The sequence below is a fragment of the Nesoenas mayeri genome (genome assembly GCF_963082525.1).
Source record: "Nesoenas mayeri genome assembly, contig: SCAFFOLD_43, whole genome shotgun sequence".
Taxonomy (NCBI): Eukaryota; Metazoa; Chordata; class Aves; order Columbiformes; family Columbidae; genus Nesoenas; species Nesoenas mayeri.
Genome location: NW_027659994.1, coordinates 260,826 through 332,914, shown reverse-complemented (window position 1 = coordinate 332,914; position 72,089 = coordinate 260,826). Strand labels below are relative to the sequence as shown.

Here is a 72,089-nt window from a genome sequence, read left to right as displayed (position 1 = left end):
TGACACAGACCCTGTCCATGGACGTTTGTGACACAAACGGTTTCCAGGGGTGTTTGTAACACACACACTTTACAATGGGGTCTGTGACACACACGCTGTCCAATGGGGAGTGGGACACACAGGCTGTCTAATTGACAGTGTGACACACACACTATCCAAAGGGGTTTGTTACACATGACCTGTCCACGTGTGTTTGTGACACACACAGTTTCCAGGGATGTTTGTGACACAAACCCTGTCCAATGGTGTTTGTGACACACACGCATTTCAATGGGATTTGTGAGACACACACTGTCCAATGCGGTTTGTGACATACACACTGACCAATGGGGTTTGTGACACACAGACTTTCCAATGCGGTTTGTCCACACACTCTTTCCAATGGAGTTTGTGACACACACCCTATTTAATGGGGTTTGTGACACACACGCTTTCCAATGGGGTTCGTGACTTACACTCTGTCCAATGGAGTTTGTGACACACACACTGTCGAATGGGGTTTGTGACACACGCTGTCCATTCGCGTTTGTTACACACACGCTGTCCAGGGGTTTTTGTGACACAACCTGTCCAATGGGTTTTGTCATACACATGCTGCCCAGGGGCGTCTGTCACAAACGATGTCCAATGGGGTTTGTGAAACACACGCTGCCCAATGGGGTATGTGACACACACACTGTTCAGGGTCTTTTGTGACACACACGCTGTCCAATGGGGTTTGTGACACACACACTGTCCAATGAGATTTGAGACACAAACCCTGTCCAGGGGTGTTTGTGACACACACGCTGTCTAATTGGATTTGTGACACACACGCTTCCCAATGGGGTTTGTGACACACAGCCTGTCCAATGAGCTTTGTGACACACACCATGTCCAGGGGTGTTTGTGACACACACGCTTTTCAATGGGATTTGTGACACACACGCTGTCCAATGGGGTTTGGGACACACAGGCTGTCTAATTGACAGTGTGACACACACACTATCCAAAGGGGTTTGTTACACATGCCCTATCCAGGTGTGTTTCTGACACACACAGTTTCCAGGGGTGTTTGTGACACAAACACTGTCCAATGGGGTTTGTGACACACACGCTTTTAAATGGGATTTGTGACACACACACTGTCCAATGGGGTTTGTGACACACACGCTGTCCAGGGGTATTTGTGACACACACCCTGTCCACTGGGGTTTGTGACACACAGGTTGTCCAGGGTCTTTGTTACACACACACTGTTCAATGGGGTTTGTGACACATACACTGTCCAATGGGGTTTGTGATACACACCCTATCCATCGGTCCTTGTGACAGACGCTGTCCAATGGGGTTTGTGACACACACACTGTCGAATGCGGTTTGTGACACACGCTGTCGAATGGGGTTTGTGACACACACGCTGCCGAGGGGTTTTTGTAACACACACCCTGTCCAATGGAGTTTGTGACACACACACCGTCGAATGGGGTTTGTGACACACACGCTGTTCCATGGGGTTTGTGACACACTCCCTGTCCAGGGGTGTTCGTGACACACACTCTGTCCAACGGGGTTTGTGACACACACATTGTCCAATGGAGTTTGTGACACACACCCTGTTTAATGGAATTTGTGACACACACGCTGTCCAATGGGGTTTGGGACACATAGATTATCCAAAGGACAGTGTGACACACACACTGTCCAATGGGGTTTGTGACACACTCCCTGTCCAGGGGTGTTCGTGACACACCCACTGTCCAATGGGGTTTGTGACACACCCACTGTCCAATGGGGTTTCTGACACACACCCTGTTTAATGAGGTTTGTGACACACACGCTTTCCAATGGAGTTTGTGACTCACACTCTGTCCAATGGAGTTTGTGACACACACGCTCTCCAGGGGTCTTTGTGATACACACCCTGTCCAATGGGGTTTGTGACACACACGCTGTCCAATGGGTTTTGTGACACACACGCTTCCCAATGGGGTTTGTGACACGCAGCCTGTCCAATGAGGTTTGTGACACAGACCCTGTCCATGGACGTTTGTGACACAAACGGTTTCCAGGGGTGTTTGTAACACACACACTTTACAATGGGGTCTGTGACACACACGCTGTCCAATGGGGATTGGGACACACAGGCTGTCTAATTGACAGTGTGACACACACACTATCCAAAGGGGTTTGTTACACATGATCTGTCCACGTGTGTTTGTGACACACACAGTTTCCAGGGATGTTTGTGACACAAACCCTGTCCAATGGTGTTTGTGACACACACGCATTTCAATGGGATTTGTGAGACACACACTGTCCAATGCGGTTTGTGACATACACACTGACCAATGGGGTTTGTGACACACAGACTTTCCAATGCGGTTTGTCCACACACTCTTTCCAATGGAGTTTGTGACACACACCCTATTTAATGGGGTTTGTGACACACACGCTTTCCAATGGGGTTCGTGACTTACACTCTGTCCAATGGAGTTTGTGACACACACACTGTCGAATGAGGTTTGTGACACACGCTGTCCATTCGCGTTTGTTACACACACGCTGTACAAGGGTTTTTGTGACACAACCTGTCCAATGGGTTTTGTCATACACATGCTGCCCAGGGGCGTCTGTCACAAACGATGTCCAATGGGGTTTGTGAAACACACGCTGCCCAATGGGGTATGTGACACACACACTGTTCAGGGTCTTTTGTGACACACACGCTGTCCAATGGGGTTTGTGACACACACACTGTCCAATGAGATTTGAGACACAAACCCTGTCCAGGGGTGTTTGTGACACACACGCTGTCTAATTGGATTTGTGACACACACGCTTCCCAATGGGGTTTGTGACACACAGCCTGTCCAATGAGCTTTGTGACACACACCATGTCCAGGGGTGTTTGTGACACACACGCTTTTCAATGGGATTTGTGACACACACGCTGTCCAATGGGGTTTGGGACACACAGGCTGTCTAATTGACAGTGTGACACACACACTATCCAAAGGGGTTTGTTACACATGCCCTATCCAGGTGTGTTTCTGACACACACAGTTTCCAGGGGTGTTTGTGACACAAACACTGTCCAATGGGGTTTGTGACACACACGCTTTTAAATGGGATTTGTGACACACACACTGTCCAATGGGGTTTGTGACACACACGCTGTCCAGGGGTATTTGTGACACACACCCTGTCCACTGGGGTTTGTGACACACAGGTTGTCCAGGGTCTTTGTTACACACACACTGTTCAATGGGGTTTGTGACACATACACTGTCCAATGGGGTTTGTGATACACACCCTATCCATCGGTCCTTGTGACAGACGCTGTCCAATGGGGTTTGTGACACACACACTGTCGAATGCGGTTTGTGACACACGCTGTCGAATGGGGTTTGTGACACACACGCTGCCGAGGGGTTTTTGTAACACACACCCTGTCCAATGGAGTTTGTGACACACACACCGTCGAATGGGGTTTGTGACACACACGCTGTTCCATGGGGTTTGTGACACACTCCCTGTCCAGGGGTGTTCGTGACACACACTCTGTCCAACGGGGTTTGTGACACACACATTGTCCAATGGAGTTTGTGACACACACCCTGTTTAATGGAATTTGTGACACACACGCTGTCCAATGGGGTTTGGGACACATAGATTATCCAAAGGACAGTGTGACACACACACTGTCCAATGGGGTTTGTGACACACTCCCTGTCCAGGGGTGTTCGTGACACACCCACTGTCCAATGGGGTTTGTGACACACCCACTGTCCAATGGGGTTTCTGACACACACCCTGTTTAATGAGGTTTGTGACACACACGCTTTCCAATGGAGTTTGTGACTCACACTCTGTCCAATGGAGTTTGTGACACACACGCTCTCCAGGGGTCTTTGTGATACACACCCTGTCCAATGGGGTTTGTGACACACACGCTGTCCAATGGGTTTTGTGACACACACGCTTCCCAATGGGGTTTGTGACACGCAGCCTGTCCAATGAGGTTTGTGACACAGACCCTGTCCATGGACGTTTGTGACACAAACGGTTTCCAGGGGTGTTTGTAACACACACACTTTACAATGGGGTCTGTGACACACACGCTGTCCAATGGGGATTGGGACACACAGGCTGTCTAATTGACAGTGTGACACACACACTATCCAAAGGGGTTTGTTACACATGATCTGTCCACGTGTGTTTGTGACACACACAGTTTCCAGGGATGTTTGTGACACAAACCCTGTCCAATGGTGTTTGTGACACACACGCATTTCAATGGGATTTGTGAGACACACACTGTCCAATGCGGTTTGTGACATACACACTGACCAATGGGGTTTGTGACACACAGACTTTCCAATGCGGTTTGTCCACACACTCTTTCCAATGGAGTTTGTGACACACACCCTATTTAATGGGGTTTGTGACACACACGCTTTCCAATGGGGTTCGTGACTTACACTCTGTCCAATGGAGTTTGTGACACACACACTGTCGAATGGGGTTTGTGACACACGCTGTCCATTCGCGTTTGTTACACACACGCTGTCCAAGGGTTTTTGTGACACAACCTGTCCAATGGGTTTTGTCATACACGTGCTGCCCAGGGGCGTCTGTCACAAACGATGTCCAATGGGGTTTGTGAAACACACGCTGCCCAATGGGGTATGTGACACACACACTGTTCAGGGTCTTTTGTGACACACACGCTGTCCAATGGGGTTTGTGACACACACACTGTCCAATGAGATTTGAGACACAAACCCTGTCCAGGGGTGTTTGTGACACACACGCTGTCTAATTGGATTTGTGACACACACGCTTCCCAATGGGGTTTGTGACACACAGCCTGTCCAATGAGCTTTGTGACACACACCATGTCCAGGGGTGTTTGTGACACACACGCTTTTCAATGGGATTTGTGACACACACGCTGTCCAATGGGGTTTGGGACACACAGGCTGTCTAATTGACAGTGTGACACACACACTATCCAAAGAGGTTTGTTACACATGCCCTATCCAAGTGTGTTTCTTACACACACAGTTTCCAGGGGTGTTTGTAACACAAACACTGTCCAATGGGGTTTGTGACACACACGCTTTTAAATGGGATTTGTGACACACACACTGTCCAATGGGGTTTGTGACACACACGCTGTCCAGGGGTATTTGTGACACACACCCTGTCCACTGGGGTTTGTGACACACAGGTTGTCCAGGGTCTTTGTTACACACACACTGTTCAATGGGGTTTGTGACACATACACTGTCCAATGGGGTTTGTGATACACACCCTATCCATCGGTCCTTGTGACAGACGCTGTCCAATGGGGTTTGTGACACACACACTGTCAAATGCGGTTTGTGACACACGCTGTCGAATGGGGTTTGTGACACACACGCTGTCCAGGGGTTTTTGTAACACACACCCTGTCCAATGGGGTTTGTGACACACACGCTGTCCAATGGGGTTTGTGACACAAAACGTGTTTAATGGGCTTTGTGACACGCACGCTGTTCAATGGGGTTTGCGACACACAGCCTGTCTAAAGAGGTTTGTGAGACACACCATGTACAGGGGTGTTTGTGACACATATGCTGTCCAATGGGGTTTGTGACACACACGCTGTCCAATGGGGTTTGTGACACAAACCCTGTTTAATGGGCTTTGTGACACGCACGCTGTTCAACGGGGTTTGTGTAACACACGCTTCCCAATGGGGTTTGTGACACACAACCTGTCCAAAGAGGTCTGTGAGACACACCATGACTAGGGGTGTTTGTGACACACAGGCTGTCCAATGGGGTTTGTGACACACACCCTGTCCAATGGGGTTTGTGACACACACCCTGTCCACGGGTGCTTCTGACACACCCTGTTTAGTGGGGTTTGCGACACACACGCTGTCAAATGGGGTTTGTGACACACCCGCTCTCCAATGTGGTTTGTGACATAACCGCTGTTCAATTGGGTTTGTGACACAAACACTCCAATGGGGATTGTGAAACACACCCTGTCCATGGGTGTTTGTGAAACACGCTGTCCAATGGGGTTTGTGACACACACACTGTCCAATGGGTTTTGTGACACACACACTGTCCAGGGGTATTTGTGACACACATCCTGTACAATGGGGTTTGTGACACAGATGCTTTCCAGGGGCATTTGTCACACACGATGTCCAATGGGGTTTGTGACACAAACCCTGTCCACGGACGTTTGTGACACAAACGGTTTCCAGGGGTGTTTGTGACACACACACTGTCCAATGGGGTCTGTGACACACACGCTGTCCTGGAGTTTTTGTGACACACAATCTGTCCAATGGGGTTTGTGACACACACGTCGTCCAATGGGGTTTGTGACACACACGCCTACCAATGGGGTATGTGACACCCACCTTGTTCAGGGGCTTTTGTGACACACACGCTGTTCAATGGGATTTGTGAAAAACATGCTGTCCAATGGGGTTTGTGACAGAGACCCTGTTTAATGGGCTTTGTGACACACACGCTGTTCAATCGGGTTTGTGACACATACACTGTCCAATGGGGTTTGTGACACACACGCTGTATAATGCGATTTGTGACACACACGCTTCCCAATGGGGTTTGTGACACACAGTCTGTCCAATGAGGTTTGTGACACACACCATGTCCAGGTGCGTTTGTGACACACAGGCTGTCCAATAGGGTTTGTGATACATAGGCTGTCCAATGGGGTTTGTGGCACACACACTGTCCAATGGGGTCTATGACACACACGCTGTGCAACGGGGTTTGGGACACACAGGCTGTCCAATTGACAGTGTGACACACACACTATCTAAAGGGGTTTGTTACACATGCCCTGTCCAGGTGTGTTTGTGACACACACAGTTTCCAGGGGTGTTCGTGACACAAACGCTGTCCAAGGCGATTTGTGATACACACCCTGTCCAATGGGGTTTGTGGCACACACGGTTTTCAATGGGATTTGTGACACACACACTGTCCAATGGGGTTTGTCACACACACGCTGTCCAGGGGTCTTTGTGACGCTCCCTCTGTCCACTGGGGTTTGTGACACATACGCTGTCCAGGGGTCAGGTTACACACACACTGTCCCATGGGATCTGAGACACACACACGCTGTTCAATGGGGTTTGTGACACACACACACTGTCCAATTGGGTCTGTCACACACACGCTGTCCAATGTGGTTTGTGATACACGCCCTTTCCAGGGGTGTTTTTGACACCCCCACTGTCCAATGGGCTTTGTTACACACACGCTGTCCAATGGGGTTTGTGACACACACCCTGTAAAGGGGTGTTCGTGACACACACGCTATCCAATGGGATTTGTGACACACTGGCTGTCCAAAGGGGTTTGTGACACACACCCTGTTTAATGGGGTTTCTGACACACACGCTGTCCAGGCGTATTTGTGACACACACCCTGTCCAGGGGTGTTTGTGACACACACGCTGTCCAATGGGGTTTGTGACACACACGCTGTCCAATCGAGTCTGTGACACACAGGCTGTCCAATCGAGTCTGTTACACACCCGCTGTCCAATGGGGTTTCGGACACACCTGCTGTTCAATGCGGTTTGTGACACACACACTGTCCAGGGGTGTTTGTTACACACACGCTGTCCAATGGGGTTTGTGACACACACGCTGTCCAATGGGGTTTGTCACACACACACCCTCCAATGGGGTTTGTCACACACACACTCTCCAATGGGGTTTGTCACACACACACTCTCCAATGGGGATTGTGAGAGACACAGTCTCCAATGGGGTTTGTGACACACACCCTGTCTAAGGGTGTTTGTGACACACACACTGTCCAGGGGGTTTTGTGAGACACACACTGTCCAGGGGGGTTTGTGAGACACACACTGTCCAGGGGGGTTTGTGAGACACACACTGTCCAGGGGTGTTCGTGGCACACACACTGTCCAGGGGGGTTCGTAACACACACACTGTCCAGGGATATTTTGGACACACACACTTTCCAGGGGGGCTTGTGACACATGCTGTCCAATGGGGTTTGTGACACACATGCTGTCCAATGGGGTTTGTGACACATACGCTGTCCAATGGGGTTTGTGACACACACGCTCTCCAATGGGGTTTGTTACACACAGAGTTTCCAGGGGGGTTGTGACACATGCTGTCCAATGGGGTTTGTGAGACACACCCTGTCCAGGGGCATTTGTGACACAAACGGTGTCCAGGGGGGGTTGTGACGCATACCTGTAGTTAGTTAGGGTCTGGAGGCCGGAAGATCTCGCGCTGTACAGAAAGATAGTAGCCCCTCCCTAGGTAGGTAGGAGTATGTGAGGCAAGCAGATGGACGTGACGTTGCAAACCTAAGGTATATAACGCTGTGTTACTTGTTAATAAACGCCATTTGCTTTCCACCACAGTGGCGTCTGTGTGCTGATGGACCGAGCGACCTGGGATGTGGTCGCCGTGCTGTCTCTGAACCAGGTCGTCACTGCCCACTGAGAGGCAACAGGAAGGGAAGAGAACAAAGGGACTGAGAAACAAAGCAAAGTTTAGATCAAACTGAAGAGACTGGAAAGGGAAAACATGCAGCAATGAGCTGGAGGAAGAGGAAAAGAGGGCTGAGGAGCAGGAAAGAGGATGAGAAGACCAAGAAAAGGCAGAGCCAGCTGGACAGGGAAGATACAGCGAGAGGGGATGGGGCTGGGAACAGACAAGGAAGACAGAAAGACAAACAGGACAGAAAGACATCAGGAAGGAAAAGGGGCAGTAATCTGGACAGAGATGGAGAAAGAAGCAGCAGGGAAAGGGCAGACAGGCAGAAAGACAGAGAGGGAGCAGGAGAGAGAAAGAACAATAAGGGTTGGGGCAGGATAGAGATTCGGAAAAAATCCTGGGGTGGGCAGCAAGAGGGAGAGGGAGTGAAAAAGAAGAGGGGCAGGAATAGGCGCAGGGAGCAAGACAGAGGGATACAGTGAGAAATGATGGGGCACGGAGCGGGACAGAGCAACAGACAAGAATGACGACAAAGAGAAACCGGGGATGATGAGAACACAGAGGGGTGGAGACGGAGAGGGAGATACGAGAAACCCTGCACAGAGATTCAGAAGGGTGGGGGAATAGGTGAGGAAGCAGCAGAGGGCCAGAGGGAGAAGAGATGAAGAGGAAGAAGGGCACAGCAGGAAAGAGGAGGGAGCAGGGAGGGACTGGGACACAAAACAGGGTGAAATGTCCCCAAAGGCCCAGGACTCACCGCACTTCCTGCTCTCTGCACTGCCAGGTAAGTTGTGGAGATCAGGCACTTCTGTCTGTGAGAAATGCAGTTGTGATTTGTGCTGAGACGTTTGATGTTTACAGATACAACCAAATGAGGCTCGGGCTCTGAACCTGCAAAAAGGAAAAGGTGGGTAAGTTCTACATAAAAATTTTGAAACTTGTTTATGAGGTTATATTGATAGAGGGAGCTAACATTTTCAGGGTTAACCAACCACATAATAAGGGCCTACTAACGAACTAACACCCAGCGCTGTTTTGCTTATGGTCTAACGAACAAGTGTTTAAGGAATACAATTAAGGAATTGAATTAAACATTGTTTATCCATAGAAAAAGCCTAAGTTATTTATTTCATTGCTTTACAACAAGTGATTGAATCTGCTATAGAAAAGTTCAACCCCCTCCTCTATAGCAAAGGACAAAAGAAAGTATGGATTTTTGTTGCATCTGATCCATAATGCAAGTACCAATTAAAACGTGTCTGCTGGAGTGGATATCCTGGACACGAACAGGCAGGTTCCTGGTGTTGTGCCCATGGTGATTCATCCGCTGTGGCCGTGGGTGTCAGGCCTTGATACAACAGACACAAAACCTTGGGAGAGACGTGATCACAGTAAAACGCTTAAAGATAATGAGCTAGCACACTTGATTTAGTCTTTATTTAAAAATACACACGGCTGCTGTCTTTTTCCAGTTTAGCTACGATGGGCTCCAATATCTCTATTAATTCTAACTACAACACGTGACAAAAATTAAGGGGGGAAAGCTTTGTTTTTACAACGGTAAATACAGTCTAAATCGTAATTTGGGAAACAGATAAAGGGGTGTAGCAGATGAGGCACAGACTCTCTTTAAGATGCAGAGAGACATTTAATACAAACTCAGGTTTGCATTTGAAACATCGCGGACCTCTGTCCTTGATGTACCGATCCTGTATCAATCCCTCTGTCCCTGATGTACCCACCGCGTATCAATCCCTCTGTCCCTCATGTACCAACCCCGTATCAATCCCTCTGTCCCTCATGTACCAACCCCTCTGTCCCTGATGGTTCATGTCCCACACAGTCCTTGCTGCTTGTGTTGTTCCACCAGCGCTTGTTCTCACACTGTGACTCTTGCAATTTCTCACGGGCCTGATGTCACAACCCTGCCACATCTCCCCTTCTTTGTTTAACAACTGCAGCCACAGCAGCGTGTCACTGCACAGCCATTGCACCATTAAAGCTTTTTTCAACCATTCGTTGTGCACAAGAGAAGACACATGGTACACAATCAATAAGTACAGACTCCACATACAAACATTCTAAGCAGCAGGTTAAAGGGCCGTGTTTTGCAATTTTTGTGGCACCCATAACTGTTACAGAATCGCTACTTAATATTCCCTGCATAGTGTTTAACACAGAATAATGAGCTCCCAGTCAACTAAGAATTCTATTTCTCTGTTCTCCAAGTCAGGATCTATATTAATATATTTCTGAGCTGTCGGTTTTTAGACGGTGTAAAAACTCAGTGGGAGACTCCTCACAATCCTCTTTAATCTCAGAAGGTTTTGGCATATTTACAGCTTTAGGCGCAGCGTGTCTAATCCCGTATAAAATGCACTGGCGATACCAATGCAGCCTGTGCCCCGATATAAGGATATCAGGATCCCACCCTGGACTGACCGAGGGACAATTTTGATCTCATGTTCTCTGTGTATTCTACACCAATAGCTGTTCTTCAACAAACCTTTTACTGGTTTGCATTTCTTTCCCTGATTATCCTTTTTCAAAACAAATGGATCTGAAGAGGATAAAGACAATGCATATGTAACATTTTATATTGTGTAATATGCCTTACGTAATAGGCAATATATGCTTTAAAATAGATATCTTACTACATATTACATGCAGCACATTACTATACTACAGATCTCAAAGTATACCCACCTAGACCTGTGAAGCATATTAATATTATTTACAGTGGCCACCATTAATTACAATATTCAATCAGATTCTCCCTGGTTGACGCCCTGTTGAACAGCAAACGATCCTTTTCCAATGTCACAAAACACAGCCTGGGGGGGATTTCTCACGAATCCTCCTGCCGATTGTCCACTACCTACTTCACAATCACAATAACAGACAATTGGTGAACCCTAAGTACTGGACTATAAAATCCCCCAAGACACAAGTAACAACAACAACAAACCACTAAAGACACAAACAATTATACAATTGCTAAGGCACAAACAGCAAAATCATTAAAGGTACCTTTATCAAATTGCTGTTCCCTCGTTTTTCTCTTTAATTTATTGTTTTCTCATTTTCCTCTTTAATTTTTTATTTCTTTCTTTTTTTAAGTTACCCAGTTTACCAAAATGCGCACACGCGAATGCGCAGACCCAATGCGCTGCTGTCGCCCACGTCTCGCGCAGGCAGCGTGCCAACGCAACCAGACAATGAAAGTGCCTTATCTCATTGATGGGGTTTTACCCGCGTCCCGAGCTGGTCCGAGGAGCTGTGGTCCCTTCCAGGAATTCCCCGGTGCCGGCACAAGGTCCCAGAGATCCTGGGATCCACGGGAGGTCAGGCAGATTATCCCATCCTCGTCGCCAGAAATGATACCGAAAAGTCGTCAAACAGACTCTTTAACACTGTTTTGAAAGTGTTAAAAAACAGGCACTTCTATTACAGCGCGCTGGGGGATCGCTCCTCTAATCGAGTGTGCGTTCCGCTTTCCTCTGGTGTTACAGATCGTGGAACTCCTCAAACAGCAAAACATGCCAACCAATGTTACAGACGTCTCGTGCTCTTTCACCAGCGCGTGCAGCAGCAACGAGAAATCTGGAATGAGCGTCTACAGAAACACGTACGTATTTACCCAATTCAGAACAATGCGTTACATCCGCTGGTCGTACCTCATTGGCAGTAACCCCTCCTGGATTAACACCCTCTGTGGATGGCGCGGGTGCCAACTGTTGGCAATCAGGGCAGGACATAAGAACGCTCCTGGCCTGATCCACTGTCATTTGAAGTTGTCGTTTTAACGCCTTTGCACTCTGGTGAAAGAATTTATGTGATCATTTAGCTTGCTCCAAGGCTTTAGGCACAGTGAGCGGCACAGCTCGTGCATCGGCCCTCCTACTGCCTTCCGCAAGTGGTCCTGGAAGGGCCACTGCGAGAGCGGGTGTGCATTGCATAATACCTATGATGTCTATGATTTATTAGAAACCATAGCATTCTCAATTCAGCCATCAAAAGAGGATTATCCTTTTCCTTAAGAAAAGAAGCTTCCAGGCGGTTAAGTATGCCAGCCACATAATATGAGCCAGTTACAACATTCAAAGGCTTGTTACAGAACACCTCAAAGCGATCCTAACAGCTGTCAGCTCAAGAACTTGTTTGACTCTTGGTCTCTTTTTCTACCTTGTGTTTGCAGCACTGGGTATCTGAGTTTAGCCATGTAATTACAACTTTATGTGAGCGACCAGAGGCATCAGTAAATAGAGTCTTGTCGCTTACTGGTCGTTGCTGACAGCAGCATGTATTGCGAATTCTCCTTCGTTGTAGGAAGAAATATACCTTCAGGTCTACCCCATACATAGCATATAAACATTCTCTGCCTTTAATTATTGGTTTTGCATGCATTTCTTTTATTATCCAAACTGTTTTCATTGGTGTGTGAGCTAGAAAAACCCATACAGCCACAGTCACCTTTCTCCCTCCTTGAGCTCTCCTGACCTGCGGTTCCACCACCGGTGTCTTCTTTCTTGATCCCTCTTGACTGGCAGGTGCACTCCAACCCTCTTTATCCATCACTCTTCCTCATGGGTTCACCTCCTTCCTTGCTTTTCCTTTGCATGCTGCTCCCCCTGAAGAGAAACACACAGAGGACTGAGCTACACCAGCCCAAGGGCACTACAATCAGACAGGGCCTGAGTCCGGGACTGACACCTCCCCACACCCCACAGCGCGCCCACCTTGCCTTGGCACCAGCCCCTGGCACAGCCCTTCCCCTCAGCTCTGCCCTCCCTGCAGCACAGCTTCCGCACGTGCCCTGCTCAGGCTGGACCCCAATGTCACGGGTTAGAGATGTCACAGCTCAGTACAAATGCCCACGGTCCTCACCTGCTCTTTGGTACTTGCGGAGGGTCACGTCGCTGTGCCCCAGGGCACTGGCCTGCACGGCCCTGCCCGGCAGCAGGAGCGTCTGGAGCTGCCGGCTGGTTCTCCAGCTTTAGGATCACCCGCAGCAGCCCGCTCTCCTCAGCTCTGCACACCCAGCCAGTTGCGCCGCCCAGGCAAAGTCAGCTTCACCCTCTGCCCTACACCTCACCTGCAAACAGCCAACTCTTCAGCTGACAACCGCCCAAAACCCACCGACAAACCCTCCAAATCTCAGCCTTTCGCTTTCAGCTGCTGCCTCTAGTGCATCTCACAGACAAGACTCCAAAATCCCCTCATCCTGCAATAATGCTCCAGCACTCATCGCCTGCGGGAACAACCGCCACAATACCATGCAAACACCAACCAGTTCTGGCACGGAAATATCGCTTTCTCCTCCAGATCCCACCTACACCAACTGCTGACAAACACACGCTGTCCTCACCAAAGCCAAACGCTGCAACAACCAGCGACAACTCAAATGTGCGTGTGCGGCGCAAAACCGCAGGTGTGAGCTAACGCAGAGCTGGGCTTGACAGCTGCACAGTGTGCACCCTGTGGCTTAACGTGGCCAGTCACTGCCATTCCGCCTTCTCCCTGGGAGAAGCGCATGAGCACAGGCTGCTTCAAGGCACGATGCGAACGGTTTGGATCTCCGGGTCTCTGAGGGCGAGAGCGATAAATGTGATCTGTGTGTGGCGCAGGAACTTCCCGTCCACTTGCTCCTCCATTCAGTCAGGTGCTGCAAGAGAGGGACAGACAAAGAAACAGTTAGGACCAGATTAACAACCTCGTCATCCCTGTCCCCAAACCTGCAGGCGTCCTAGGAGGCCTGATCTAAGTTTGGCTCTTCTCCCGCTCTTTGCTGGAATACTTCACTGCACAAATTTCTGTCATGAACACTCTCTTAACCAGTCTGATGTGTTCATAGCTCCCAGCCCAGCGTCCGTTCCTCAAGGTACCTCAGCATTTCCCTTTGAAACCAGACCTGAGTGCCATCCCGTCCTGAGCTCCCTCAGCATTGCCCCCTGCAGCCTCCCCGACGCCATCTCCTCCCCGAGCTCCCTCAGCCTTTCCCGCCAAAGCCTCCCCGATGTCATCCCCTCCCTGATGTCCCTCAGCCTTTCCCGCCAAAGCCCCCCCGATGTCACCCCCTCCCTGAGGTCCCTCAGCCTTTCCCCCTGCAGCCTCCCCGATGTCACCCCCTCCCTGAGGTCCCTCAGCCTTTCCCGCCAAAGCCCCCCCGATGTCACCCCCTTCCTGAGGTCCCTCAGCCTTTCCCGCCAAAGCCCCCCCGATGTCACCCCCTCCCTGAGGTCCCTCAGCCTTTCCCGCCAAAGCCTCCCCGATGTCACCCCCTCCCTGAGGTCCCTCAGCATTTCCCGCCAAAGCCTCCCCGATGTCACCCCCTCCCTGAGGTCCCTCAGCCTTTCCCGCCAAAGCCCCCCCGATGTCACCCCCTCCCTGAGGTCCCTCAGCCTTTCCCGCCCAAGCTCCTTCCGCGCCGTCCCGCCCTCAGGCTCCTCCGCCGCTCCCCCCGTTCCCGGCCCCTCCCCGCGGCAGCGCCGCCCCCGCCCCTCGCGCTCCCTGGCACCGCCCCGGCGCCGCCCCATCCCGCTCGCCTTCCTCCCTCTGCCCTGTGGCACCACGGGCTCCCCCCTCCGCCCCACGGCCCCGCCCGAGCCCCGCGCAGCGCTCAGCCCGGGGCTCCCTTCCCTCACAGCCGCCCGCGTGTTTCCCCCTCGCCCCTTGCTCGGCCCGGCCCGGGGCCGCGCTGTTGCGGCTGCCTGCCCCTCGCCTTCCTCCTGCCCAAACCAGCCCGTCCCTCCCCCTCCAGCCTCCCCCCTCAGCCGGGACCGGGGCGGCCCCGTCCGGTCTCCCCGGTGTCCGCCCGCCCCTCGCTCACCGCCGGCCCCGCCGCTCCTCGCGCGCTCCTCCCGCCGCCGCACCGGCGGCACGCGTTCCTCCGCCCCCGCACTTACGCAGCGTGGCCCCGCCCATCCGGCGCAGGAGCCAATCCCGTCCTCGCTCGCCACCGGGCCCCGCCCCCCCTCCCGGCCCGGAGCCGCTGGCGGCCGCAGAGCGGCGCTGTCCGCCCGCAGCGCGGCCCCGGCCCCGGCGGGGCAGCGGCAGCGGGGCCGGGAGCGCTCGGGCTGCGCCTGCCCGGGACGGCCCGGGACCGAGGGCTCCGCCGCCTGCCCGGGACGGCCCGGGACCGAGGGCTCCGCCGCTGCAGCCCGTTTCGTGCCGCTTGCACCCCCGGCTTACACGGCTGCAGCCTTCCTGCTGCTTTAGCTCACACATCTTTCTTCCTTCTACCTGCACAGCAGTTCACACTCTCAAACGTTCCGTGCTCGTTAGCATAAGAATATCTGCAGAAGAATCTCCAAACATTACAAAGATAGACCACGGACCACAGCTTCCTGAGCTTTCGGGTTAAAGTTCCTGTAGATCCCCATGTTTCAATAAAACAGACACCACCAGTAGAGCTGCTGCCTCTGCCGTCTTTGGTCAGAAAGAAGTGACAACACCAGAAAACACATTGGCAGCCGGTGCTTTGACCAGTGAAGGTGGGATCTACAAAAGTCTGATTAAACCAAACAGCCTGAGGTCTTTAGCAAGCTGCAGATCTGCCAGGCATGCTGAAATGCCTGAAATTTACTCCTGCAATATTCCACAATGGAACAGCCCTTCATCTCAAATCTCATCTCAAAGTTCCAAACCAGTACATTAAAAGCTGTCACTAGGTATTAGAAGACCACTGCAAGATCGTATTGCTTTTTGAGTTCAATAAGAATTTTTCAATAAACCAAAACGCAAGCAGTTTCTGCAGTCTGTTGCTCATCCTCCTGTTCATTCCTTAGCACTGCAGCAATCGGTTTTTATACGACGTGTCAAACGCAGAGGCGTTTGAAAAACCCCAAACAATACTTATTCGAGTCCAGGGACCCCCTCGCTGCCCCCCCTCACCCTGAGCCCCACGATCAGCACTTGGTGTGGGAGAGGAGCACAGCTCGACATGTTGTATCTGGGATGCTGTATCTATTACGCTGTACCTAGGATGCTGTATCTGGGATGCTGTATATGGGATGCTATATCTGGGATGCTGTATCTGGGATGCTGTATCTGGGATGGCGTATCTGGGATGTTGTATCCGGGATACTGTATCTAGAGTGCTGTATTTGGGATGCTGTATCCGGGAAGCTGTATCGGGGATGCTGAATCTGGGATGCTGTATCTGGGATGCACCCGACCAGGTGCCTTTGTGTGAACATGAAACAGCCGTCTATAAAGAGCTCCCTTGAATCTGTCCGCGTGAGAAATGCAGGACTGGGCAACGTCGTGCAACACGCGGAACCTGGCCAACAAACGGCGCAGCTGTGCACTCACTCCCGCTTGAAACAGCCGTCTGTACACTCGCAGACACGGGAACGTGCATCAATGCAGTCACACAGCCAACAGCTTTTGAGCACAGCCGCTGCTGGTTTTCGCACTTTTCAGGCACAATCCCGAAAGCCGCGCACAATGCAGTTCATTCGCTAAATGTCGTCTAGGGAAGCATTTCTCCGGTCGATCTACCGCTCAGCTTTCTTCTCGTGTTACTGAGAAATGTCAGCGCAGGGAATCAGTCTCTGTCGAACACACGTCAATCCCTTTTCGCTTTTCTTTTGTTGACTCTGCCTAGATGATTTCCCTGGTCTCTCTTCACCGGAGCAGTCGTGGCTGTGCTGTGTTACACACAGGCACAGCCAACGCACACCAAGTGTCCAGAGACACACTCCGCTGAGCTCAACACTAGCACAGATGCACATGTTCGACGAAATCAGCACACACGCTTGTGGAGAGAAAGACATGGACACACACGCGTGTGGAGCGACGGATAGATACAGCAGACGCCAGGAACACAGACTGACTTCCAGGCACACTGTCCTCACACCAACAGGGACCACTCTGCAGCTATCCTAGACGTTGATTATCGAACTAGCCACACTGTCCTGCGCGAAACTCCCAGACTATTACAGGCAAGACACAATCTCTCCGACAAGCACACAAGTGTTCGCTCTCAGCTGTAGATCAGGGAGAAGCTTGCGCAGTGACGCCCTGTTGCTCTTTCGCGTTAAGGCATGATCTGATTCGTTTCTCTTGTACATCGGCTGCGGAAAGCTATTCCTCGCGCACTGTGAAGCATTTGCCAAGGGTGAGAAGTAGCTCGGAGCAGCATTCAGTTCTGCCTGCGACTGTCTTTACTCCTTTACTAGCAGAGCTCCCGTGCATCTGTACGCATGAGAAATGCAGGACTGGGCAACGTCGTGCAACACGCGGAGCTTTGCCAAAAGACGGCGCAGCTGTGCACTCACTCCAGCTTGAGCACGAAATGAGCCTGCAAAAAGGCACACTCATGTGGACAGAAAATCGTTTGTAGACACACACGCTTTCACGCACACGGTCGTCCAAGTACAGGGACGTATCTGCACGTACCCTCCAAAAGAATATTCTCGTGCAGCCACGTATGCGTGATGCAGTACGCCAACCATCAACGCACACCTGTATACTCTCAAGCATGTCAGCACGTTTCGCGCACGTCTTTCTGTCCAAAGATGGGAGTGGGCGCGCTTGCGGATGTGTGCATGCGTATGGCCAAGCGTTTGCTTAAGCATCAGTGTGTGAAAATGTAGGTGCTTTTCTCTAGCTGCGTTCGCGGGCACGAGGTGGTGGGTGCACCTAGCTGGGAGCTTGTGGAATGGTTTCTGCTTGGTTTTCAGTGGGGAATCGTGTGTGTTCACGTGGACAAAAACAATGCGTAGGAACTAGGTTCCAGCGCAGAAAACGCAAGTTTTCCGATGTATTCTCTTTCTCTCCCTATACCGAGTCGTGTATAGAAGCCGCTAAGCCTGCGATCGGCAAGTAAGCTACCACGAAGCATGCCGTACGGAGAAAACACCCACAGATCCTCGGTTCACACATTGTTTCTGATACGTCCTTGAACTCAAATACCTTCGTGCTGTTTTGGCGTAAATGACGTCCGTCAGAATATGTGATTGCGCGCACCTGTGCAATTGCTTGGTTCTACATTCAGTCCTGGTGTGCGGAGCATTCAGAACTGGCTCTGCGGAGTCGTCTGCGGAAATGTCGCTGACGGAACACGCACCCGCGATTGTTAACCAAAATATAGGCAGACGCGTTTTACCACGTCGTTCAGCATGCAGAGAGCTACGTCTGTTCCGAAGAGACAAGGGAAACGCGTGTGCATGCACAGAAGAAAAACCCGACCAGGTGCCTTTGTGTGAACGTGAAACAGCCGTCTATACACTCGCAGACACGGGAACGTGCATCAATGCAGTCACACAGCCACCAGCTTTTGAGCACAGCCTCTGCTGGTTTTCGCACTTTTCAGGCACAATCCCGAAAGCCGCGCACAATGCAGTTCATTCGCTAAATGTCGTCTAGGGAAGCATTTCTCCGGTCGATCTACCGCTCAGCTTTCTTCTCGTGTTACTGAGAAATGTCAGCGCAGGGAATCAGTCTCTGTCGAACACACGTCAATCCCTTTTCGTTTTTCTTTTGTTGACTCTGCCTAGATGATTTCCCTGGTCTCTCTTCACCGGAGCTGTCGTGGCTGTGCTGTGTTACACACAGGCACAGCCAACGCACACCAAGTGTCGAGAGACACACTCCGCTGAGCTCAACACTAGCGCAGATGCACATGTGCGACGAAATCAGCACACACGCTTGTGGAGAGAAAGACATGGACACACACGCGTGTGGAGCGACGGATTGATACAGCAGGCGCCAGGAACACAGACTGACTTCCAGGCACACTGTCCTCACACCAACAGGGACAACTCTGCAGCTATCCTAGACGTTGATTATCGAACTAGCCACACTGTCCTGCGCGAAACTCCCAGACTATTACAGGCAAGACACAATCTCTCCGACAAGCACACAAGTGTTCGCTCTCAGCTGTAGATCAGGGAGAAGCTTGCGCAGTGACGCCCTGTTGCTCTTTCGCGTTAAGGCATGATCTGATTCGTTTCTCTTGTACATCGGCTGCGGAAAGCTATTCCTCGCGCACTGTGAAGCATTTGCCAAGGGTGAGAAGTAGCTCAGAGCAGCATTCAGTTCTGCCTGCGACTGTCTTTGCTCCTTTACTAGCAGAGCTCCCGTGCATCTGTACGCATGAGAAATGCAGGACTGGGCAACGTCGTGCAACACGCGGAGCTTTGCCAAAAGACGGCGCAGCTGTGCACTCACTCCAGCTTGAGCACGAAATGAGCCTGCAAAAAGGCACACTCATGTGGACAGAAAATCGTTTGTAGACACACACGTTTTCACGCACACGGTCGTCCAAGTACAGGGACGTATCTGCACGTACCCTCCAAAAGAATATTCTCGTGCAGCCACGTATGCGTGATGCAGTACGCCAACCATCAACGCACACCTGTATACTCTCAAGCATGTCAGCACGTTTCGCGCACGTCTTTCTGTCCAAAGATGGGAGTGGGCGCGCTTGCGGATGTGTGCATGCGTATGGCCAAGCGTTTGCTTAAGCATCAGTGTGTGAAAATGTAGGTGCTTTTCTCCAGCTGCGTTCGTGCGCGCGAGGTGGTGGGTGCACATACCTGGGAGCCTGTGGAAAGGTTTCTGCTTGGTTTTCAGTAGGGAATCGTGTGTGTTCACGTGGACAAACAGAAGGCGTAGCAACCATGTTCCAGTGCAGAAAAGGCAAGTTTTTCGATGCGCTCTCTTTCTCTCCCTATACCGAGTCGTGTATAGAAACCGCTAAGACTGCGATCGGCAAGTAAGCTACCACGAAGCATGCCGTACGGAGAAAACACCCACAGATCCTCGGTTCACACATTGTTTCTGATACGTGCTTGAACGCAAATACCTTCGTGCTGCTGTGCCATAAAAGACGGTCGTCAGAATATGTGATTGCGCGCACCGGTGAAATTGCTTGGTTCCACATTCAGTCCTGGTGTGCGGGGCTTTCAGAACTGGCTCTGGGGAGTCTTCTGCGGAAATGTCGCTGACGGAACACGCACCCTCGATTGTTAACCAAAATATAGGCAGACGCGTTTTACCACGTCGTTCAGCATGCAGAGAGCTACGTCTGTTCCGAAGAGACAAGGGAAACGCGTGTGCACGCACAGAAGAAAAACCCGACCAGGTGCCTTTGTGTGAACGTGAAACAGCCGTCTATACACTCGCAGACACGGGAACGTGCATCAATGCAGTCACACAGCCAACAGCTTTTGAGCACAGCCTCTGCTGGTTTTCGCACTTTTCAGGCACAATCCCGAAAGCCGCGCACAATGCAGTTCATTCGCTAAATGTCGTCTAGGGAAGCATTTCTCCGGTCGATCTACCGCTCAGCTTTCTTCTCGTGTTACTGAGAAATGTCAGCGCAGGGAATCAGTCTCTGTCGAACACACGTCAATCCCTTTTCGCTTTTCTTTTGTTGACTCTGCCTAGATGATTTCCCTGGTCTCTCTTCACCGGAGCTGTCGTGGCTGTGCTGTGTTACACACAGGCACAGCCAACGCACACCAAGTGTCGAGAGACACACTCCGCTGAGCTCAACACTAGCACAGATGCACATGTGCGACGAAATCAGCACACATGCTTGTGGAGAGAAAGACATGGACTCACACGCGTATGGAACGACGGATTGATACAGCAGGCGCCAGGAACACAGACTGACTTCCAGGCACACTGTCCCCACACCAACAGGGACCGCTCTGCAGCTATCCTAGACGTTGATTATCGAACCAGCCACACTGACCTGCCCCAAACTCCCAGACACTTACAGGCAAGACACCATCTCTCCAACAAGCACACAAGTGTTCGCTCTACAGCTGTAAATAAGGGAGAAGCTTGTGCAGTGACGCCCTGTTGCTCTTTCGCGTTAAGGCATGATCACTTTCGTTTCTTTTGTAGATCGGCTGCTGAGCGCCTTTCCTTGGGCCCCTGTGAAGCATTTGCCATAGGTGAGAAGTAGCTCGGAGCAGCATTCAGTTCTGCCTACGACTGTCTTTGCTCCTTTACTAGCAGAGCTCCCGTGCATCTGTCCGCATGAGAAATGCAGGACTGAGTAACGTCGTGCAGCACTCGGAACCTTGCCAAAAGACGGCGCAGCTGTGTACTCACTCGCGCTTAAGCACGAATGGAGCCTGCATCAAGGCACACGCATGTGGACAGACAATCGTTTGTAGACACACATGCTTTCACGCACACGGTCGTCCAAGTACAGGGACGTATCTGCACGTACCCTCCAAAAGAATATTCTCATGCATCCACGTATGCGTTATGCAGTACGCCAACCATCAATGCACACCTGTTTACCCTCAAGCATGTAAGCACGTTTCGCGTACGTCTCTCTGTGCATAGATTGGAGTGGGCGCGCTTGCGGATGTGTGCTTGTGTGTGGCCATACGTTTGCTTAAGCGTTAGTGTGTGAAAATGTAGGTGCTTTTGTCTAGCTGAGTTCTTGCGCGCGAGGTGGTGGGTGCGCCTACCTGGGAGCTTGTGGAAAGGTTTCTGCTTGGTTTTCAGTGGGGAATCGTGTGTGTTCACGTGGACAAAAACAATGCGTAGCAACTAGGTTCCAGCGCAGAAAACGCAAGTTTTCCGATGCGCTCTCTTTCTCTCCCTATACCGAGTCGTGTATAGAAACCCCTAAGACTGCGATCGGCAAGTAAGCTACCACGAAGCATGCCGTACGGAGAAAATACCAACACATCCTCGTCCACACCTTGTTTCTGATACGTGCTTGAACGCAAATACCTTCGTGCTGCTGTGCCATAAAAGACGTCCGTCCGAATATGTGATTGCGTGCACCGGTGAAATTGCTTGGTTCTACATTCAGTCCTGGTGTGCGGAGCATTCAGAACTGTCTCTGCGGAGTCGTCTGTGGAAATGTCGCTGATGGAACACGCACCCTCGATTGTTAACCAAAATATAGGCAGACGCGTTTTACCACGTCGTTCAGCATGCAGAGAGCTACGTCTGTTCCGAAGAGACAAGGGAAACGCGTGTACACGCACAGAAGAAAAACCCGACCAGGTGCCTTTGTGTGAACGTGAAACAGCCGTCTATACACTCGCAGACACGGGAACGTGCATCAATGCAGTCACACAGCCAACAGCTTTTGAGCACAGCCTCTGCTGGTTTTCGCACTTTTCAGGCACAATCCCGAAAGCCGCGCACAATGCAGTTCATTCGCTAAATGTCGTCTAGGGAAGCATTTCTCCGGTCGATCTACCGCTCAGCTTTCTTCTCGTGTTACTGAGAAATGTCAGCGCAGGGATTCAGTCTCTGTCGAACACACGTCAATCCCTCTTCGGTTTTCCTTTGTTGACTCTGTCTAGATGATTTCCCTGGTCTCTCTTCACCGGAGCAGTCGTGGCTGTGTTGTGTTACACACAGGCACAGCCAACGCACACCAAGTGTCGAGAGACACACTCCGCTGAGCTCAACACTAGCACAGATGCACATGTGCGACGAAATCAGCACACATGCTTGTGGAGAGAAAGACATGGACTCACACGCGTGTGGAGCGACGGATAGATACAGCAGGTGCTAGTAACACAGACTGGCCTACAGGCACACTGTTCCCACACAAACAGGAACCGCTCTGCAGCTATCCTAGACGTTGATTATCGAACCAGCCACACTGACCTGCCCCAAACTCCCAGACACTTACAGGCAAGACACCATCTCTCCAACAAGCACACAAGTGTTCGCTCTCAGCTGTAGATAAGGGAGAAGCTTGCACAGTGATGCCCTGTTGCTCTTTCGCGTTAAGGCATGATCTGTTTCGTTTCTTTTGTAGATCGGCTGCTGAGCGCCTTTCCTCGGGCCCCTGTGAAGCATTTGCCATAGGTGAGAAATAGCTCGGAGCAGCATTCAGTTCTGCCTACGACTGTCTTTGCTCCTTTACTAGCAGAGCTCCCGTGTATCTGTCTGCGAGAGAAATGCAGGACTGGGCAACGTCGTGCGACACGCGGAGCTTTGCCAACAAACGGCGCAGCTGTGCACTCACTCCCGCTTAAGCACGAATGGAGCCTGCATCAAGGCACATGCATGTGGACAGACAATCGTTTGTAGACACACATGCTTTCACGCATACGGTCATCCAAGTACAGATGCGGGGTGCGCGGCCCCTCGGGCAGGGTGCTCCCGGTCTCTTGGCCGCAGGCTGGGGCTGGCAGACGGGTTCAGGTGCTTTGGCCTGCTTTTTTGCCAGCGCCGCCTTCTCGGTGCCGTGAAGAAAATCCCGCGCGGTTGTTTCCGCTCGCTGCTCAGGAGATTCCGCATCTGGGGCCGTGGACTGAGGAAGAACGTTTGCGAGTTGGAGGATGCCACAAGATATTCCCCATGGAAGCCGGAGAAGAGGCAAATTGGCTGCCAGTGGAGCTGTGTTCCGTGCAGTCTTCAGTTTAGGACGTTCAGTTTGTCCTTCCAGAAAAGGAGCAGTCATTGGTAGGCCTGGGAGAGGCCATTAAGTGCGTGATCAGAATTGAAGCCAGATTGCACTCGACGTTGTTGCTGTCAGTCTTGGCTTTCGGTGGTTTCCCCATGGCTGCCTAGTGTTTGGGAGCGCGGAGGGGGCGTTTTTTCTTCCCCAAGGAGAGGCTGTGCTTAAAAAAGCATTTGTTTCCTCAGAGAAGTGCAAGTCCGTGTGTGTAAGCCAGCCAAAATCCGCAGCCTAGTCAAGTTCCGAGTGTGCGTCTGTCAGACGGCCGCTTGACGTTGCCGAGTTCCCAGCTGTGCAGTTGTAGTGGCGAAGGGCAATGCAGGACGGAAGGGTTTTTTCTGCTGCGGGGACCCAGTCGCCCCCCTTTTCAGCGGAAAGCAGGGGAGCGCGGTTTATTGTTCCCTTCGCAACGCGGCTGCTGGCGCGGGAGGGCTGAGGGGCTGGAGGGGCGGAGGGCTGGTTGGCTGCCTAGGCACGTCAGTCGCCACTCTGTCCGCCTATCAGGTTGCCAGAGGGGCGGGCGTTGAGGTCTCCGTACTGCGCATGCCCGACTGGCGAGCGCTGCTAGGCGGCGAGAAAGGTGATTGACGTGTCCTAGGCAGCCAACCGGGACGCGGCAAGGGGCAGGTGCTGCGGTCTCGGTACCGCGCATGCCCAAAGCACGGGCGCCTGGCGGGAGCGGAGCGGCGAAAGAGGCGGCAGGTGAGTGCGGCCGCGGCGGGGGTGACCGTGCCGGTGGAACGGGGCGGGGGGGGGCGGAATTTGCCGGCGCTGCGCGGAGGCGTTCGTCTCCGGTTCCCCCCCGCCGAGCTGGCGAAGCTGGCGGGAGGCGTGTGACCCTGCGGGCAGGTGCGCTGAAGGCTGGCGGTCTGGAGCCGTGTCTCCCTCCGGCGCAGCGCCCGTGCCCGGTCCGGCGGTCCCTCCGGGAGCGGCGCAGCCCCCGTTAGTCGGGGGGACGTTGAAAAGCAGAGCCGGTGGCGTGGCGAGTGGGGCGCCGCTTCGGCGGGAGCTCGGGGCGAGGCGCGGCGGGTTCTGTGTCCTGTGGGCGCGGCTTTCGCGCCGCGGCTGTCTGTATGCTAGACGCCCTCAGTCCTAAGGAGATGTATCTTTTAGGATTCGTTCTACAAGTCAAAGAGAGGAGCCGAATATGTGCTGAATGTTATAGTTAGAACTGATATTCTGTGAAGAAGTGAAGTGGTCTGAAAAAAAGACACATTTCTTAAAAGCTAGTGCAGAATTGTGTATCTTCACATGAATCGACTCAAACGTCCCCCCCGTAAATAAAACCCAACTCCCCCCAGAAACAACAGAGAAGAAACGAGCTAGCAGAGCTCCTGTGACAAAAGGAGGTCAGTATTTTTCCCTCAGTTTTTTCCTTATCTGAAGAAATCAAAGAGAATTTTAGATCGTATTTTTTCCGTCTAAATCAAGTGTTGGCGTAGACTTTTGTGTTCAGATAATCAACATTGTCTGTAAAGAATTGTTTAACCAAAACAAGCAGAAACCAAAACCAGGTTCAGACCTGTAAGAAGCATAGAATAATTTCATTTGTAAGAGACCATCTAGGGGGGTCACCTTGTTGAATTGCCTTCACAATGAGATCAGGTCACTGAATGCCTTGTCTACTGAAATTCTGAATATCTCCAAGGTTGGGGATTCCATGGGCTCCCCGGGAAGCTGGTGCTTAACCATTTGTGTCACCAAACATGCTAAAAAAATACCTCACTAGTTAGCTTTGTTTTACCATGAGAAGCTTTTGTTCTGTTCATAGGTGTTGCAACCATCATTATTGTGGGTGATGAAGGAGCTTCTGGGGTGGCTGGGATAGCACATTCATCCCAGCATGTTCTGATTGGAGAACCTTCAGGAAATTATAATGGGACTGCTCTTATTAGGTGAGTACATCACTCATTTGTCCAAAACAGCTCTGTTTCAAAAGCTGTGAGGCTCCACATTTGGCAAGAATTAATTGAATGCTGCATTTCATTATCACTTCTAAAATCATAAGTATTTTTAAAATTAGATGCTTGTTTTTTAAGAAGGGCAGAACATACTACGTAGGTGTCTTTTCAGTATTGCTGAGGAGCTTTAGATATGTCTTGCAATTATTTACAACATAGATTCATTAAAGGAAAGAGGATTCTAATCAAAGGAATAGGGGAAGGCAGTCAATTATATTTGAAGATGCTTTGTGCTTTTCAGGATTCAGTTCAGGATTGGTGCTTGAGCTGAAATTCGCTACATTGTTACGATGATCAGCATAACCAAAGCAGCACTGGGTCTTAGTTGAAACAAGATGCAATTCTTTCACTGCATTCAGTCAGCTGAAAACAAGATGAAGAAATCACAATGTTACCATACCTTCTAACAGAATTGGAGAAAAAGTATTACAACACTTTCCCTTAGTGAAACAGCAAATAGAAGCAAGAAAACAGAGTCTCATGCTGCCCTGAGAATCCCAACAGACAAAGGGATGCTTTGTGCAGCACCAGTCTAGAACATGTACTAGATCATGGTATAGACAATTTCTTGCCATGCTTCAGTTCACCGAGAATGTCATGAGTAGGATTAGCCTCTAGGTTTTTAGACAAGCAACACACAGAACATTTCTCAAGTGATCTCATAGTACTATTCTCGTATCTTTCTGCCTTCAAAACCAAATTACCTCTGGGTGCTACCCGTAAGTCCCATTTCCCTTCTGTTTTGCATGTCTATTTCCTGAAAAGCAGAAAGACAGCTCAGTTTTCAGCTGCCAACTTTGGGCTGTATGCACAAAGAAACTATAAAGTGCTCTGGGTAAAAATACAGCTCAAGATGCCTCCCAACACGGGGAAGTAAATCAGAACTGCAGACACGTTATTGCTCTGAAGAGGTTATGGTAAAGATCTTAATAGTGACTTAATAGATTAAAATTCAAGCTTCACAGTGCTGGTAACATTTCTTCCGTGCACAACAATATCTATGCTTTATATCTCTGGATTTGGTATCAAATATTAAAGGTAGAAGATTAAATCTGTGTTTGCATTCTGCAGCCTGACACGTGGCCCAGGGATTTTTGGTGAAATCATAATATATTGGAATATAACACCCCGTCATCACACAGAATTTATTGAGACGTCGGGGACCTTGACAATGCGAGACAGGCAGTGTGCAGCAGTGGTTCTAATACAGGTACAAGAGATTTTACACCAGTAGCTATTTCAGGTTCTTCCTTTTATCTAGCCAGCATCTTGATTAGAAATTAGTTATACCTCTCTACCTGGAAATGGTTAATTGGTTCTTCTCCCTAGGCTGTCGATGATAACCGTCCTGAGGAGAAGCATTACTACACATTTGAATTAACTGGGATCAGTGATGGAGGACTCATAAATGAATCTAGCAGCACAGCAAATATTACCATGGCCGCCAGTGATTTTCCATACGGAGAGTTTACATTTTCACGAGAAATATTGCTGACAACAGAAGAAGAAAAATGGGTATATGGTTAAAATTCCTTCTTACGTAAAATATCGATAGATATCAGTATTGTCGGTAGATTTATACTTAACTTTAGGAAAAAAAAAAAAAGGCAGAGATTTATTCTGCATTTATCATAGCATAGTCCATCTGAGGCTTTTGGTGTTTTTAATACTCTGAGGAAGATGCCTGTCTGTTAAATTATGTGTATTCTGCACTTACTGCAGCAAATTGTCACCTGGCAGAACCGTTGAGAAGGTGCCTATAGAACAGTCTCAGAATGGTAACAGAAAAGCAAAGCCATTTTTTAAAGCAAATGTCCTCTCTCCCTCAGGTTAACATCACTGTTTTGCGTTCAAGGGGATCCTATGGCAAAGTGCGTCTTTGCTTCCAGAGAATAAATGGGACTGCAGAGGAGGGAGTTGATTTCACCCCCACAGTAAGGGAACTGTTATTTGAACCACATGAGGAGAGTAGAGTGATTTCGGTTGAAATTCATGATGACGACTTTCCTGAAGGTCCTGAAGACTTTTCAGTGATGATTACCAAAGTGGAACTCCAAGGAAGGTCAAGATAAAATTAATTATAAGATAAAATTAATTAAAAGCAGGAGATCAAACTGTATTTGGAATCTGATCTACCTGCATAAAGGCACCGCTGGATTTCAGGTGTTTTACTGTAAAATTTCATATGGCAGCTATAATAGTAATAATAATACAAATTGGATGTATGGCAATCCAAATTCTTTCAACATTAATTTTAAGATTTTGCTGATTAAGATTTATTAAAGCTGAAAGTCCATCCATTACATAGAAGTTGTCAAATCACATGAAACTCAAAGAAGAAGATAAAATGTGAAAGAAAAAGCGAAAGATCCACATTTCTGTGAAAAAACTGCCAGTTTTGCAGATATAGTTTGAAAAAGTGTGACCAAAAATCTTCAGTGGTAACTGTCAGAAAATAAAAGTATTTGTGGTAATTGAAAATTGTCATACTTGCATTACAATACTTTTGCAAGATTTTTTTTTAATATAATATTCCTTTTTATGTTCTTGCAAGTGGATTTGATTTCACCGTAAAGGAAAATGATCTACAGATAGATCAACCCCCAGTAATAGGAAATATCTCCACAGTACGAGTCACTATAGCAAAAAGTGATAATGCAGAAGGCATCATAGAATTTGATCCACAGTATATCCTTCTACAGGGTAAGTTTACCAGAGGTTTTCACTATGGTTTAGAGGATAAGCCTGTGGCTCTCTCACAAATTTTGAAATAAAATAACTTTTTTTCCCAATTTTTCTTGAAGTGCAAGAGGATGCTGGATTAATCATGATTCCTGTTGTGAGAAAGCGTGGAACGTATGGCGATGTAACAGCCGATTTCCTTTCTCGAAGTATTTCTGCACTTCCGAACGCTGACTACATCATCCATAATGATTCTGTCATTTTTTATCGTGGCCAGAACCAGACTTTTATCTATATCTCTATCACAGATGATGAAGAAAGGTAATTATTTTTTTCAGATATTTATTCACTAATCTACTTCTGAGAAACCGTTTTTTAGCACGTGCAGTATACCTGTCAGCAGAGTTTGAATTGAAAAGCAAATTTCTGCAGCCCTGAAATATTTAAAGGGAGGGAAAAGAAGCTATGATTGGAGTTTCATAGTGCCTGTTAAATTTTATGCAAACAACTACATTCTTTTAACCTAGATTATCAGAAAGTTTGGGTGTTAATAGTACTGCTGTGAATAATAAAATATTTTGCTGATTGTTTTTTTTTTTTTTTTAAATTTAGCACATGTGGAAAATAAAACAATATTTTTATTTCAGATATCACCATTCTCTGCAAATGGGGGGAATCTTCTGCTGTATGCTTACAGAGATGACTTCTGTATATCTTTAAACAGATCCAGCTGGACGCATGGTTGAATGACAAATCATAATTTTAATTTTTTGTTCTTGTGTGTCTCAGAAGGTCTTTTTTTCTGTTTTTTTTTCCATGCAGCGAATTTGCAGAGCAATTTGAAATCCAGCTGATGGGGGCCACTGGTGGAGCAGCCCTTGGGCTCCATCTACTGAGCCAGGTCACCATTGCCAAAAGCGACTCCCCCCAGGGCATCATCTGATTTCTCAGCCAAAGTCGAATTACTCTTCCCAGCCCCGATACACTGACAACAGTGTCACTGGTGCTGGAAAGGACAGGAAAATTGTTTGGGGAGACACAGGTGGGCCCTGGTTCTCAAAAACGGAATGTTTTCCAGTGACAAGGCCAAAAATCTTCTTTTTTTGCCGTCAGGGGCTTCCTTGTGACTGATTTCTAATGGGATAGTTGCAGCTTTTCATTAAGCGTGAATTCTGTATAGTTGCAGAAGAACAGAAAATATTGTTACTTTTTTGATCTTCTCTTTGTCCTCCTGCTTTTCTCCTTTTATTATGGTCTGGTGTACTTTATTTTGAACTATCTCCCAATCCCTTTGAAAATATAGTTAATTTCATGCACCACCGCTAATTTAATTGAACTCAGTTGAATTACTTCCTGAAGCTGGTCAATTTATTTTTATTTTCAGTAAATTGTTTACTATGAGGCCTCTAGACTTTTTTTTAGTCTGTACGTATCACTGCCAAAGTGAAAGTATAAATATGAACCAAGATAAGGCTTCCACAGTCTGGGCAAATGATTGGAAAATTGGCATTAAAGGCCATGAGCTACTGCTCTCCTCATGTGAAAATTGCCGTGGTCTTCTTTGACTTTTCCTAGAAGTCATTGAAGAAAACTGAAAAACAATTAAGTGTCAAAATAATCATTTTAAGATGCTGAATAGGACCCCTTCAAAAACAATCTAATTTGTGGGAAATTTTGAAAATATTCTAGCTTTTAATCAGCCTGAGGAAGTGTGAATCGTGATTTGAGGCATTAAAAACTTCTATTGCAGAAAATATTTGTCGTTTTCAGTCTTGATATCACACTTCCCAGGGAATGTTTCTGGTCAGGATACTTATTTGGTGAGCTTTTCAAAACAACTTGTGAAAGGAAGAGGAAAGTAAACTGGCCTGTGCATTTCCTGTTACGTGCTACAGAAACCTCAGTTTATTTTCTTTTCTGTAACTAATATCTAGGATTTAATAAAATGGCATTGTGGCTAACTAGCACTTCAGAATTTCTATTTTTAATGTTTATTTTTCTCCAAAGGATTATCTATTTTCCCACATGTAATCAATTATTAATATGTTGTGTTCTGTAAAAAGAGCACATATTTAAATGTAGCTTGTTAGCAGATGCAAGAATTTTTATGTCGCTTGTGTTACTCTGTCACTTCCCCCGACCCGGGAGGCAGTTATAATATGTCACTACTGTAAATCTGAAACTGGTATCTTCCACAGATTAATTGGGACATCTTGGGACCCAATTCAGAAGAGCTTTTATCTCCCCTGAATAGTGACATGGGTGACCCTGTGAACGGATCATTCTATTTTGGAGAAGGGGAAGGAGGGCTGAGAACTATTAATCTACAAATCCATCCTCGTGAAGAAGTTGAAGTTCAGGAGATCTTCATTATTAGGCTGAGCCTTATGAAAGGTGAAGCAGAACTAGATCCTAAGGCAAACAGCATTACACTAATAGTAAGTCACTATTGCTTTTCTTTCTCTTGAGATCTCTGTTATTGGTATTTATCCTGCAAAGCTTTGAAGGGTAATCATAATGACTGAATAGCTTGTCATTTGCCTCTTTTTTTTTTGCCTCCCCTACTACATGGGTTTGATGGTCGTGGTCAACGGGTCAGAGTCCAGTTGAGGCCTGTATCTAGTGCAGTCCCTCAAGGGTCAGTACTGGGGCCTGTATTATTCAATATATTCATCAATGACTTGGATGAGGGAACAGAGTGACTGTCAGCAAGTTTGCTGATGACACCAAGCTGAGAGGAGTGGCTGACACTGGAAGCTGTGCTGCCATTGGGAGACCTGGACAGGCTGGAGAGTTGGGCAGGGAGCAATTTAATGAAATAGAACAAGGGCAAGTGTAGAGTCTTGTGTCTGGGCAGGAACAACCCCAGGTTCCAGTATAAGTTGGGAAATGACCTATTAGAGAGCAGACTCTCTCAGACTCTCTTCTAAATACTGATGTACTCTTGAGTCTTCTTAAGAGGAGAAAACTCAATAGGAAGAACTAATTGATACATTCCCTATAGCATCTAGCAATGAAAATCTCAATGTTTCAAACAAGAATACTATTCACTTTACATTTCTGATTGTTTAATTTTTTTTTATTCAATTACTTCCTTAAAGATACAGAAGTTTGGTGATCCCAACGGAATGGTACAGTTTGCTCCTGAATCGTTAACTGAGAAAAACTTCACAGAACCCTCTGCAGTGGAAGGGCCACAAAGTATTACACTGTTTGTCAGACGAATCCAGGGCACCATGGGAAACATAACGGTATTCTCACTCTCTTCCTAATCAACATTATAATCTGAAATAATCCTCCGTATCAATGCATGGAGGGAGATCTTATTCTGTGCCTTTCAATTGCGTATTTCTCAAATTTTGAAATGTCACCTTTTAGACTGAGTTTAGCAAGGGCTCAGCTCTAGTAGTTGTGGTTTGTAGAGTCAGATTCAGTCTCCCCTGGTCAGTGAAAAAACCAGAAAAACAGCACTGGAGTGCTTGTCTTGCTTTCTCTCTCCCTCTGCTCCTGTGCTTTTGATGGGAGAACAGGAGAGACCAGACTTTCATAGTGAGCTTTCTTTGGGATCCTCACAATTTACTCTTTTTCAGCCATATGTAAAGGTAAGAATCAGACATTTTAGAATCATCACTTACATTGTCTTTACCTAAAGTTGTTTACAAGTCAGCATTTTCACAAGTACTCATTTATTAAAAAAAAAAAAAAATTAATAAAAGCATCTAATGTGTTTAATGAGAACTCTTCACACCTTTCTGTTGTTAGGAATTCCGGAAACTGGAAAAACAGCAAGGATATCTTGGTGTAAAAATAGAAATAATGTCAAGCAATTGTTCAGAGATTCCGTATAGTTTTACGTAGGTGTCGAGAAGATATACAAAGGTAATCTTTGCATTCACAGTACTGCTGGAAGAACAACACACCACTTTGTAAGATAGTCTATGTGCTTCTTTCTATGCATACTTAAACAAATTTTTATTTTACCCATTTAAACCCAACCTATTCCGTATGCAATCTATACTGAACCATGAATGTGAAAGTTTCCGACTCTGTGGGTGATATTGCCTTCATTTTGTGAATTTTCTAAATAAATTTCAGGTTTACTGGGAAATACGTCGTGAATCTGACATCACAGGTGACTTTCTTAGGACAGAGGGATCTGTTGTCATTGCTGACCAGGAGAGCACAGCTGAGATAATCATCTACCTGTTACCTGACGATGTTCCAGCACTGGATGAGAACTATGTGGTGCAGCTGATTTCAGTAGAAGGTGGAGCAGATTTAGACCAAGAGAAAAGAATTTTGGAAATCAATGTGTTTGCAAATGATGACCCCTATGGAGTGTTCGCCCTGTACTCTGACCAGCAGTCAGTACTCGTAGAGAGGAACCTGGATCGTCGGTATGTTCAGATCAATGTAACTCGGCATGCTGGGGCATTTGGAGAAGCAATTGTTGAGTACCATATCACATCTCATTGTGAAGAAGCACTAATTGAGCCTGAGAATGAGGTGGGATACCTCACAATAAAAGACGGTGCCAGCTTTGGAGTGCAAAGAGTGCCAATAAGCAACCAGGTCTGTATTATCCTTTTAAGTCATGTGGTATCTATTGTTTCCATTTGTGTTCATCACAATACAAATGTGCTGGAATAAGGTACTGAACTCTCAATACTGTCCACTGTCAAGAAGCAGAAAAGAGAGTTTTGGTGTAATGAATTTCCTATTTATGGACTAGAAGTGGGTTCAAATATCACATTTTCAGGTAATAACTGCAAAATCACTCTATGCATGTGTTCAAATATCCAGTGTTTCCTTCCATCATTGCTTTGTGTTACTATCAGTTCAATATTTTGTTATTTTATGTATTCAAATATTCTTTCAATTTCTCTTTTGCATTGTAAATAGTGATGTGTTAGTGCTGACTCGTGAAGCAGCAGATAAATTTACCTGCATTTCCCAGTGTTCCCTGGTTGTTTACTATTATTATTATTACAGTCTTCCATCCACGCTTACATCCTTTTACATTTGTCTTGCATCTTATTAACCCTAAGAGTTAAAATCAAGCTGAGGCCCACTATGTTAGTTACAATTCATTAAAATGGCAATACATGCTCTATAAACTCATCTTTCAATTAACTGCTGGTAAATTACAATCACAATATTGCTGTTTTAACTGTGTTTCTTTATAGAAAGATAATCAACAAAACGCTTGACTTGAAAACACTGCTTTTTCATGCAAACAACAAAATCTGCTGATTTTTCTGCCACTTAACTCTTTGAACTGGTGGTTATCGTGTTTTCAGTGGAATTACATTTCCACCATTTTAATTGCATTCTTCCTCTCAAAGGCGTTTATTGTACTGGGCTTGAATTTTACCCTGGAACTGACTAACGTAAGCCTGGTTGGGACAAGTGCCAAGGATGTGCCTAAAATATTAGGAAAAGCGAAGTCAGCCATTCTGCTTGTTCCTGAGGAAGCTGCCAATTCACAGGTCAGTAGACTGACTGCAGTGTAATTTTCTACCGCAGAAGGAAGGTACGCTTCATTACAAAAGGCAGCCGCTATAAGAATTCAGTTTGCTCCTTAAAGTTTTCATCATTGCAACCAATTTAATGACCGACAAGACTGTTCCGGTTACTACTTGTACTGTATATTGTCTTTTCTCTGAGACAAATTCATATAGAGATGTGTAAATGCAGTTTGAAAAGGTCTCTTCATCTATAAAATGTAAATAGCATAAATATGATGAGTTACTTATACTTTTGTTTACATGAAGTGGAAGTTCTGAGACTTAGAGGAAAATAGCTAGTTCTGGACGATGTTATTCCTTTAAGTACAGCAGCCCCAAAGCAGATAAGAGCATGCATGCAGTATCATGTGCAAAAAGAAGTGGAGGTCATGCTGGGTTTTAATGCAGTTGACAGTACCTTTGACTAATCACTGAGTGGGGAATTTTCCATTTGTCTGCTTTGTATGAGACAGAAAAAATAAAATATACCTGTTCCAATATGGTATATGTGCTACAGTTCCCTTTTTATGTGGCAAGCAAAGACAACAGCATGCTGAGTTTTTGTCTCTTAAATTTTATTGGAGTTTTTATGTAATGATTTTAATTCTCTTGACACACTGTTTTGTCTTTCAGTTTGTAATTGAACTTAATTCCAGTGGTCTTTCTGTAAACATTGTTTACTACCATACATCCACTTATAATTTTAGAATGTGTGAATTATCTTTTCATTCCCATTTTTTGGTCAAAGAAAGAAAAGTACATCATACTATCAAGAATGTTTTTGTGAACAATGTAATGTGACAACAACTTACTTTCACTGGATAGACAAATAATACTTTATTTTAGACCTGTGTGTATCTGTATGGTACCACAGCCATTGCATGTGAGCATTAAGGGCAGGTTGGTTTGTTTTCCTTTTGAAAGACAGACACAAAATGCTATAGTCAGTGTTTTCAGTACCAAAATGTCATTCATACTGGTTCCTTTTTTTCCCTGATATCTAATTCTCAGAAGTCTTAAGATTTAGAAATGTTGAAGAGTTGTGAAGAAAGCATTTATATATATATATATATACACACACAAACATATATAGACATGTACATACATATATTTATATGCACGTGTAACTACTGTTAAGATGCCTACCTTACAAAATATAGTACTCTTTCATATATGTTATTGTCCACTTTTATTCCATTTTCTATAACAAAAGCCACTGTGTTTCCACAGGTTGGCTTTGAATCTGTGATTTTACGACTTACAGACATTATAGCAGGGACAGGCCAGGCTGTCATCACCAGAAAAGGAGCTTATGGCTCTGTCATCTTGAGCTGGATCTCAGAATACCCAGCAGACCTGATCACCGACTTTGCCTAGTCAGGCAATATTACTCCTCTGTTTGGTGAGTAACAGTCTGAGGAAACAGCTACGAAAGTTGCAGAAGTGATGATACCACCTTTTAGTTATATATACCTCTGTATGCTTTCTCTATTAATAAGGAGTCATTAGATTGAAATGGTATGGTCTAATTTTTAGCTATAAGGGATGTGTTCATTTTATAAGCAAAAAAACCCTTCAACTTCATAGATACATGTCTGGGAGGCAGGCACGATGCTGTGGCCATGAAGGACAGCTTCATATAGGAAAGACCCTTATCCAGTTTTCTTCTTCTTAAATGGAGTGGAATTGTGATTAAAGTCTGTACTTTAGCGCATTCCCAGATAAAAAGAGGATTCCTATTGGATTATTTTGACTTTTGCTCTCTCTCACTCTCTCTTTCCTTCAGGTACTGTTGCATTTTCCTCTGGTGAGCAAAGTAAAGTGATTTCATTTCAGGCCACTCCAAGCCTAAATAAATGTGAGTCATTTGCCATCACTTTAACAGCAGCGCACAGCAATGTGTCTGGTGGGGCTCGCCTGAGGTAAGGATCCTACTTGTATTTTTGAGTCACACCAATGCCATAAGAATTATGACCTGTGTACAGATACAAAACTTATACAAATCCCTGTTGTTATTATTCTAGGCAGCTAGTAACTTGTAGTCCATTCTTTGATAAATTTGTATAGCTTGTCTCAGGTGAGAACAAAGTGATCTAGATCTGACCTGTTCAGAACTGAGGCTTTTATCCAACTCCAGTCTATTTCATAGGTGCCTAGAATAACGGAGACAGTCAAGAAAATGAAGATCAACAGTTTTAGCCGGGAAGCTGAAGACTGAAAGCAACTCTTAACAGTTTTCATTCGTGTCCCTAAAAATCCATATTTAGAAGGTCTTACATAACAAATTATTTATAATAAGAAAAATAAAACAAGAAATGTTCTGAAAATACCTAATTTATATAAAACCTCCTTTTTATTTTTTAAAAAAAACAAAACCATTATGTTTAATGTAGTTTTCCATCTCAGATAAGTTATCTATTCTTCAAGCTATTTTATTTTCATTCATCCTTAGCCATTGATAGCTAGAAGTGGTATAAAAAGAATGGACATGGAGTAACACCACGTATGGAGAAAGGTTTTGGCTTCGCCATGTTACAATTACAGTGGCAAATCTGAAGGAAGTCAGGAGTGAAATGGATGGATAAATCCTGAGATTGAGCCCTTCTCCTGGGCTTGTCTGTCCTGTGGACTGGTGTCCTCAGAGCCCCTGTTTACCCTGTGAATCAAATACATTAAGTATGTGAGAATGACCTTTCCTAGAAAACTGAAGATGACATCCCATGGAGGGTAAAGGTGACTTTGAGGAGCTTTGGGCTCCCTTAGTGGTAGAAATGGTCTAGTTTTTTGACCAAAATCACTGTAATTTTAGTGCCATTTGATAGCCTCTAGCACTGAATAATAGATCAGTTCTGTAGGCAGGTATAAGAGACAAGATTTAACAAAGAGTTTTGCCTCTATGCTTATTTTCTAATAAGAAAGGGATATATTTAATATGATTGAAGTAGAGCTTAAGTTTATATTGATCATAGGGCTCAGATCTGGAAAAAAAATTCCTGTGAGGGGGCAGTTAGTATTTCAAAGCCCCACTGTAAGTTTTAAAATAACTTCCTCTCGTTCTCTAGCTTCCTGGCTCTAACTGTAGATCTGTTAGGATCTGTCTATCCCTCAGTTTTCCTTTGAAATGGGAAGTTTGTTCTATAGATACAACTGGTATTACTCGGGGTGACTGTATTGTAATATATCTTCTTTCATTGTGTCCACAACAGAAAAACATCATACTTTCCTTTGCTTCTCCATTTTCTCAGGAAGACTTTATTTTATTTAAACTTTACTCTGTATCCTGTGCTGATTTGGGTGCATTGCATCTGAGGAGGGCTGTTCGATCCTATTATTACAAAATCATTTTTCAGGCAATCATGTTACATCTTGCTTTGGTATGGTTGCTATTTCTTCCCTCTGCTATTAGACATTTGTTTAATCCGCTTTCTTAGAGCCATCATTGATTGTTCACTGGCAATTATTCTGCTTTAATGTTTTACTTTTCTTCATGCGTCGTATTTCCTCTGTCAACTTTGGTGTCCTTTCTGTTTCAGATCGGGTTTTACAACAGCTGAAATTGAGCCAATGGGGATCTTCCAGTTTGCTCTTAACTCAAGGTCTGTTTCAGTTGAAGAAGGTGTTCGGACAGTCACACTACATGTCCAAAGATTGTTTGGTTTTCAAAGTAATCTCACTAAATTGACATATCAGACCATTCCAGGAAGTGCCAAACCACTAGAGGACTTTGTAGCCATCTACAATGGAGAGCTTATGTTTTTACATTTTCAGACAAATGCTGTGATAGAAATATCAATAATTGATGACTCTGTCTCTGAAATTGAGGAATTTTTTTTTGTAAATTTGACTTGTGTGGAAATTTTGGATGTTCAACCTGTGAATCTTGCCTGGAGTCCACGTCTGAATCCAGCTTTCAGTGTTGCAACAGTTAATATCCTCGCTAATGATATTCTTCATGGAATACTAAGTTTGGGGCCAGAGTTTATTTATGTTGAAGAAGATGTGAACAACAGTACCCCCAACACAGCGATACTTCGTATCAGAAGGACCAAGGGTTTTACTGGTGATGTTGAAGTAACCATTAAAACCTTTGGGGGAGTGAGTGCACAAAGTGGAGCAGATTCACATCCTTTTGGAAGCGTTTATGGAAGATCCAACTTCAGTTGGGCAATGGAAGGGGAAGATTTTGAGGAACAGTCAGTCTCTTTGACTTTGCTGGATGGACAAAGAGAAAGCAGGGTGTCCATAAAGATTTTTGACGATGATGAGCCTGAAGGACAGGAATTGTTTTATGTTTTCCTCTCAAATCCTGAATATGGAGCTCAGATTGTAGAAGGAAAGGATGAATATGGATTTGCTGCTTTTGCAACAGTAATTATTGCAGGTAATATTATTTCCCCGGGAAAATTAATAACAGTAAATAACTATGTTTTCATAGCAATTTTCATGTAAAGATTGGCAATCTATTTGACGATAAGCAGGGTATTCTATTGTGAAATCTTGAGTTTTCCAGAGCAGAAGAAGCATCTAATGTACAAAGCTACTACGCGTCCCTTAGCAACGTAGCTCAAAATACATTTAGAGATTATGCTTATCTCTGTTCTTGCCCTGTTTTACTCGTTAAGGGAAAAGACTAATCTTGAGTAGTTTTTATGTAGATCCAGTAGCATTGCAGGCATTTTAGATTTTTACTTTTGCCATTTTGTCACTTTTACATACAATGGGGTTTGTGCAAAGTATCAGTCTCTATATTGACATTCAGCATGCACTGGTAAGTAAAGCCATTGCTACCTGTAAAGGAGAAATCCTTTAGTAACAAGATTTAATGGGACACTGTGAAGACATTAGCTTCCCCTCATTAAACCTGGATTTTTTTTCCATACACTGCTGTTTTGCCAAAGATGTTTACATTCCCATGAGAACAGTGAAGTATTGTGCAGCTCCATACTTGCACACACGGAATTAAAGATGCAGAAGAAAAGCTGATGTGACAATTTGGAAAAATTAATGGGTTCAACAAGAGTATGAGTGGGACGAATAAGAAAGCTGTCCTTGGAAGCCCATCTTCATCCCGTACCCTACTATATCTGCTTTCAAAAATACTTATTCTACTGGTTAAAATAAAATTTAGAAATGCCAACATTTAAAGTTCTGGATAACTATGTAGTGTAAATTAAACCCAGAAATATTATAATAAATTTTCTCAAGGTGTCCCCAGATGATACTTTGTAGCATTGTTTTGATACCTATTTTAAACTTTTTTTAGTGGTTATTCACATGAAGGTTATAATTTAGTCTCAGCTTAACTTTCTTGCTTAATTTCATGGACTGTTTCCTCTATAGGAAGTGATCTCCAGAATGGCATTTTGGAATTTGTTCCAGAAGTACAAAGCGGTCTCGTACTTGATGAAGACTCGGAGAACAGAGAGGTGCTGCTGATTGTCACAAGGCAACCAAACAGGTGCAGGCAACAGCCGATTCGAATGTGCTTCCCACATGTTGTAACATGCTGTGTTGTTAACCACAGGAGCTGCTGTTAGTGGAAGAGTTTATCAAAGAGTTTTAAAATAAATCTGCCTTTCAGCTGCTTTAGTAACTTCTCAGAAGTTGATGAACTGGCTTTAAGTTGTGAATGTGATTAGGTCTGTCACTCTACTGTGATAAAGCAGACACAGGAAAAACAAGTATTTTCCAACTTACACTATAAGGCTACAAGTGTGAAAGATTTGCTTGAGTTAAAATATTTGCCCTGCTCAAGGTGTAATTCAAGTTCTCAACTCCCCGTGTAGTACAATGTAGGTATGAATACTAAAATGAGCAATTAAGAAGGCACCTGAGTGTCAGCACTATGATAATGTTTTCAGTCACACAGACACTATATTTTACTAATTAGCACATATGTATATATATATATGTATATGTTGCACATTTATGTGTACTTTTAATCAAATATGCTCAAGTACTTCACGTTCCTTAAACTTAGAGGAAAGACAAATCCTACCTGGTTTTCCAGGCGAATGATTACTGTAGTATTAAGGAAGGTACACGGGCAACTCCCTTCCAAGAACCAGTGTCTCTTATGCAGCTAATGTCATGTTTTCTGAAATAAAAATTGAGAATAATCTAGCTCCGTGTAATTGCTTTATTTTCTTCCTGTGTGATGTTTTTGTGATCTAAACACATGTCAGGTGAAGGAATTTAAATTAAAAAAGAGAAGGTTTCATCCTACAGCAGTTTGTTCCCTGGTGATAAGCTTTGAATAATAACAGAAAACGTGTGTTACCTCCGTGGTTTATGTTTCCTAAAACAATAGTGATCTCCTTCAGTACATATATACTCTCGATTTGCTTATAGGGCTTTTGAAGACGTGAAGATCTTTTGGCGTGTGACCTTTAATAAAACAGGTGTTGTCCTTCTGAAGGATGGCGTGAACTTGGAGAATGAACTTGTATCCGTGGTGGGATCCACTACCTGCATGGCAGGTCAAACGTTGTGCAACATCTCCATTGAACTAAAGCCTGATAACGTAAGTAATTATTACTCATTTGTGTATAGCCCTGTGGTGTTGAATTGCAGCTTATCAAGACTGAAAAAACCCTCTGATCTAGAGGAAGTGATGTGTGGGACACAGTCTGGAGATGGTAACTTGACATCTGCTCAGCTCCTCTGCAAATACATGTTTATTTACAGGCTTGTGCTGCGTCCATGGTGACTGCTAAAAACTTGGGAAGATGAGTATTTAATTTGAAGAGTAAAATGCAGATCTTTTATAGAACCGTAAGAAAAAAGAATGGAGTTATCCCAGTGAGATGTGTATTCATTTGCTGCATTCTTATCCTCCACACAGTCAATTTTTAATCAGCTAAAGGACTTCTTAGGGTGTTTTATAGAAAGCATATCCTGCAACTAATAACACCTCATTCTACAAAAAAAAGAAACAAAACGCTTTTATTGCAACAATTTTTACTGGAAACAAAAGGAAAAAATAATTTTGTTTGAACACCTGGTGCTTAGAACAGTCCCTTAAGAAAGGGAAGATGAATGTTTGTCATTCTTTCAGAGTGAAGAGTTTGAAATTTTCCGATAAACTATCTGAACCGTCAGGCTAGTGGCAAAGCTGAGGTCTGGGGAATGGAAAAAAAGACAATATGAGAAGGTTTCTACAGTTTTTCTGACTACACTTTAGAAAACAACGCAAGATGTAGGATGTGGGAAACAATTATTTCCCACTAGGGAACTGTGTGCATTCCCTTAGCTCAGAGGACTATTTTCCTTCTGCATCTTCAGATGTAATTTTTAAATTACAGAGCCAAGGAATAAAATATATGCATGAGTGGATCACAGGTGGCCTCGCTGAGCAAACTGGGATTTTGAACCTGTTTATTCCAGAGGAGTGTTATCATTATTTAATGACAGCGGACTGGCAGCGTTAGAAACATGCATTTATACCACATGAAGCACAAGCGTGTGCCACTCAAACAGGTGCTAATGGAAGGTTAGTTCCCTGTGGCGCTACAGTGAATTTGTGCCTGTCATCCATTAGTCAAGATCATTCCATGTAAATAATTACTTGATGACTACTCGATTAAAAATATATGCTGTTTAGCCCCCCCAAATATTCTTTAATTCTTCTTCCAGTTCTTCTTCCATAAAATAGCTTATAAATTAGCAACCAATACATTATGAAATGATGAAGTAATAAATGCATTCAATAAATATTTTACGTTTTTATGGCGTACGGTGTGACATCTAGCTTTTAGAAAGTTTTTGCTTGGTCAGTTGCACTGACTTCATTTGCTAAGAGCTGGATCCTGCTTTCCTAGAATTACAGTAGAATTTCCAAAAATCCAGACCCAGAACAAAAATCTATGCTTGAAATCGTCTTCAATTACCAACTTTTTTTTATAATGCTATTGTCTTGTAAAGAACTATGGAGTCTTTTTTTGCTGGTTTGCTGCTTCCTCAGTGCATCTGATAGGTTCAGATGCCATATTTCCAATTATTTATGGAATCTCAGGGATCGGATATCTATTTCTAAACATGTTATATCTGTAGTGTAGATAGAAAATCAAAGGTAGGGCAACACGTCATAGTGTAATTTAATATTGCTACCTTATTTTCAATAAACAGGCATTCAGTTTGTAGAAATTCCTAGACTAATTCTTTGGCATGTGAACGCTGAAATTCAATAGCCTGTATTTCCAGACTATTCAAAACTGTGGTTAGCAGAGTTCAATATTAAAATACAGTCAATATTAACTGAAGATTCAAAACTGCATACTCACTCTTCTATGGAATTTTTTACACAGGTAAGAAGGTGGGTACATGCCTTTTCATAAGGCAAAAATTAAGTGAAAGAGCAAATTCCTTACAAAATGTACAGCTGTGTAACTCCATAATCTGGAAAATTGAGCTCTTAAAGCATTTACCATCTTGTCTTATGGCAAATTTACAGTAACAATACGTGTAGTATACAAATAGCTGTTTTATTGCGGTAGAGTCCCAAGCAAAAATTCACGATGTCATTATTGCATGTGGCATTGCTGCAACATTATTATTTTTAGGATATATTAATACTTCCTTGCACTTACTGCACATTTCAAGAGGCATGCTTATGGTGTTAGTATCCATTGTGCATACAAAATAACGCAAACTTTTTAAAAACAAATAATTAATGGGTCTTATAATGACATGAAAATCATCCCTCCTTTACAGGTACCTGAATTTGAGACATATTTTTTTGTTGTGCTTTATGCTGTAAGCACAGGAGCTGCATTGAACAGCAGTGCCAGATTTGCTTTTATAACCGTCCTTGAAAGCGACGCTCCTCGTGGTTTAGTGTATTTTGCTGTGGGATCTCGTTTTGTTGTGGCTCACAAGAAGACAACTTTAATCAGCCTGCAAGTGCATAGAGATTCTAGTACATCGGTAACCACAGTGGTCAGCTCCAGCATGAAGGTAAAGCTTCTATTGCTGTTTTTATAATTTAATTTATTTTTTTGCTAGTAAATCGTTCATTCTGTAAAGTGAATCTGGCTGTAATTAGCATTTTTTTCAGGAAGCAGTCAAGCATTTGCTGGGTCCATATATTATAATTTTGTTTGTTTTCCACCAGTAAAAAGGCCTTGTTCACTCTTGTATTATCAAGAGTGATTTGTTTCATAGTACCTTTCAGTTACCTCAAAGACAACGGGCAGGCAGGCATTAAATACATTTCTTCCTTTGTCCTTAAGTTCTTGAAATACTCAAATTTTTGAGGCTTTTTTCTCTCAAATTAAGTTTTTATTATGTGTATGCCTGTCAAGATTCAGATGCCAACACACTTGCTGTTTTAGGTGAAAAATGTATTAATACATAGAGCACACTTAGGAAAAGAGAAGGAGCGCTTTCATCAGATTTTATTCCATTTTCTTGAAGTTCTAAACTAAAATTATCTGATTAAAAAATCTCACGTGCTTAAGTCTATTTTACCATCCCCTTTCATTTTTTTGGTTATGTTTACAGCTGTAACATCAGACACTTCTAACTTGGGACCCTTTTATCTCTAAATGACTACCTCATTATTAACTGACAGATTATGAAGATTCTCCTTTAGCAGAAGTAACACAACTGCAAAACCATGATTCCTTCCTTGATTTCAACGTCAAGGAACAGGCTGCAAGAGGGCTGTAATTCCATCAACCTTTACAATAAAATGCTTTGCATTCTATTGCTGTATTGGATGCATATTTATTTCAACTGCATGGGATTACGTGATATTTCCATCCATTTCTTATAGCTGACCAGTGCAATTTTTGTTCAATTGCGTGATAACAAATTTTCACATTCTTTCCAGCCAAAAGTTCATTATAATTTAGATGTTAAATGCAGAAGAAATTGCTACTGTCCAGTGTATATTTAGGCTGAAATATAGGGAGCATTTCTTTACCTGTTTTTAATTTTTATATAGCAACCGGATATTTTTAGGTTATGAGTGTGCATGAGCACACACCAAATTATTGGTGCTCTTGGTACCTGTAAAAATAAGAAGCCGTGGCAGACAGGAAACAGATGTTTATCTCATTTCTACAAAGGTTTCTTAAACAATGCTCTTGCCACTGGTGCTTTTATTACCACTTATTGCTCCATTTCCTAGTTCTCGATTGGAAGGGGTAAACAAAAGGAAACTTCTTACTGAAATTTGCACAGATTATGTGATTTTGTTCTAGAGCAATTTTGAGAGATACACACTGCATCGATTTACTAAGTTCTCTCAACTCAAAAAAACCTCTGATTTATTCCATAAGTAAACTCTACTAATTAAAGCAAAATGTTTTCAAAAGCGGTCTAGTATTTCACAAATAAACATCTTTGCTTAATAGTCCGTTTCCACTTAAGGAAAGTTTGTTATATTACGAGATATAATACCAGAGTTATGGCAACTGACAAAACCAGTAAGGACATGAAGAATCTGCAGACCTCATGGAAGGTGAAAAGAGTGCTACTTCACAGAAGAAATGAGGCCCTATAGCATTCCTAGGTATCTTTACTGGGACTAAAAATATCATGAACTGATATTAATTTGGGCACAGGTTTCCAGAGTGGTTTATTTTTTTCCTTTTGTTTAGTTTTTATGTATCTGTAATGCCTGTCTGTACCCTGAACCGAGGGAATTTCATGCTACAGACCTAAACTTACATTGTGCCCTCTGGAATTCACCTTACAGATGTGCTAACATTTCTGTAACATCTGTTCACCCAGAAAAAGCTTTGTGATTTTTGTTTTGCAAAAGAACGAGAGGGATCCTGTACACTATCGACAATATATATAATTCTTTCCCTGGGTAGTCAGTGATTAGAGGTGACAGATTGCTACTTCAGGGAGATATTTCATTGAAGGTAATTGTTATATAATTCTTAACTGCATTTTGAAAGAGGGTTTCTTTTTTTACACACTTAAATTTTACCCATTTACAACAGGAGTTCTACAGCAGCTGTTTTTGAACGATTGTATCTATCATAATGTTACCCCAAACTCTTCTGATTTGTTTTAAGGAGCTACAGAAACCTGAACCTATTGGCCGGACCTTCATATTTCCAGCTGTGGCAGGACAAGATTTTGCCAGATCTGAGGGTTTATTGACTTTTGAACCTGGACAGAGAAATATGTTCCTGGATGTGACCCTGACTCCAAAGACAGGATCTTTAAACCCATTTCCAAAGCGTTTCCAGGTTGTACTTTCTAATCCCACAGGCGGTGCCAGGGTAGATGACGTGTATGGCATTGCTAACGTCACCATTGTGTCAGATTTGGACTCCTTGCCAGTTTGGGGGCTCATTGATCAACTCCGTCAGCCTCTTGATGACACCATCTTACACAGAGTCCTCCAGAATCTGAATGTCAAAGTGGCTACAGAAACCACAGAAGAGCAGCTTACTGCTGTGATGCATATAATAGATAAGGTAAACCTTTCCTGCTCTTTCTTGAATGACCAATGACTTTAATAAGAGTAAAATGACACACAGGCCTGTGATAAGATCAAGGACAGCATCCACAGCAGGGACCCAGGGATCCAGGGACACAGACAAAGGTAAAAATAGAAGCTGTGAAGTCCCAGTCATGGAAGACGTTTGCCTGCTACAAGTTAGGATGGTGGCCAGCAATCAACAATCACATAGGTTGAAAAGAACAACTGGTATTGATTTTGTGTATGTACCTATAGCACGATGTTCTGTGCTGTGCCACATTTTCCCTTTGGTGCCACGCTTTCACAGAGCTTGTTACGATTTCTTGATTCTCAGGGCATATCTTTGTTGGTTTTAGCCTTGGCACAAGACAGTGAGGCTCAGGGTTCACAGAATCACAGATTCACAGAATGTCAGGGGTTGGAGGGCCCTGGAAAGCTCATCCAGTGCAATCCCCCCATGGAGCAGGAACACCCAGATGAGGTTACACAGGAAGGTGTCCAGGCGGGTTGGAATGTCTGCACAGAAGGAGACTCCACAAGCTCCCTGGGCAGCCTGGGCCAGGCTCTGCCACCCTCACCGGGAACAAGTTTCTTCTCAAATTTAAGCAGAACCTCCAAAACTCCTGTGTTCCAGTTTGTACCCATTACTCCTTGTCCTACCATTGGTTGTCACCGAGAAGAGCCTGGCTCCATCCTCCTGACGCTCCCCCTTTCCATATTGATCCCCATGAATGAGTCACCCCTCAGTGTCCTCTTGTCCAGCTCCAGAGCCCCAGCTCCCTCGGCCTTTCCTCGCACAGGAGATGCTCCACTCCCTTGAGCATCTCGGTGGCTGTGCTGGACTCCCTCCAGCAGTTCCCTGTCCTGCTGGAACTGAGGGGCCACAGCTGGACACAAGATTCCAGGTGTGGTCTCCCCAGGGCAGAGTAGAGGGGCAGGAGAACCTCTCTGACCTACTGACCACCCCCTTCTAACCCACCCCAGATACCATTGGCCTTCCTGGCCGCAATGGCCCAGTGCTGGCTCATGGTCATGCTGCTGTCCCCAGGACCCCCAGGTCCCTTTCCCCTACACTGCTCTCTGATAGGTTGTTCTTATCTTCACATTTGAATACAGTCAACACACCAGCAAGTCCTAGCAGGACCAGCTGGAGTCTTCTGCTGTTGTCTTAACCAGGCCTGCATATTCTTTTCCTTTTTTTTCCCTCTGCATTATCTTTGGCAATCGGGCTGGCAAGTACCTGAGCACTTCAGCATTGCCCTGAGTTCTGTGAAAACCCTGGGACTAGTTTTGTGGCTTCCTGGCTCTTCTGGACTTGTGGAGCAATGCAAAATGGATCTGGAAAGTGTTTAAATGTGGAGCTGGAAAATGTTTAAATACCTAGACACAAAACAGTATAAAAATATTCATGAAGAATAATTCATTTGTGACTGTTGCCATTTTGACACAGAAATCATATCAAGAATCCTCAGGGCGCAACGATCTTTGACTTGTGAAGGAATGAAAAGTCCCACATGGTTTCTTTAATAAATCCATATTAGTAAGGATATCTTTGTGTAGTTTTGACATAGACTGCACCTGATGACTTGGCCGCGGTGATCAAGAAATGAAAAATATGCTGAACTTTCAGAATGAACACTGGGATAAATGTTCGTTTTATGAGGAAATGTTACAAGCAGACTTGTGTGCATAAAATGTTCGATTTCTTCTCCTCCCTTTAGGTGACAGATGTTGGTGAGAAACAGTTACTCACTGATAAAAGTAGAAGCCTATTCTATGAGATACTCTGCACCCTGGCTAGCCCGAAGCGCGAGGACACACGAGGATATAGCCTGCTTGCTGCGGTGACCGAGAAATTTGCCTTTTCCCTGTTGACAGGGGTAATGTGTGGGTCACTGGGAGAAAGGTAAGTAACCTTGAATTCAAAATACGTTTTGAAAATACCGGAAAGCTAATACAGTAAAAATGTAAATGATATTCTTTAGAAAAGGGACTTGTTACCTGTATGAAAACGTGTTGCACTCTGTCGGAATCTTACAGAGCTCTAAGAGCTGGTGTCACAAATGCGGGGTAGCTCTGAGAGTAGAAGTCAGGAGATCTGGGATGTATTAAGTCACCATTAGCTTAAATATTGCTTAGAAAAGGATTAATTAATCTTGCTAAGAAAATAACGTAATGATATGATGGAGAGCTATGCTTTAAGATGTAGGTGACAGTAAGTAACCCAAAATTTCTGCTGGCATTCTCTAATTTCTGTGTACATGGTTTTGCTCACTTGAACATTATTTAGAATTGCTTGAAAGCAACTCATAGTTTTTACATGTAGTTTCAAACTCCTAGTTTTTTTCTGCAAGTGCATCATAACCTATGGCCAGGCTAATGGGCAGGGAAAATAGATGACTGCAGAAACAAATGACAGTTTTATGACACAAACACTTTTCAACAGTGGGTTTCTCCCACTGCGAACCTATTAAAAAACTGGTAATTGAATCTAGAATAAAAAAATACCTTTTTTCTTTTTTCCCGTCCGGTGAAAATCAGCATGCTTTAGATTTCTTTCTCAGTTTCTTTTGGAGATGTAACTTTCTGTGACATTGCATAAGTTATAGGGGTTAAGATGCCCATCTCAGCCAAAAGACAGTAAATGGCATAAATAACAGTGCTATCTGGAACAGTGTCCAGAACTTGAAGGTTCAAATTCCTTATTGCAAGTTTTTTGTGTCATCTCTTGGGAATAAGAGCTAGATCATCCATTTTAATGCTTCTCCTTGTTATTGACTCTTCTCTACATCAAGTTATAAAGATGAATATTATGATAACCTGTTTTACCATGGGGTGGTTTTTCTTACAGATCATAGTGAGCAAAATCCAGAGGAGAAATGGAGAAGCCAAGATACATAATAATTCCGCCCCTCCTTTTTTCACAGAACCGGAAGCTGTCTTCTTATTAAATGTAATAAAGCCTAAAATGATGAAGGAATAAAATATTAATTACGCATACATTTTAGAGTAATTATGTGAAGAATAGTGAAAGTTCGGTTCCACTTACCAGCCCTGTTGCTTTTCCTCTTCAACAGAGGTAAAAATAGCCTTGACAGCTGCCCGTACATTGCAATAATGGCTCACAACTGGTTTCCTCGGCAAATCAACGGACACAGATTTGATGGAAAAGATGGAGATTTTATTCAAGTACCTGAACATTTGTTAAAGGTCTCTGTTGTGTTATCCCCTCTTCAAGAAGAGAGCTGTGAATCTGTACAGTTCACAGAATATAGCAGTCAGCAGTGGTTCCTTACTGGAGACAAAGAGCTTGCCTTGAAGAACAGGGTTTGAAGATAATGCAATTTATTTTTTCAATAAATTAATTTATATATTACTCGAACCATCTTAAATGTCTTTAAAATGATGTGAGCGTTTTAGTGTGTTTGTGATTAAAATGAGCACTGACTGTTGAATTTTAATATTCAGTTTGTGTTTATGTTGTGTGTATTGTTTCAGGTTTTTTCTATGAGTTTGAAGGGTCGGAGTTCATACCCTTTGAAAGATAACAATGTAGTTGTTTATCGGATTTATGCTACAGGAAGTCGGATTGTTCCACAAAAGTCTCTATGTCTCCTCTGGAACCAAGCTGCTGAAAGGTTGTTTTATTAATCTGTTTAGTTTTCCAGTTTCTACCATGTGTATTTGTATAAAATCCCATTAAGTCCAATCAGATCGTCTGCAAGTATGAAATTGATCTATTTCTTATCCATCTTTTTCCCTTAACTTTTCTGGCCTTTGTACCAGCACGTAAAACATTCTGTATAATAAAATGTGTAGTTATTCTAACTTAGAGATTTCTCAGACTTCTACTATTGATTTTTTTTCATTACAGTACTGTTTAGTTTATGTAATGATGTGTTGGGCAATGCTGAGAGGCCATAAATTCCAGAATTGCATCGCTTCATTAATATTAACGTCTTTTGCACTCTTTACAGTTGTTATCAGACAACATTTCGAGTCCATTCTTACAAAGAATTAAACCTGCGTCTCTGGTATTGCTTCAAGTCACTGAAACAGAATATTCCTTATTTGCTAATATCCAGAATTTTGGCATAACTTTTGACGATGATCTCTGTAGGGCTCTTACTTTTTGACAGAAAAGCCATCTCCTGGTAGTTTTTAATATTGCTGCTGCTAGCTTGACTTGATGTATCCTGCCTTCCATTCTTATTGCTACTCACACCATTGCAAACGATGTGCTAAAGTTTTCTGTGTATTCCCTTCAACGCCCTATTATTTGATTTGCCTATTTCTTTCCTGTTCACACAGTATAAATGAAATTAGAGAGAGTTACGTTCTAGATCCTGCGGACAACTAGTTAGTTTAGATATGATTTCATTAGATGGTCTGGATTATATCAGTCTGTCACTGATATAAACTATTCAGGAAGGAGATGCAGCAGAATTTACCTGCATACTCTCCTTTTATCTAGACATTGTATCAGAGAACAAGGTGGTTTCCACTAGAAATGGCTTAGGATGTCACCTGTAGTATCCTTTTCCAAAATTTTCCGCAATACTGAAGGAGAACATGTATTTTAGTTTCAAAACAGCAAACAGCAAGTGTTCTTCAGAATGGGCTAAAGCACTGTGCAAGTTTAAGCAACACACTATTTAAAAATTCAGATGGGACTGTGAATCTTGTGTAAGTTTTAAAACATGGCCACAAAAAAAAATTTCTAGCAGAAAAACAAAGTTCATGACTATATACTTATATTTTTTTAATAATATAATTTTTTAAAAGCTGTTTTAATTTCATGTAAATATGCTATTCTAAAAACTGCACATGAAAGATGTGCAATAGATGAAGATAAACTTATGCAGTAGTTTAGAAAACCCGGTGTTTTCAGAGATACAACAATTTTCAAGCCTGTTTACCGTGTGAATTAGACAAGTCGATTTCCAACTTTGTGAACATTTTGTTTTGCAGCTGGCTGTCCGATAGCGGGTTCTGCAAAGTGGTTGATGACACATCAGACTATGTGGAATGCTCTTCTTCTCATACGTCCATTTATGCAGTTTATGCCCAAACAGATAACTTGTCTTCATACAACGAGGCTTTTTTTTCTTCTGGATTCATCTGCATTTCAGGTCAGTTATGTAAAACAGTTTTCTCATTAATAACAACTGACGAGCAGTAAGACTGATTTTTAACCATTTTAGTAACTGATAACAATCTGTTTATATAGATGGATATTGGAGGAACGTCAACTAACTTCATGATATTTTAGTTGCCATCTGATCCAATATTTGTACAGTGACAAATTTTCTGACTGAAAAGAAACAAAAGTCCAGCAAAGAAATGTGGTTTTTTTGTGAACCTTTACTTAACCATATAAGAGAGAAATACATCATTCATTTAAGGAAAGAAACTTAAAAATCCAAAATTCACCTGCGTGCGGGATTAAAGTAAATTTTCCTTCTGGCGTTGATAGTCACTGTGCAAGGAGAAACCTCAGAGCAGGGGGGTCACTGAGAAAACCAGCTAAATGACTTCTTAATTTGACCTTAAATGAGGTTCTAGGTCTGCTCCTTGTGAGGTTTGTAGCTTCTATACTAGATCATCAGTGTGTGAGTAACAAAAACAGCGCAAGCAGCTAAATCTCTTATTGATCCCCTCTCAGCAAACTGCCCTAAAAGGCTGAAGGTAAGCTCCTTAATTGTTTTAGAAGCTCAGCCATAAAAAAAAAGAAGACAAGGAGAGAGAAGAAAACCCTCCGGTTTCCACCTACTTCATAAAAACTGGTTGATTTATTTAACAATTATGAAATAATAATTTTTTAGCAGACAAAAAAAGAGCAGATTTTAAAATACAGTTAAGCTTTGAACTCATGTTGTGTAACTGAAAGTAAAAATAAAAAGACAAACTATAATAAACAATATACAATAAAAATAAATAGAGAGCTTATACAAAAAAAAAGACAAACTATAATAAACAATATACAATAAACAAATGTAATTACTGGTATACAGAAAAATTTAATTGATGAGACAAATATGCCATGGAATGCGAAATTTTATAGAAAATGAAGAAAAAAAATACAAAGTAAACCAGTGTGCTGCAGAAACTGAAGCTAAGCGAAACATTTTGCTGAACTAGAAGAAATAAAGACCTGCATATCTTCAGTGTTGGTTTTTTACTGTAGTCATCTGTGTGTCCAATGGGGTTTGTGACACACACACTGTCCAGGAGAGTTTGTGACACACACAGAGTCCAATGCTGTTTGTGACACACATGCTGTCCAATGGGGTTTGTGAACACACATGCTGTCCAATGCGGTTTGTGACACACACACTGTCCAGGGGTGTTTGTGATACACAAAATGACCAGGGGGGGTTGTGAAACAAACTGTCCAATGGGGTTGGTGACACACACACTGTCCAATGGGCTTTGTGACACACACGCTGTCCAGGAGGGTTTGTGACATTCCCACAGTCCAATGGGGTTTATGACACACACACTGTCCAGCGGGGTTTGTGACACAGACACTGTCCAAGGGTAGTTCTGACACACACACTGTCCATGGGGGTTTGACACAGACACTGTCCTTTGGGGTTTGTGACACATGTGCTCTCCAGGTGGGTTTGTGACACACACACGGTCCAAAGGGGTTTGTGACAAACACGCTGTCCAAGTGGGGTTGTGACACACGCAGTCCAATGGGGTTTGTGACACACACACTGTCTAATCGGGTTTGTGGCACACACAATGTCCACTGGTGTTTGTGTCACACACACTGTCCTATGGGGTTTGTGACACACACATGCTGTTCAATGCGGTTTGTGACACAGAGTCCAATGGCGTTGGTGACACACAAAATGTCCAATGGTGTTTGTGCCACACACACTGTCCTATGGAGTTTGTGACACACACGTTGTCCAGTGGGGTTGCACGCAGTCCAAATTGGTTTGTGACACACGCTCTCCAATGGGGTTTGTGACACACATGCTGTCCAGGGGTGTTTGTGACACACACACTATCCAGGAGGTGTTCCTGACACACACGCTGTCCAATGGGGTTGGTGACACTCACACTGTCAAATGGGCTTTGTGACACACACACTGTCCAGGGGGGTTTGTGACTTACACACCGTCCAGGGGAGGTTGTAACACACGCTGTCCTATGGGGTTTGTGACACACACGCTGTCCGGGACGGTTTGTAACACACACACTATCCAAGAGGGTTTGAGACACACACCCTGTCCACTGCGGTTTGTGACACATACGCTGTCCAGGGGTCTTTGTTACACACACCCTGTCCAATGAGGTTTGTGACACACATACGCTGTCCAATGGGGTTTGTGACACATGCACGTTGTTCAATGGGGTTTTTGACACAGACGCTGTGCAATGGGGTTTGTGACACACACGTTGTCCAGAGGTCTTTGTGACACACACGCTTCCCAACGGGGTTTGTGACACACACGCTGTCCAATGGGTTTTGTGACACACACTCTGCCCAATGGGGTTTGTGACACACACGCTGTCCAACGGGGTTTGTGACACACATGCTGTGCAACGGAGTTTTTGACACACACCCTGTTTAATGGGGTTTGTGACACACCCGCTGTCCAATAGGGTTCCTGACACACACCCTGTCCATGGGTGTTTGTGACACATGCTGTCCAATGGGGTTTTTGACACACACGCTGTCCAATGCGATTTGTGACAGACATGCTTCCCAATGGGGTTTGTGACACACACGCTGCCCAATGGCGTATGTGACACACACCCTGTTTTGGGGCTTTTGTGACACACACGCTGTCCAATGGGGTTTCTGACACAGACCCTGTTTAATGGGCTTTGTGACACACACGCTTTTCAATGCGGATTGTGACACACACACTGTCCAATGGGGTTTGAGAGACACACACCCTGTTTAATGGGGTTTGTGACACACAAGCTTTCCAATGGGGTTTGTGACTCACACTCTGTCCCATGGAGTTTGTGACACACACACTGTCGAATGGGGTTTGTGACACACACGCTGTCCAATGGGGTTTGTTACACACACCCTGTCCAGTGGTTTTTGTGACACACACCCTGTCCAATGGGGTTTGTGACACACACGCTGCCCAATGGCGTATGTGACACACACCCTGTTTTGGGGCTTTTGTGACACACACGCTATCCAATGGGGTTTGTGACACAGATCCTGTTTAATGGGCTTTGTGACACAAACGCTGTTCAATGCGGTTTGTGACACACACACTGTCCAATGGGGTTTGAGAGACACACCCTGTCCAGGGGTGTTTGTCACACACACGCTGTCTAATCGGATTTGTGACACACACGCTTCCCAATCAGGTTTGTGACACACAACATGTCCAGGACTGTTTGTGACACACGGGCTGTCCAACGGGGTTTGTCACACACACGTTGTCCAATGGGGTTTGTGACACAGACCCTGTCCACGGACGTTTGTGACACAAACGGTTTCCAGGGGTGTTTGTGACACACACACACTGTACAATCGGGTCTGTGACACACACGCTGTCCAATGGGGTTTGGGACACACAGGCTGTCTAATTGACAGTGTTACACACACACTATGCAAAGGGGTTTGTTACACATGCCCTGTCCAGGTGTGTTTGTGACACACACAGTTTCCAGGGGTGTTTGTGACACAAACGATGTCCAATGGGATTTGCGATACACACCCTGTCCAATGGGGTATGTGACACACACGCTTTGCAATGGGATTTGTAACACACACACTGTCCAATGGGGTTTGTGACACACACGCTCTTCAATGGGGTTTGTGACCCAGACGCTGCCCAATGGGGTTTGTGACACACACGCTGTCCAATGGGGTTTGTGACACACACCCTATCCAAGGGTGTTCGTGACACACCCGCTGTCCAATGGGGTTTGTGACACACCCGCTGTCCAATGAGGTTTGTGACACACACCCTGTTTAATGGGGTTTGTGTCACACACGCTTTCGAATGGGGTTTGTGACTCACACTCTGTCCAATGGAGTTTGTGACACACACGCTGTCCAATGGGGTTTGAGACACACACGCTGTCCAATGGGGTTTGTGACACACACACTGTCCAGGGGCGTTTGTGACACACACTCTGTCCAATGGGGTTTGTGACAAACACGCTGTCCAATGGTTTTTGTGACACACACGCTGTCCAGGAGTCTTTGTTACACACTCACTGTCCAATGGGGTTTGTGACACACAGACTGTCCAATGAGGTTTGTGACACACACCATGTCCAGGGGTGTTTGTGACACACACTGTGTCCAATGGGGTTTGTGACACACACCATGTCCAGGGGTGTTTGTGACACACACGGTGTCCAATGAGGTTTGTTACAGACACACTGTCTAATGGGATTTGTGACACACACACTTTCCAATGGGGTTTGTGATACACAGACTGTCCAATGAGGTTTGTGACACAAACCATGTCCAGAGGTGTTTGTGAGACACAGGCTGTCCAATGGGGTTTGTGACACACACGCTGTACAATGGGGTTTGTGACACAGACCCTGTCCACGGACGTTTGTGACACAAACGGTTTCCAGGGGTGTTTGTGACACACACAGTGTCCTATGGGGTCTGTGACACACACGCTGTCCAATGAGATTTGTGACACACACGCTGTACAATGGAGTTTGTGACACACACCCTGTGTAATGGGCTTTGTGACACACACTGTCTAGGGGGGTTTGTGACACAAACACTGTCCAGGGGGTGTTGTTACACACGCTATCCAATGGATTTTGTGACAAACACGCTGTCCAATGGGGTTTGGGACACACACACTATCCAAAGGGGTTTGTTACACGTACCCTGTCCAGGTGTGTTTGTGACACACACAGTTTCCAGGGGTGTTTGTGACACAAACGCTGTCCAATGGGATTTGTCATACACACCCTGTCCAATGGGGTTTGTGACAAACACGCGGTCCAGGGGTGATTGTGACACACACCCTGTCCACTGCGGTTTGTGACACATACGCTGTCCAGGGGTCTTTGTTACACACACCCTGTCCAATGAGGTTTGTGACACACATACGCTGTCCAATGGGGTTTGTGACACATACACGTTTTTCAATGGGGTTTTTGACACAGACGCTGTGCAATGGGGTTTGTGACACACACGTTGTCCAGAGGTCTTTGTGACACACACGCTTCCCAACGGGGTTTGTGACACACACGCTGTCCAATGGGTTTTGTGACACACACTCTGCCCAATGGGGTTTGTGACACACACGCTGTCCAACGGGGTTTGTGACACACATGCTGTGCAATGGAGTTTATGACACACACCCTGTTTAATGGGGTTTGTGACACACCCGCTGTCCAATAGGGTTCCTGACACACACCCTGTCCATGGGTGTTTGTGACACATGCTGTCCAATGGGGTTTTTGACACACACGCTGTCCAATGCGATTTGTGACACACATGCTTCCCAATGGGGTTTGTGACACACAGCCTGTCCAATGAGAATTGTGACACACACCCTCTCTAGGGGTGTTTGCGACACACACACTGTCCAATGGGGTTTGTGACAGACAGATTGTCCAATGCGCTTTGTGACACACACTCTTTCCAATGGAGTTTGTGACACACACCCTGTTTAATGGGGTTTGTGACACACAAGCTTTCCAATGGGGTTTGTGACTCACACTCTGTCCCATGGAGTTTGTGACACACACACTGTAGAATGGGGTTTGTGACACACACGCTGTCCAATGAGGTTTGTGACACACACCCTGTCCAGTGGTTTTTGTGACACACACCCTGTCCAATGGGGTTTGTGACACACACGCTGCCCAATGGCGTATGTGACACACACCCTGTTTTGGGGCTTTTGTGACACACACGCTATCCAATGGGGTTTGTGACACAGATCCTGTTTAATGAGCTTTGTGACACAAACGCTGTTCAATGCGGTTTGTGACACACACACTGTCCAATGGGGTTTGAGAGACACACCCTGTCCAGGGGTGTTTGTCACACACACGCTGTCTAATCGGATTTGTGACACACACGCTTCCCAATCAGGTTTGTGACACACAGCATGTCCAGGACTGTTTGTGACACACGGGCTGTCCAACGGGGTTTGTGAAACACACGTTGTCCAATGGGGTTTGTGACACAGACCCTGTCCACGGACGTTTGTGACACAAACGGTTTCCAGGGGTGTTTGTGACACACACACACTGTACAATCGGGTCTGTGACACACACGCTGTCCAATGGAGTTTGGGACACACAGGCTGTCTAATTGACAGTGTTACACACACACTATGCAAAGGGGTTTGTTACACATGCCCTGTCCAGATGTGTTTGTTACACACACAGTTTCCAGGGGTGTTTGTGACACAAACGCTGTCCAATGGGATTTGCGATACACACCCTGTCCAATGGGGTATGTGACACACACGCTTTGCAATGGGATTTGTAACACACACACTGTCCAATGGGGTTTGTGACACACACGCTCTTCAATGGGGTTTGTGACCCAGACGCTGCCCAATGGGGTTTGTGACACACACGCTGTCCAATGGGGTTTGTGACACACACCCTATCCAGGGGTGTTCGTGACACACTCGCAGTCCAATGGGTTTTGTAACACACCCGCTGTCTAATGAGGTTTGTAACACACACCCTGTTTAATGGGGTTTGTGACACATACGCTTTCAAATGGGATTTGTGACTCACACTCTGTCCAATGGAGTTTGTGACACACACGCTGTCCAATGGGGTTTGAGACACACATGCTGTCCAATGGGGTTTGTGACACACACGCTGTCCAGGGGTCTTTGTGAGACACACCCTGTCCACTGGGGTTTGTTACACACACGCTTCGCAATGGGGTTTGTGACACAAACCCTGTCCAATGCGGTTTGTTACACACACGCTTTCCAATGGGGTTTGTGATTAACACTCTGTCCAATGGAGTTTGTGACACACACGATGTCCAGGAATTTTTGTGACACACACTCTGTCCAATGGGGTTTGTGACACACAGGCTGTCCAGGGGCATTTGTCACACACACTGTCCAATGGGGTTTGTGACACACAGCCTGTCCAAAGAGGTTTGTAACACACACGCTGTCCAGGGGTTTTTGTTACACACAATCTGTCCAATGGGATTTGTGACACACACGCTGTTCAGGGGCATTTTTTAAACACGATGTCCAATGGGTTTTGTGACACACACGCTGCCCAATGGGGTATGTGACACACACCCTGTTCAGGGGCTTTTGTGACACACACGCTGTCCAATGGGGTTTGTTACACAGACCCTGTTTAATGGGCTTTGTGACACAGACCCTTTTTAATGGACTTTGTGACACACACGCTGTTCAATGGCGTTTGTGACACACACACTGTCCAATGGGGTTTGAGACACACACCCTGTCCAGCGGTGTTTGTGACACACACGCTGTCTAATGGGATTTGTGACACACACGCTTCCCAATGGGGTTTGTGACATACAGTCTATCCAATGAGGTTTGTGACACACACCATGTCCAGGTGTGTTTGTGACACACAGGCTGTCCAATGGGGTTTGTTACACAGACCCTGTCCACGGACGTTTGTGACACAAATGGTTTCCAGGGGTGTTTGAGACAAACACACTGTCCAATGGGGTCTGTGACACACACGGTGTCCAATGCGGTTTGGGACACACAGGCTGTCGAATTGACAGTGTGACAAACACATTATACAAAGGGGTTTGTTACACATGCCCTGTCAAGGTGTGTTTGCGACACACACAGTTTCGAGGGTGTTTGTGAAACAAACACTGTACAATGGGGTTTGTGACAAACACGCTTTTTAATGGGATTTGTGACACACTCACTGTCCAATGGGGTTTGTGACACACACGGTGTCTAGCGGTCTTTGTGACACACACCCTCTCTACCGGGGTTTGTGACAGACACATGCTGTTCAATGGGGTTTGTGACACACACACTGTCCAATGGGGTCTGTGACTCACACGGTATCCAATGGGGTTTGTGATAAACACCCTGTCCAGGTGTGTTTGTGACACACCCACTGTTCAATGAGGTTTGTGACACACACGCTGTCCAATGGGGTTTGTGACACACATTCTTTCGAATGGGGTTTGTGACTCACACTATGTCCAATGGGGTTTCTGACACACAGGCTGTGCAATGCGGTTTGTGAGACACACTATTTCCAATGGAGTTTGTGACACACACCCTGTTTAATGGGGTTTGTGACACACACGCTTTCCAATGGGGTTTGGGATACACAGGCTGTCCAATTGACAGTGTGACACACACACTATCCAAAGGGGTTTGTTACACATGCCCTGTCCAGGTGTGTTTGTGACACACACAGTTTCCAGGGCTGTTTGTGACACACCCGCTGTCCAATGGGATTTGTGACACACACGCTGTCCAATGGGGTTTGCGACACACACACTGTTCAGGGGCGTTTGTCACACACACGCTGTCCAATGGGGTTTGTGACACACACGCTGTCCAATGGAGTTTGTGACACACACCCTGTTAAATGGGGTTTGTAATACACCTGCTGTCCAATGGGGTTTGTGACATATCCGCTGTTCAATGGGGTTTGTGACACACACACTGTCCAATGGGGTTTGTTAAACACACCCTGTCCATGGGTGCTTGTGACACACACGCTGTCCAATGGCGTTTATGACACACACGCTGTCCAGGGGCGTTTGTCAAACACGATGTCCAATGGGGTTTTTGACACACACGCTGCTCAATGGGGTATGTCACACACACACTGTTCATGGTGTTTTGTGACACACAGGCTGTCCAATGGGGTTTGTGACACAGACCCTGTCCACGGACGTTTGTGACACAAACGATTTCCAGGGGTGTTTGTGACACACACGCTGTCCAATGGGGTTTGGGACACACAGGCTGTATAATTGACAGTGTGACACACACTATCCAAAGGGGTTTGTCCAATGGGGTTTGTGACACACACCCTGTCCAGGTGTGTTTGTGACACACACAGTTTCCAGGGGTGTTTGTGACACAAACACTGTACTATGGGGTTTGTGATACACACGCTTTTTAATGGGGTTTGTGACACACACACTGTCCAATGGCGTTTGTGATACACACGCTGTCCAATGGGGTCTTTGTGACACAAACCCTGTCGACTGGGTTTTGTGACACAAACACGCTGTTCAATGGAGTTTGTGACACACACACTGTCCAATGGTGTCTGTCACTAACACGGTGTCCAATGGGGTTTGTGATAAACACCTTGTCCAGGTGTGTTTGTGACAGACCCACTGTTCAATGGGGTTTGTGACACACACGTTTCCCAATGGGGTTTGTGACACACATTCTTTCGAATGGGGTTTGTGACTCACACTATGTCCAATGGGGTTTGTGACACACAGGCTGTCCAAAGCGGTTTGTGACACACACGCTGTCCAGGGGTCTTTGTGACACACACCCTGTCCACTGGGGTTTGTGACACACACGCTGTCCACGGCTCATTGTAACACACACACTGTCCAACGGGGTTTGAGAAACACACACACTGTTCAATGGGGTTTGTGACACACACACTGTCCAATGGGGTCTGTGACACACACGCTGTCCAATGGGGTTTGTGATACACACCCTCTCCAGGGGTGTTTGTGACACACCCACTGTCCAATGAGGTTTGTGACACACACGCTGTCCAATGGGGTTTGTGACACACACCCGGTCCAGGGGTGTTCGTGACACACACGCTGTCCAATAGGGTTTGTGACACACCCGCTGTCCAATGGGGTTTGTGACACACACCGTGTTTAATGGGGTTTGTGACACACACGCTTTCCAATGGGGTTTGGGATACACAGGCTGTCCAATTGACAGTGTGACACACACACTATCCAAAGGGGTTTGTTACACATGCCCTGTCCAGGTGTGTTTGTGACACACACAGTTTCCAGGGCTGTTTGTGACACAAACGCTGTCCAATGGGATTTGTGATACACACCCGGTACAATGGGGTTTGTGACACACACGCTTTTCAATGGGATTTGTGACACACACACTGTCCAATGGGGCGTGTGACACACACGCTGTCCAGGGGTCTTTGTGACACACCCGCTGTCCAATGGGGTTTGTGACACACACGCTGTCCAGGGGTCTTTGTAACACACACACTGTCCAATGGGGTTTGAGACACACACACACTGTTCAATGGGGTTTGTGACACACATACTGTCCAATGGGGTCTGTGACACACACGCTGTCCAATTGGGTTTGTGATACACACCCTGTCCAGGGGTGTTCTTGACACACACGCTGTCCAATGGGGCTTGTTACACACCCGCTGTCCAATGGGGTTTGTAACACACACCCTGTTTAATGGGGTTTGTGACACACATGCTTTCCAATGGGGTTTGTGACTAACACTATGCCCAATGAGGTTTGTGACACACACCCTGTCCAATGCGGTTTGTGACACACACGCTGTCCAATGGGGTTTGTGACACACACACTGTCCAATGGAGTTTGTGACACACACCCTGTTAAATGGGGTTTGTAATACACCGGCTGTCCAATGGGGTTTGTGACATACCCGCTGTTCAATGCGGTTTGTGACACACACACTGTCCAATGGGGTTTGTTAAACACACCCTGTCCATGGGTCCTTGTGACACACACGCTGTCCAATGGCGTTTATGACACAAACACTGTCCAGGGGCGTTTGTCAAACACGATGTCCAATGGGGTTTGTGACACACACGCTGCTCAATGGGGTATGTGACACACACACTGTTCATGGTCTTTTGTGACACACACGCTGTCCAATGGGATTTGTGACACACACGCTGTCCAATGGGGTTTGCGACACACACACTGTTCAGGGGCGTTTGTCACACACACGCTGTCCAATGGGGTTTGTGACACACACGCTGTCCAATGGAGTTTGTGACACACACCCTGTTAAATGGGGTTTGTAATACACCTGCTGTCCAATGGGGTTTGTGACATATCCGCTGTTCAATGGGGTTTGTGACACACACACTGTCCAATGCGGTTTGTTAAACACACCCTGTCCATGGGTGCTTGTGACACACACGCTGTCCAATGGCGTTTATGACACACGCTGTCCAGGGGCGTTTCTCAAACACGATGTCCAATGGGGTTTTTGACACACACGCTGCTCAATGGGGTATGTCACACACACACTGTTCATGGTCTTTTGTGACACACACGCTGTCCAATGGGTTTTGTGACACACAGGTTGTCCAATGGGGTTTGTGACACAGACCCTGTCCACGAATGTTTGTGACACAAACGATTTCCAGGGGTGTTTGTGACACACACGCTGTCCAATGGGGTTTGGGACACACAGGCTGTATAATTGACAGTGTGACACACACACTATCCAAAGGGGTTTGTCCAATGGGGTTTGTGACACAGACCCTGTCCAGGTGTGTTTGTGACACACACAGTTTCCAGGGGTGTTTGTGACACAAACACTGTACTATGGGGTTTGTGATACACACGCTTTTTAATGGGGTTTGTGACACACACACTGTCCAATGGCGTTTGTGATACACACGCTGTCCAACGGGGTCTTTGTGACACAAACCCTGTTCACTAGGTTTTGTGACACAAACACGCTGTTCAATGGAGTTTGTGACACACACACTGTCCAATGGTGTCTGTCACTAACACGGTGTCCAATGGGGTTTGTGATAAACACCTTGTCCAGGTGTGTTTGTGACAGACCCACTGTTCAATGGGGTTTGTGACACATACGTTTCCCAATGGGGTTTGTGACACACATTCTTTCGAATGGGGTTTGTGACTCACACTATGTCCAATGGGGTTTGTGACACACAGGCTGTCCAAAGCGGTTTGTGACACACACGCTGTCCAGGGGTCTTTGTGACACACACCCTGTCCACTGGGGTTTGTGACACACACGCTGTCCACGGCTCATTGTAACACACACACTGTCCAACGGGGTTTGAGAAACACACACACTGTTCAATGGGGTTTGTGACACACACACTGTCCAATGGGGTCTGTGACACACACGCTGTCCAATGGGGTTTGTGATACACACCCTGTCCAGGGGTGTTTGTGACACACCCACTGTCCAATGAGGTTTGTGACACACACGCTGTCCAATGGGGTTTGTGACACACACCCGGTCCAGGGGTGTTCGTGACACACACGCTGTCCAATAGGGTTTGTGACACACCCGCTGTCCAATGGGGTTTGTGACACACACCGTGTTTAATGGGGTTTGTGACACACATGCTTTCCAATGGGGTTTGTGACTCACACTCTGTCCAATGAGGTTTGTGACAAACACACTGTCCAGGGGCGTTTGTCACACACACGCTGTCCAATGGGGTTTGTGACACACACGCTGTCCAATGGAGTTTCTCACACACACTGTTAACTGCGGTTTGTGATACACCCGCTGTCCAATAGAGTTTGTGATATACTCGCTGTTCAATGGGGTTTGTGACACACACACGGTAAAATGGGGTTTGTGAAACACACCCTGTCCATGGGTGCTTTTGACACATGCTGTCGAATGGGGTTTGTGACACACACACTGTCGAATGCGTTTTGTGACACACGTTGTAAAATGGGGTTTGTGACACACACGCTGTCCAGCGGTTTTTGTAACACACACCCTGTCCAATGGGGTTTGTGACGCAGACGCTGTTCAATGGCGTTTGTGACATGCACGCTGTTCAATGGGGTTTGTGAGACACACGCTTCCCAATGGGGTTTGTCACACACAGCCTGTCCAAAGAGCTTTTTGAGACACACCATGTACAGGGATGTTTGTGACACACAGGGTGTCCAATGGGGTTTGTGACACACACGCTGTCCAATGGGGTTTGTGACACACACTCTGTTCAGGGACTTTTGTGACACCTACGCTGTCCAATTGGGTTTGTGACACACAGGCTGTCCAATAAGGTTTGTGATACAAACCCTGTTTAATGGGCTTAGTGACACGCACGCTGTTCAATGGGGTTTGTGACACACACGCTTCCCAATGGGGTTTGTGACACACAACCTGTCCAAAGAGGTTTGTTAGACACACCATGTCCAGGGGTGTTTGTGGCACACAGGCTGTCCAATGGGGTTTGTGACACACACGTTGTCCAAGGGGGTTTGTGACACAGACCCTGTCCACGGACGTTTGTGACACAAACAGTTTCCAGGGGTGTTTGTGACACACAGGCTCTCCAATGGGGTTTGTGACACACACGCTGTTCAATGGGGTTTGTGATACACATCCTGTCCAGGGGTGTTTGTGACACACCCACTGTCCAATGGGGATTGTGACACACACGCTGTCCAATGGGGTTTGTGACACACACGATCTCCAATGGAGTTTGTGACACACACCCTGTCCAATGGGGATTGTGACACACACCCTGTCTAAGGGTGTTTGTGACACACACGGTGGCCAACGGGGTTTGTGACATACACACTGTCCAATGGGGTTTGTGACACACAGGCTGTCCAACGCAGTTTGTGACACACACTCTTTCCAATGGAGTTTGTGAAACACACCAAGTTTAATGGGGTTTGTGACACACACACTTTCTAATGGGGTTTGTGACTAACACGCTGTCCAAAGGAGTTTGTCACACACGCACCGTCGAGTGGGGTTTGTGACACACACACTGTTCAATGGGGTTTGTGAAACACATCCTGTCCAGGTGTGTTCGTGACACACACTCTGTTCAATGGGGTTTGTGACACACACGCTGTCCAACGGAGTTTGTGACACACACCCTGTTTAATGGAATTTGTGACACACACACTGTCCCATGGGGTTTGGGACACATAGACTATCCAATGGACAGTGTGACACACACACTGTCCAAAGCGGTTTGTGACACACACCCTATCCAGGGGTGTTCGTGACACAAACACTGTCCAATGGGGTTTGTGACACACCCGTTGTACAATGGGGTTTCTGACACACACCCTGTTTAATGGGGTTTGTGACACACACGCTTTCCAAGGGGGTTTGTGACTCACACTCTGTCCAATGGAGTTTGTGACACACACGCTCTCCAGGGGTCTTTGTGATACACACCCTGTCCAATGGGGTTTGTGACACACACGCTGTCCAATGGGTTTTGTGACACACACGCTTCCCAATGGAGTTTGTGACACACAGCCTGTCCAATGAGGTTTGTGACACAGACCCTGTCCATGGACGTTTGTGACACAAACAGTTTCCAGGAGTGTTTGTAACACACACACTTTACAATGGGGTCTGTGACACACACGCTGTCCAATGAGGATTGGGACACACAGGCTGTCTAATTGACAGTGTGACACACACACTATCCAAAGGGGTTTGTTACACATGACCTGTCCACGTGTGTTTGTGACACACACAGTTTCCAGGGATGTTTGTGACACAAACCCTGTCCAATGGTGTTTGTGACACACACGCATTTCAATGGGATTTGTGAAACACACACTGTCCAATGCGGTTTGTGACATACACACTGACCAATGGAGTTTGTGACACACAGACTTTCCAATGCGGTTTGTCCACACACTCTTTCCAATGGAGTTTGTGACACACACCCTATTTAATGGGGTTTGTGACACACACGCTTTCCAATGGGGTTCGTGACTTACACTCTGTCCAATGGAGTTTGTGACACACACACTGTCGAATGGGGTTTGTGACACACGCTGTCCATTCGCGTTTGTTACACACACGCTGTCCAGGGGTTTTTGTGACACAACCTGTCCAATGGGTTTTGTCATACACATGCTGCTCAGGGGCGTCTGTCACAAACGATGTCCAATGGGGTTTGTGAAACACACGCTGCCCAATGGGGTATGTGACACACACGCTGTCCAGGGGTTTTTGTAACACACACCCTGCCCAATGGGGTTTGTGACACACACGCTGTTCAATGGGGTTTGTGACACACATGCTTCCCAATGGGTTTTGTGACAAACAGCCTGTCTAAAGAGGTGTGTAAGACACACCAGGTACAGGGGTGTTTGTTACACATACGCTGTCCAATGGGGTTTGTGACACACAGGCTGTCCAATGGGGTTTGTGACACAAACCCTGTTGAATGGGCTTTGTGACACGCATGCTGTTCAATGGGGTTTGTGTCACACACGCTTCCCAATGGGGTTTGTGACACACAACCTGTCCAAAGAGGTTTGTGAGACACACCATGTCTAGGGGTGTTTGTGACACACAGGCTGTCCAATGGGGTTTGTGACACACAGGCTGTCCAACGCGGTTTCTGGCACACACTGTTTCCAATGGAGTTTGTGACACACATCCTGTCCAATGGAGTTTGTGACACACACACCGTCGAATGGGGTTTGTGACACACACGCTGTTCAATGAGTTTGTGACACACACCCTGTCCAGGGGTGTTCGTGACACACACTCTGTCCAATGGGGTTTGTGACACACACGCTGTCCAATGGAGTTTGTGACACACACCTTGTTTAATGGAATTTGTGACACACACGCTGTCCAATGGGGTTTGGGACACATAGACTATCCAATGGACAGTGTGACACACACACTGCCCAAAATGGTGTGTGACACACACCCTATCCAGGGGTGTTCGTGAAACACCCGCTGTCCAATGGGGTTTGAGACACAAACTCTGTCCAATGGGGTTTGTGACACACACGTTGTCCAATGCGGTTTGTGACACACACGCTGTCCAGGGGTTTTTGTGGCACAAACCCTGTACAATGGGTTTTGTGACACACCTTCTTTCCAGGGGCATTTGTCACACACGATGTCCAATGGGGTTTCTGACACACACGCTGTCCAATGAGGTTTGTGACACAAACCCTATTTAATGGGCTTTGTGACACACACGCTGTCCAATGGGGTTTGTGAGACACACGCTACCCAATGGGTTTTGTGACACGGACCCTGTCCACGGACGTTTTTGACACAAATCGTTTCCAGGTGTGTTTGTGACACACCCACTGTCCAATGGGGATTGAGACACACACGCTGTCCAATGGAGTTTCTGACACACACCCTGTCCAATGGGGTCTGTGACACACACCCTCTCCAGGGGTGTTCGTGACACACGCGCCGTCCGATGGGGTTTGTGACACACACGATCTCCAATAGAGTTTGTGACACACACACTGTCCAAAGAGAATTCTGACACACACCCTATCTAGGGGTGTTTGTGACACACACGGTGCCCAATGGGGTTTGTGACACACACACTGTCCAATGGGGTTTGTGACACACAGGCTGTCCAATGCGGTTTGTGACGCATACTCTTTCCAAAGGAGTTTGTGACACACACCCTTTTTAATGGGGTTTGTGACACACACGCTTTCAAATGGGGTTTGTAACTCACACTCTGTCCAATGGAGTTTGTGACACACACAGCGTTGAATGGGGTTTGTGACACACAGGCTGTTGAATGGGGTTTGTGACACACACGCTGTCCAATGGAATTTGTGACACACACCCTGTTTAATGGAATTTGTGACACACATGCTGTCCAATGGGGTTTGGGACACATAGACTATCCAATGGACAGTGTGACACACACACTGTCCAATGTGGTTTGTGACACACACCCTGTCCACGGGTGCTTCTGACACACCCTGTTTAGTGGGGTTTGTGACACACACGCTGTCCAATGGAGTTTGTGACACACACGCTGTCCAATGGGGTTTGTGACACACCCGCTGTCCAATGGGGTTTGTGACATAACCGCTGTTCAATGGGGTTGGTGACACACACACTGTCCAATGGGGTTTGTGAAACACACCCTGTCCATGGGTGTTTGTGAAACACGCTGTCCAATGGGGTTTGTGACACACACACTGTCCAATGGGGTTTGTGACACACACGCTGTCCAGGGGTTTCTGTGTCACACACCCTGTACAATGGGGTTTGTGACACACATGATTTCCAGGGGCATTTGTGACACACGATGTCCAATGGGGTTTGTGACACACACGCTTTCCAATGGGGTTTGTGACACAAACCCTATTTAATGGCCTTTGTGACACACACGCTGTCCAATGGGGTTTGTGACACACACGCTATCCAATGGGGTTTGTGATACAGACCCTGTCCACGGACGTTTGTGACACAAATGGTCTCCAGGGCTGTTTGTGACACACACACTGTCCAATGGGGTCTGTGACACACACGCTGTCCAGGGGTTTTTGTGACACACACCCTGTCCAATGAAGTTTGTGAAACACACGTTGTCCAGGAGCATTTGTCATACACGATGACCAATGGGGTTTGTTACACACACGCTGCCCAATGGGGTTTATGACACACATGGTGTCCAATTGGGTTTGTGACACACACCCTGTCCAGGGGCGTATGTTACACACACGGTGTCCAATGGGGTTTGTGACACACACGCTGTCTAATGGGATTTGTGACACATACGCTTCCCAATGGGGTTTGTGACACACAGCCTGTCCAATGAGGTTTGTGACACACACGCTGTCCAGAGGTGTTTGTGACACACAGGCTGTCCAATTGACAGTGTGACACACACACTATCCAAAGGGGTTTGTTACACATACCCTGTCCAGGTGTGTTTGTGACACACACAGTTTCCAGGGCTGTTTGTGACACAAACGCTGTCCAATGGGATTTCTGATACACATCCTGTCCAACGGGGTTTGTGACACACACGGTGTCCAGGGGTTTTTGTGACACACACTCTGTCCAATGAAGTTTCTGAAACACACGTTGTCCAGGAGCATTTGTCATACACGATGACCAATGGGGTTTGTTACACACACACTGTCCAATGGGGTTTGTGACTCACACTCTGTCCATTGGAGTTTGTGACACACACACCGTCGAATGAGATTTGTGACACACACGCTGTCCAGGGGTTTTTGTGACACACACCCTATCCAATGAAGTTTGTGCAACACAAGTTGTCCAGGATCATTTGTCATACACGATGACCAATGGGGTTTGTTACACACATGCTGCCCAATGGGGTTTATGACACACACGCTGTCCCATGGGGTTTGTGACACACACCCTGTCCAGGGGCGTTTCTAACACACACGCTGTCCAAGGGGGTTTGTAACACACACGCGTTACAATGGGGTTTGTGACACACACCCTGTCCAGGGGTTTTTGTGACACACACGGTGTCCAATAGGGTTTGTGACACACACGCTGTCTAATGGGATTTGTGACACACACGCTTCCCAATGGGGTTTGTGACACACACCATGTCCAGAGGTGTTTGTGACACACAGGCTGTCCAATGGGGTTCGGGACACACAGGCTGTCCAATTGACAGTGTCACACACAAACTATCCAAAGGGGTTTGTTACACAGACCCTGTCCACGTGTGTTTGTGACACACACAGTTTCCAGGGCTGTTTGTGACACAAACGCTGTCCAATGGGATTTGTGATACACACCCTGTCCAATGGGGTTTGTGACACACACACTGTCCAATGGGGTTTGTGACACATACGCTGTCCAGTGGCATTCGACACACTCGATGTGGAATGGGGTTTTTGACACACACGCTTTTCAATGGGGTTTGTGACCCACACGCTGCCCAATGAGGTTTGTGACAAACACGCTCTCCACTGAGGTTTGTGACACACAAGCTGTCAAATCAGGTTTGTGAGTCACAATCTGTCCACGGGGAGTTGTGACACACACACTGTCCAGGGGCTTGTCACACACGTCCTATAAAATGGGGTTTGTGACACACACGCTGCCCAATGGGGTTTGTGAAACACAGGCTGTCCAATGGGGTTTGTGACATACACCCTGTCCAATGGGGTTTGTGACACACATGCTGGCCAATGGGGTTTGTGACACAAAGACTGGCCAATGGGGTTAGTGACACACACACTGTCCAATGGGCTTTGTGACACTCACACTCTCCAATGGGGTTTGTGACTCACACCCTGTCCACGGGTGTTTGTCACACAAACGTTGTCCAGGGGTGTTTGTGACAAACACGCTGTCCAATGAGGTTTGTGACACAAACCCTGTCCAATGGTGTTTGTGACACACATGCTGTCCAATGGGGTTTGTGACACACACACTGTCCAGAAACGTTTGTGAAACAAACGGTGTCCAGTGGTGTTTGTGACACACACGCTGTGCAATGGGGTTTGTGACACACACGCTGTCCAGGGGCGTTTGTGACACACAACCTGTCCAATGGGGTTTGGGAAACACACACTGTCCAATGGGGATTGTGACACACACGCTGTCCAATGGGGATTGTGACACACACGCTGTCCAATGGGGTTTGTGACACACACGCTGTCCAGGGGCGTTTGTGACACACACCCTGTCCAGGGTCGTTTGTGACACAAACGGTGTGGAAGGGCGTTTGTGACACATAAGCTGTCCAATGGGGTTTGTGACACACACCCTGTCCAATAGGGTTTGTGACACACACCCTGTCCAATGGGGTTTGTGACACAGACGCTGTCCAATGGGGTTTGTTACACACACGCTGTGCAATAGAGTTTGTGATACACACACTCTCCAATGTGGTTTGTAACACAAACCCTGTCCAGGGGTGTTTGTGACACACACCCTGTCCAATGGGGTTTGTGACACACACACTCTCCAATGGGGTATGTGACACACTCCCTGTCCAAGGGCGATTGTAACACAAATGGTGTCCAGGGGTGTTTGTGAAAAACACACTGTACAGGGTTAGTTGTGAAACACGCTGTCCAATGGGGTTTGTGACACACACCATGTCCAATGGGGTTTGTGACACACACAAACTCCACTGCGGTTTGTAACACACACCTTGTCCAGGGACGTTTGTTACACACACACTGTCCAAAGGGGTTTGTGACACACACGCTGTCCAAGGGGGTTTTTGACACACACGCTGTCCAAGGGGATTTGTGACACACACCAGGTCCAATGGGGTTTTTGACACACACACTGTCCAAGGGGGTTTGTGACATACACCATGTCCAACGAGTTTTTCACCACACACACTGTCCAATGGGGCTTGTGACACACACCGTGTCCGGGGACGTTACTGACACAGACGTTGTACAATGGGGTGTTTGTGACACAGAGGCTGTCCAATGGGGTTTGTGACACACAGGCTGTCCAATGGGGTTTGTAACACACACAGTGTGCAATGGGGTTTGTGACACACACCCTGTCCAGGGGCGTATGTGTCACACACACTCTCCAATGGGGTTTGTGACACACACGCTGTCCAATGGGGTTTGTGACACATACGCTCTCCAATGGGGTTTGTGACACATACGCTCTCCAATGGGGTTTGTGACACACATACACACATCTAGGGGCGTTTGTGACATACACGTTGTCCAATGGTGTTTGTGACACAGACAGTTTCCAGGGGGGTTGTGACACATGCTGTCCAATGGGGTTTGTGAGACACACCCTGTCCAGGGGCATTTGTGACACAAACGGTGTCCAGGGGGGGTTGTGACGCATACCTGTAGGTAGTTAGGGTCTGGAGGCCGGAAGATCTCGCGCTGTACAGAAAGATAGTAGCCCCTCCCTAGGTAGGCAGGAGTATGTGAGGCAAGCAGATGGACGTGACGTTGCAAACCTAAGGTATATAACGCTGTGTTACTTGTTAAGAAACGCCATTTGCTTTCCACCACAGTGGCGTCTGTGTGCTGATGGACCGAGCGACCTGGGATGTGGTCGCCGTGCTGTCTCTGAGTCAGTTCGTCACTGCCCACTGAGAGGCAACAGGAAGGGAAGAGAACAAAGGGACTGAGAAACAAAGCAAAGTTTAGATCAAACTGAAGAGACTGGAAAGGGAAAACATGCAGCAATGAGCTGGAGGAAGAGGAAAAGAGGGCTGAGGAGCAGGAAAGAGGATGAGAAGACAAAGAAAAGGCAGAGCCAGCTGGACAGGGAAGATACAGCGAGAGGGGATGGGGCTGGGAACAGGCAAGGAAGACAGAAAGACAAACAGGACAGAAAGACATCAAGAAGGAAAAGGGGCAGTAATCTGGACAGAGATGGAGAAAGAAGCAGCAGGGAAAGGGCAGACAGGCAGAAAGACAGAGAGGGAGCAGGAGAGAGAAAGAACAATAAGGGTTGGGGCAGGATAGAGATTGGGAAAAAATCCTGGGGTGGGCAGCAAGAGGGAGAGGGAGTGAAAAAGAAGAGGGGCAGGAATAGGCGCAGGGAGCAGGACAGAGGGATACAGCGAGAAATGATGGGGCACGGAGCGGGACAGAGCAACGGACAAGAATGACGACAAAGAGAAACCGGGGATGATGAGAACACAGAGGGGTGGAGACGGAGAGGGAGATACGAGAAACCCTGCACAGAGATTCAGAAGGGTGGGGGAATAGGTGAGGAAGCAGCAGAGGGACAGAGGGAGAAGAGATGAAGAGGAAGAAGGGCACAGCAGGAAAGAGGAGGGAGCAGGGAGGGACTGGGACACAAAACAGGGTGAAATGTCCCCAAAGGCCCAGGACTCACCGCACTTCCTGCTCTCTGCACTGCCAGGCAAGCTGTGGAGATCAGGCACTTCTGTCTGTGAGAAATGCAGTTGTGATTTGTGCTGAGACG

At 46.1% G+C, this 72,089-nt stretch overlaps 1 protein-coding gene across 1 annotated transcript; it reads left to right on the top strand.

The window, feature by feature from the left end:
* Nucleotides 1–21,497: 21,497 nt before the first annotated feature.
* LOC308052459 (adhesion G-protein coupled receptor V1-like) lies at nt 21,498–50,676 on the top strand (the record flags this gene model as incomplete). The annotated part of the gene is given in 25 exon segments (XM_080364539.1): nt 21,498–21,564; nt 25,673–25,796; nt 26,934–27,072; nt 27,192–27,377; nt 27,692–27,924; nt 28,417–28,565; nt 28,667–28,865; nt 29,367–29,484; nt 29,488–29,586; nt 30,743–30,982; nt 31,646–31,795; nt 32,640–33,116; nt 33,890–34,033; nt 35,282–35,425; nt 35,429–35,453; nt 35,838–35,973; nt 37,585–38,432; nt 39,392–39,509; nt 40,403–40,574; nt 42,764–43,006; nt 45,082–45,489; nt 47,216–47,400; nt 48,572–48,821; nt 48,993–49,132; nt 50,466–50,676. Coding segments are annotated over 25 exon segments (5,205 nt in total).
* Nucleotides 50,677–72,089: the final 21,413 nt, after the last annotated feature.